At 44.8% G+C, this 60,948-nt stretch overlaps 1 protein-coding gene across 4 annotated transcripts; it reads right to left on the reverse strand.

Annotated features, from left to right (window-relative positions):
- Positions 1 to 2,903: 2,903 nt before the first annotated feature.
- Positions 2,904 to 60,236, reverse strand: IFT88 (intraflagellar transport 88). Of its 4 annotated transcripts, XM_064493290.1 has the most exons (26): positions 60,128 to 60,236; positions 59,343 to 59,438; positions 55,966 to 56,028; positions 49,584 to 49,640; positions 48,444 to 48,497; positions 47,778 to 47,841; positions 47,044 to 47,113; positions 44,118 to 44,208; positions 42,889 to 42,993; positions 41,561 to 41,663; positions 40,376 to 40,490; positions 38,322 to 38,553; positions 36,892 to 36,962; positions 32,643 to 32,729; positions 29,826 to 29,925; positions 26,072 to 26,158; positions 25,182 to 25,368; positions 23,809 to 23,917; positions 21,864 to 22,014; positions 21,255 to 21,370; positions 18,217 to 18,269; positions 16,611 to 16,676; positions 14,283 to 14,389; positions 7,218 to 7,284; positions 3,519 to 3,610; positions 2,904 to 3,219 (listed from the first exon to the last, which is right to left on the reverse strand). In XM_064493290.1, exons 2-26 carry the CDS (start codon positions 59,430 to 59,432, stop codon positions 3,094 to 3,096), a joined length of 2,463 nt encoding a protein of 820 aa, XP_064349360.1. In that variant the 5' UTR covers positions 59,433 to 59,438; positions 60,128 to 60,236; the 3' UTR covers positions 2,904 to 3,093. The 4 variants fall into 4 exon arrangements, with proteins under 4 accessions (XP_064349360.1, XP_064349361.1, XP_064349362.1 ...); XM_064493291.1 differs by lacking the exon at positions 49,584 to 49,640; XM_031465706.2 differs by lacking the exons at positions 2,904 to 3,219; positions 3,519 to 3,610 and adding an exon at positions 3,619 to 3,738.
- Positions 60,237 to 60,948: the final 712 nt, after the last annotated feature.

Here is a 60,948-nt window from a genome sequence, read left to right on the forward strand (position 1 = left end):
GTCCCTGGGCTAGGTGCTGTGCACCAAGTTTCTCCCATGTGAAGTTAGTAAAGCCCTCATGTAATTAATCAGTACTTTGCAGGGAAGCACTTTGAGGCTGTGCAAATGCACTGCTCCCGTGAGACTTCCCTCCACTGGCTTTGGATGACTCTTGGCTGAATCAACTACTATTGTGGTGCTTGCACAATGCTGATTTTCTAACTCCATTATTCTACATTTACTTATTAGTTGTTGTATTAGCTTAGAAATTATATATTCTTTTTAACCTTCAGTGCTTACTCGAGACTCCAAAATGTATCCTTGACTCATCAGTCGGCCACCAGCTGACCGGCGTGACCACCTGGCATCAGTCCAGTCTCTGGGTTAGCATTGTTATATACTTTATTCCTACATATGTTAAGCCCCACAAGGCATCATTATTTGACTGACTGATTTTTAAGCCTATAGTGCCCAGTATTCCCAGGCAGTGCCGCACCCAAGCACTGCCAGGCCCACCCCACCAGTCGCCATGACCAGATGAGCCTCGGCGCGTGCGGGGAAGCCTGGCTGTAGACTTGTCTCTGCCACTGTACTTTTATGCACCTTCCTACTGCTTCTTTGATGCTTTGCACACTTTCTGCCTTTTCATACTTCTAGAATAATTTTCTTTTAGAAGTATTTCTAGAATTTCCTCTCTCAAATCTTGTCTGTCTGAAGGCTTTAACCTTAGAGCTTGAAGGATACATTCACTGGAACAGAACTCGAGGTTGGCAGCTTTTCTTTCAGCACTTTAAGGGTGTCATTCGGTGTCTTCTGGCTCCGTAATTTCCATGGAGAAGCCACCCTGAGGTCTTCCTGTCGCCCCTCTGAAGGCAGCGTGCCCCCGTGATGTGGCTGCTGGGAGGGATCTGTCTGCCTTTGGCTCTCACAAGCCGAGCACCCCGTGCCCGGGCGCCTGCTCTCACTGCTGTCCACGTGGCTTCCTCAGTCTGTGGGCTGTCATCTTCCATCAGTCTGCAGAAATTCTAGACATTCTCTCTTTAAACCCTGCTTTACTCCCATTCTTTCTTCTTTCTGTGGGATTCCTATTATATTTACTTAAACTCTGCACCACGTCCGACATGTCCTACCATCTGCTTTAGTCCTTATTTCTGTGCTTTGACTTTGATATGTTTTAATGATCTGTGCACTAATCCTGACTTCCGCTGTGTCCAGTACATTGTTAAGTCCATCTGATGACCTGACCTCAAATATCGCACCTCTCAGTTCTAGCTCATCTGTTTGGCTCTTGCTCATAGATTCCAACTCTGTTGCAATTCTCCAGCTTTCCACCCGTCTTGTCTGCCTTTCTGCTACTGCGTGTAAGACACTTGTCGTGGTCACTGTGAAGTCCTGGGCCATCAGGCCTGCTATCTGTGTTCTCTAGGTGTCGCTTCTGTTTGTTTTGATCATTGGCCATTTCTCACCTCTTTATTTATCACATCCCACATGTTGTACACACAAGAAACACAAAGGCCTCAAATGACAGCGTTACCAGAGGAAGTTCCTCTTTCTTCTGCCGGTCGCAGAGGACTTGGGACTACTGACCTCAGTGCACCATGGCCTGAGCTGGGTCAGTTTCTATAGGAGTCAGGCCACCTGGCTCACATCTGTCCTTCCAGGCTTTGGCTGAGAGCCTGGCAGCTGTGTCTTGGCCGCGAAGGAGGGCGAGGGGGCCGGCCAGCCCCTGGAGATCTTGAATCTAGAACATGAGCCTGCCCCACGCAGCTTCACAGAACATCAGATGTCCTGAGAGGGGACCAGCTGTATACTCGTGGAATGTCCTTCCTCTAGCAGGGCTTTGTTCCCCAAGAACTGTAAAACTGTGGGAGACGTGACTTTAAGTCTCTGAGGCTTTTGAAGCTTTAAAGCCTCCAGCTCAGTCCCCAGGCTCAAGTACGGCTGCAGAGCTCAGCAGGGCACAAGGCCAGTCAGAGCCCTGAGGCTCTTCCAAGTTTCCAGTTCGCGGTGCCCACCCCACCGGGAGCTCTGCAGGTGTCTCCCCTCCCAGGAGAGCCTCTTTCCAATTCTTAGCCTGCTCCAGACTGGCCACTGTCTCCAGAGACGAACGAACCAGGGTCACCAGCCCACTGGGAAGCGGCGCCTTCCTCTCCGGACTTCTGGTTTGGTCTTGTTAGTCCACAGCTCTCCAGTCGCTTTCAACAGTGACTTACTTGTTGTTTTCCCCTGGTCATCAGAGTGGGAGCGCTGGCCTGCCAGGACCTATGGTGTCCTCCCTGGAACTGGGAGCCTCCCCCCATCCTGAAGCCCCCCTCACCTGCTGCTCTGCCGACTTTTCTGTTGGGTGGTCGGGGAGGGGTCTTCTCTCCCCTCTCCCCCGAGCGATCGCCTTCGATTCACGGTAGTACACACTAGCTGTACTCGGACGGTTCCCAAACCTGCCTCTCAAATGGGAATGCACTCCTGAGGTTCTCATTGCTCGGGGCTGTTGGTGCCACTGGGTTGAAACCGGAAAAACTACGGAAAAGAGCAACAGGGTCATGGTTTGGTATTTTCTCTTACTATGTTTTGTACTGTCTCCAAAACCTAATTGTTTTAATAGCTTTATAACACCCATGAGGCAAGACTTCCCAAGACTCATGGTTTCCAAACTCCAAGTAATTTAGCTTGAATAAAGACTCACAGTGGATATGACCTAGCACGGTATTTTTCAAGCTGCAAACCCGGAAATGAGCATAGTGTTGTCACTACTAACACTTTGTTTTAATGAACTCCTAGAAGATGGCAGCACACACTGCAGGAACAGGAGGGACGTTGTGACACACATGCTCACACGTGTGTGGGTCCAGGTGGTGCTACCAGGCTGATTTTTTACTGTGGGTCAATGTTTTCACAAGGGTTAAGTCAGTCGCTGGCCCAAAATATTAGTTTTACATGTCTTTATTCCATTTAATATAAAACAAAAACTAAACCCACACTCACACAACAGAATATGCTTATTCAAAGTTTTGACTGTGCAAAGTTAACGTTTGGATACTTAATCCAAAGTTTAACATGAGTATTATCTTGTAAGGCAATTTCTTTCCTTTAATAAATAATATATTAAAATATGTATTATTCTGGAAGCAAATCATCTCCTAACTCTTCGTCAGCGAAGTCATCCTCGTCGACTCTCTTTTTGGCTGCAGTTTTCGGTCTTTCTATTTGCGGGCCAAGTGGGTCCACATAGGAGGCATCTAGGTTTCAAAACAGACGTTACGTTAGAGATTTACAGACACTGCTACACAGAAGAGCAGAGCAAGTGTGGAAACAGCCTCATCAGCAAGACTGAACAAGTCGGAGTGAGCAGAAACACTCCCAAGTCACTCCCAACTCTGCGGTGACCTCTCAGGGCCGCCCTCCCCGGACCTCCGGGGCTGGGGGCGGGGCCATCGGGGCGGGGGCGGGGCTGCCGGGGGCGGGGCGGGGCTGTCAGGGGCGGGGCGGGGCTGTTAGGGGCGGGGCGGGGCGGGGCGGGGCGGGGCGAGGCACTCGCCCAGCTCTTTGCTGCTGCAGCTCTCGTAGGGCTCCCCCGCGCCCGGCAGGGCGCGGAGCTGGGCGCTGAGTCGCTCCCCTTTGCTGCCGCCGCTGTCTGGAAACAGAAACAAAGACGTCCGCTCAGCTCGCTGTGTTGCGAATCTTAAAACACACTTACCTGCCCAGAGCCAGGCAGGCAGCTTCAATTGGAAGCCATGTTCCGAGGGATGTAATTCTTGTTTTCTGAAATGTAAAGGAAATCCCTCGCTGGGAACCTACGGTGGTGTCTTTACTCGGATTCTTCCGAGCGTGTGCTGAGACTCGGGCCAACACAGCCCAGAGAAGCAGGCAGCGGCCTGTCCCCTCCCCTCCCCACGGCAGACCCGGGGCGGCACCATCCGCACTTGGAACTCGTGGGGTTTAGCTCTCCCTGTGAAGTGGACTTTCAGGTGACCTGGCTCAACTGTTTCTCTGAACTGATGTTTTGGCACCGAGCTGCTAAAACCTTAAGCCAAAATTATCCATTTACAAGAGTAATGCATTTTTACTTCAAGTGGTTAAAACAAGTTCATTTCATTTTAAGTTAATTTTGTAAAAAACAAACTGAAGTACTTAAAGTCTGGAATGGATATTCAAAATTCTAAACCAAACACTATTGCTTCTCAGTGTAATTTGTATCAAGTGATAACAATACATCATTTACTCAGCACCCCCATTCACACCAACCCCCAGAATAACACCCTGGGGTGATAGAGCCGGGGCATGAGACCGGAGTCAGGAGACCACAGACTCACGCCTGTGAATGTGAGTCTGGTGGTAACAGCAGCAGGGACCTTTTTATTACACTAGTCACATGTACTCTGTGTCACCTCCTTTAAGAAGCAGCAATGGTTCTCCAAGTGTGGTCCCAGGACCACCAGCAGCTGGGACTTTGTCAGAAATAAAAGTCCTGGGCCCGTCACAGACTGACTCAGAAATGCTGGGTCAGGCAGTCTCTCTTAACTAGCCTTCCCAGTGACTGTGATACACGCTGAAATCTGAGGACCCCTCAAGAGGAAGGGTGCTGAGGCTTATGAAGTCAGTTAACAGAGAAGTAAGGCTGCAATGAGCCCAGTCTGGTCCACACAAAAAAAGAACAATTTTCAAGGGCCCTCAAGCATTTTAGAAATAGGTATTTTATATAAACTAATAATTCTGATATATATGTTCCCTGTGGTCCTCTCTCCTAGGCAACACTTTAAAAATCTAGTTGTAGGCACTGCATTTACTTTAACATATTACACTGACACCAGCTCACTTGGATTCATCCCTTTCCCCTGTTTCAGTGGTGGGTCCAGTCCAGAAACACTGGCCAAACCTTTCCATGTTGGACGCACCTGTGCATGGCTGGGCATCCAGGGCAGAGGGGAGGATGGGGGGGCCAGGCTCCCTGTAACACGCAGGTTGTACCGGAGTTCCTGACAGGCAGGACAGATGGTCAGGGCCACAGAGTGGCCGCAGCGGGTGGTGTGTGGGGAGGAGGCCCTGCAAAGGGCGCTCCGGGGAGGCCGCACCAGGCAAACGAGGGAGAGGGCAGGCGATCCCCATGGCGGCCCTAGACCTCAGAGCCAGGTGGGCTGGCCTGTGGCCTATGACAGCTGGAGAGAGCAGGTCCCCGGCACGGAGGCCCCCGGCTCAGCTCTGGTTAGAGAACAGGGCTGCGGGAGGAAGCAGAGGCATCTGGGGTGATGTGACACCCAGGGGTCAGGAGACAGAACAAAAAGGCAAGTGTCAGAAGAGAGATAACCATGCGCTGCTTTAAACCTGCACCAAAAGAACTGGCAGCCAGCCAGCCTGCAGGAGGGCTCCGCCCCAGAGCCTGGACTCTGAGAACAAAGCTCATCTGTGAGCAGAACTGCCCCGTCGGGCTGAACTGGGCTGGACAAGGGCAGGAAATGTGTGCAAAGAGCAGGAGGCCGCCCGAGAGGTGACCTTCCCACAGAGAGGCACCTCCCTGCACTCACTCTCAGACCTGCTGCACTGGGGTCCCTCCACCCCCTGACCAGGGCTGCCAGGCACAGAACGGCAGGGTTAAGGAGTCTGGGGACACCCCGAGGGGCTGGCAGAGCCAGGAGGGTGGTGGGTGGCGGAGGTGTTCCTTGGCCCTCCTGAGGTGGGTGTGGGTGTCCTCGGGGACACTTTCTGGGGTGGATGGCACCCTCCCCTGTACCCCAGCTCAGCACCAACCTGCCCAGTGGTCCTGAGGGCATCTTGCCAGGAGGGCCTGCGATTCCGAAATAGATTTTCAGGTGCGGCTGTCTGGGGAACTCGAGCAACACTTCACAAGCCTTCGACTGCCAGGGAAAGCCCCGGGCCACTGGGCAGCTGGTGGCTGGGTTTGGGAGTAACTGGTTGGTTCCTCTGAACTTCTGGTTCTTAGAGAGGAGGGGAGGGCCCTTAAGGATGGGAGTCTAGTCCTTGAATTTCAGTAAATAATTGATGCTCCCTGGGGGTACTCAAGACAATTACTCCTTAAGGGGATGATCAATTCAGAAGAGGCAGGCATCACGGGGGTGTTGGTGTCCCCCACCACCTGGGAAGGTTGCCCTGGCACACATGGGACTCAGGCTCAGTGCTGCTCCTACCAACTTCTCAAGCTCTGGGTGATGGCCCCTGGGGCCCAGGGGCCACAGGCCAGGACTGTGGACTCAGCGGGAGCAGCTGGACTGACTCTTGGGGAATCTAGAGGTCTTGCCGGGACCAGATGCCCCGCTGACAGTAACTGAGCTCCCACCTCGGGGACTGCCTCATCCCAGCTGCATCCGCACACACCAGGCAGCTCTCTCAGCAGCATCGGATTGCAAGTCCCTCCAAGCAGACCCTGATTTCCTTGAGGAAACCGTGTCCCATCTGTCCCTGTGTCCCTGGCCCCCAGCACAGGGCGTCTGCACCCAGTGTGCGTCTAGTCAGTGACTGAATGGAAGAAGGCCACCTAAGCCCAGGGGCACACCCGTCTGTGTCGTGATCCTGGATCACAGGCGCAGCAGAGTGAAGGCGGGCCCTGCGTGCACAGCAGCGGTGGGAGTGGACACGCAGACCCCAGCTCAGCACTCACTCTTCCGGTTAGTTTCCCTGAAACCACCAGGTTTCCCCTAAATGTAACTCGCACTGCCTCCTAAGGTAGGGAAAGGAGGGAGATTTTGTTGACAGGGAAAAGGGGAAAAAACTTAACAAACCCTCGTATCAAGTAACGACACCACAGGCAGGAATCACCCACAGCACGTGTGCGGCTGGTCAGAGACACGCAGGGCCTGGCCGCGGCCAGAGCGGCTCCCCATGCCCGCCTGGCGCTGCTGCGCACTGAGGGTGCAGGGGCCCGGGGCGGCCCACCGTCTGGGACCACCTCACTTCCCCTGGCGCATCCTTGCAGTGGAGATTTTTAAAATGCAGCACAGTGAAACCTTATTAGTAGGGGTCATCTGTGATAATCTGTCCAGTGTGAACTTGCCTATTAACCAATTAGCAGAAACAGGTGTGGTTACTTAAGACCTAACGTCCACTAACATTTACAAATACTTGTTCACATACCAGACTGATGCTTATAAAATTAACTGGAGTAAGTAAAGTTTTCCTGTGTATACAACAAACAAATGGGACGTTTCTAGACTGTTTCGAGATGTTTCCAGAAGCCTGTGTACAGAAACCCATCCAGCCAAGCATTTTCAGGGAACAGGGGGACTCACCACTGCCAGCGCTCCCTTCTCTCCTGCTGCGGGAACCCCCACTGCCATCTCGGCCAGACTTTGTGCGCTGGAGCAAGAAGACACGTTAGAAAGAATATACTCCTTCAAGGTCAAATATAACTAAATGTTATATATGTAATTATACAGAGAGAGACTATAACTAAATGTTGATTTTTAAAACGCGCATTACTGTGCACCCTTCCACCTCCTGCCCCTGCTGTCCTCAGGCTGGGTTCCGACTGAGCGTCAGTTGCCCAAGAGCCAGACCCGCCGGGAGAGGGACTGAGCTGTCCTGCAAGTCAAGGGTGAAGTGAGTCCTACTGAACACACAGTGCAAACGGCACCGAGGAATAAAAGTGTCGCCCTTGCTTCTGCAGACAACTTACATACCAAGTATTTTCCAGAAGTGAAAGCTCAGGTCCTGGAAAAGTAGTGGCTGAAGGGGGTGGAAGAGGAGAAGGGGCTGTTTACCTGACACGACCAGACCTCAACTATGTCAGGGGAAAGAGGTCAACGGTGTTCTGAAACTCAGCTTCTGTAGTAAAGGCACTTTTAACCTCACAAGACGCCTAAGGCCTGTCCAGCAGTCTACTTTCTCAGATACAAACCTTCAAACGTGAGAAATATCTCTGAGCTCTGACATTCTTAGGTTCCTTTTTATATTTTTTGGTTATTCTGTGTTTGCCCAAGAATTTCTGTATTAATGCTGAATCTGCCTTGAGTCAGGCTGCTAGTCCTTGAATGTATAATGGCTGGTTCAGAGATGGCAGCAGTCAATGAACAGAAACACAGCTTCGATAAAGATTTACAAAATAGGCCCAACAATAGAAATGTGTTCAGAGCAGCCAGTGCAGATGGAGGCCTGCAGCCCCCACCCCTACAGCAAACGCAGGGGGCAGACCAGCTGGAGCAGGGCAGGCGCAGTCTGGGGCGTGGGCAGCGACTGCGAAACATGTCACCTGGCTCTCGGCAGGGGTGGGTGCCAATGGCCAGGAGGATAGACACTCTGCCACCTTCTCAGCATTTCAACACCCAATAAAGTCCAGGGGAATCCACCCCGGCTTGGTCGACAAAGTGCCTCTCATCACATCAACACCACCATGTGGAGGAAACTGATGGAATGGGGACAACAAGGGCAGGGAGCTGCACCTGCCGACACGGAAAGCGTTCCATGTCATTTTGATAAGTGGGGGGAAAAGCAGATTGTAAGACAGTATTTTTGTAAATAATACCTTTTTTTTGGTAGAAAAAAGTTCCATTAAAAAATATGTATTGATATTTGTATATATTTGTAAAAATGCCTGGGAAGATAAGCACCAAAATGCTAATAGGCTAAAAATGCTAAAATATTACTTATGAAAGTAATCTACCCGAATTTTTAGAAGAACATTTTAATAATATGAAGAAAAGATGCCATTCCCATTTTGGGAAAAAAACTGCGGGAAGGCAGCACCCGGAGGAGCAGCTGTCAGTAGAACAGAGGAGCAAACCGAGCAGGTGGGCACGGGGAGAAGGGACATCTCCTGTGAGCCTGCCCCCACCACCAGCACACGGCCAAGTGCGGCAGACACCCTCTCCTGCAACGGGACAGGAGCCCTGTCCGGGAGCTGGTGCGTCCTCGCTGTCACCTGCCCCAGGAGTGACCACAAGATGCAAGGGCAGTCTGAACTTTCACAGCAATCTGACGTTTCTGACATCCAAGTACAGCATCATTTTCCAGCAACATCAGTGACAGACTGGGACAAAACACACCTGCACCACAGACAGTGTGTGAAGCGCCCACCTGGAACCCCCTCCTCAACCCACAGGTGAGGGCACAAGGCCCAGAGCTGACCAACAGTCAAGGCAGGAGGGAAGCCCAGGGCTCTGTCCACTGAATAAGGCTTTATTCCATGGGAATCAGGTTTTTGTCTTAGAACTAGGAGCAGTCACTTGTTACCTATTTAAGGATCCCTGAGAAGATTGGCTGACTTCAAATTCAAGAGAAAACAGAATTAGACATTTCTTTGCAGCTGCAGAGAATCCACGAACCCAGCCGCCCCTCCTGTCTGCACTCCAGACTCTGGGCCTCCAGGAACCAGCCCCGATCCCCACCTCCAGCTGCCCCTGCACACGTGGTGTCTCGTGTTCGCTCTATTCTCCCGCCAGGCCGCGAGCAGCTGGAGCACCTGGTCCACGGCAGGCGCTTCCTGAATTGATGAACGGAGGCACCAACACAGGTGACTCCACACGGCCAACAGAATACGCCACGGGAACCCCGCCCTGGAAAACGTGGCCAACGCCCAGGAACCCCTCATCTGATACCAAGGATGAACATCACTTGCGTCAGCTTCTGTATTCCTTCTGGATTCTGCAGATGCAGTCACACATAAAATTCTTGCAGCTTTCATTGCATATGTAAATGTTTTATATTTTGCATTTTTCCTGTACAGTCAATTTTAAAGCTATGCCTTTATGAGATCTTCATACAAAATCCTTTTCCTTTTAGGAAATATAACCAAAAGGGCTTCTGCTCACCTAGCTTTCGGTAAATACTGGAACTTTGGGGACAAGTACCAACTACTTTTTATATTAGTTTTGAATGTCACATGTCATTTGAAATTGGCCAAGAGAAAGAACTTCCTGAAATTGACTTCTTTGGGGAAAAAAACAGCAAGTATTGGAACAGGAATTCTCTTTTTGAGTATTTTGAAAATTTAGAAATTTGGTTTTTAAAATGGAACAAATTATTAATATACTTCATTTCTGGACGGGCAATTGAACTTTTTGTATTGTGTAAGTTAGCTCTTTATCCGCTTTCTTTTGCCTCCTAACAGCCTCTCCTGTCCTCTCACCCGCCCCTGGTCTGGGCTGACCCCTAACAGCCTCTCCTGTCCCCTCATTCTCCCTGGTCTGGGCTGACCCCCTCCTCCTCGTGTCTCATGTCCTTGACCCTCAGGGCCCGTGATTCCCACTTTGCTCTTTTTCCACACATACAATCAAGTTTGACATAATTCCTCGCAGCAAACATTTTTATGTTCAGTGAAGCAGAAACACAAAGTATCTCTTACGAAGCAGCCCTGCGTGGGGCTGTGGTGTCCAGATGTGCCCCGCCAACCCTGTGAGCAACATGCGGAGCCCGCTCCCTGTTCAGGACCGGGGGCCCAGCGCAAAGGGGAAAACAGTCATCTCTGTCAAGTTCCAGGAAGGGGACGCACTTCTCTGAAAAGCCAGTCCAGAGAAATAAACTTCTAGCTTTAACACCTGAAACATGAGTTAGGGCCTTGGGGAGATCCTTCATCCTGACCCCAAGAACCTGGGCCGGTTTATCTTTCCTTCCAAGGTCTGCACAAGTCCTTTTCCATTTTATAGCAGTTTTCTGAAGTCAACGGCCTGATTTACTTTGTGTTTTTTCCCTGCGTCCTGAGCTGGTAATTGGATCATCTGAAGGTAACGCTTTGGGAGCAGAACTCTAGATCAGTGCTTCTCAGGTATTCGTGAGTAAAGCATTACCTGGAGAACTGGTTTGAAAACCACACACACAGGTTCTTGGACTCCATCCATACCCAGAGATTTTGATTCCAGGGCTGGAGGTCTGGGGTGGGGCCCAGGACGTACCTGTAACTCTAAGGGGCGCCCAGCTGACCCAGAAGTTCGACTGGCCCGCAGACCACACTGGGAAGCGCTGTTCTGAGACCCCAGCTCCCGGTCAGGATCCGGTGAGCTCCTGGCAAGGCCCATTTTAATTTAAGCCATGGTCTGAATTACCAACTTTTCTGGATGCAGAAAAAGTCAAGTCTCAGTGGGGAGAGCAATATAGCTCGGAGGAAGAGCGTGTGCCCAGCAGACATGAGGTTCTGGGTTCAGTCCCCAGTATCTTCATTAAATAAACAGATAAACCTAATTACCTACCCACACCCAACAAAAAAAAAAAAGAAAGAAGAAAAAGTATGGACTATATATAGAGGGAAGTAATTACCTGCACCAGCCTTGCCTACTATTCATAACACGGCAGGACACAGCAGTGAGGGGTCTGGACTTGGGAGCCAGCTTGCCTCGACCTGAACCTTAGTCTGCCCCCAGTAGCTGTGTGACCACATAGTGGCTGTTACCTAGCCACAACGAGCCTCAGTCTTCTCATCTTAAACAACAGTGATGATAAAGCCATATCCAACATCACAGGATGACTGCCGCGATGATTAAGTCAGCCATTGCCCGTAAACTGCTCAGAACTGTCCTGCACTTGTCAGGTTCAAGTGTGAGCTACTGCTGTCACCGGTGCCAGTTAAGCAGCTAACAAAGTGGAGCAAGCAAGGCTGCAGCCGGAAGCAGGAGAGGCCGTCCAGCCATCCGACTTCCCCTCCTCCCTGCTGCCCAACGTCTCCACTACCAGCACTTCGCGGGGAGGAAGGGACAAGACGGGGGTCCCTGCTGCCTTCTTTTCAGCAGCTGCAGGTAAAGGTGTGACGTGATTATCTACGATACCCCTGGTTCCAACTACATGACTATTTCACAAAATGTCTCCAATTAACAGTATGGAAGAGCTCTCTGACAAACACAGAGGCCAACAGAGCCACAGCAAGAAACACTTAAAAATCAGACTGACCGCAGGAAGTCGCCAACTAGAAAGCAAATACTAGCAAGGTGGAAACGTAGAAGGAGACCCAGACACACCTGCCCAACAGGTGCAACGCAGGCCCCAGCGGCGGTTTTATGAAGAAAGGCTAATTACACAGGAAAAGAGCTGAGGTTTTACACTAAAGTCACAAGAAGGTGAAGAGGACAGCACCCTTAGCTCAGGACTCGGCTCGGGACACTGTCTTCGTGACTCTTTTGCAGCTACATATGCATATACACATATATTTCACTGACGTACAGGCAGTTTATCGTTCGTGGTTCTTAGTGTCTTGTGCGCGACAGCCGGGAAGCAGGGCCTGCCCGCACACAGGACAGACAAAGGGGGACGGTAACTCCCCGAGAAGGCAGCTCTCGAGTCTTCCCTTTCAGCCTGTGCTCTCCTAGGCCTGGCCTTTTCCACTGATTTCCCCTCCACCTTGTGCTAAAGCAAAACATAAGTGAGAAACACCAGGAAAACACCTCTGCAAGTCCTAACGAGGGGCAGTGGAGGGTAACAGAAACTGATCTCCAGGAAACCGGAGCGGCCTCGGGGGTCAGGGCTGCGACCTAAGGCAAGACTAACGACGGCGTCTGCGCGCAGGATACTCGGAGCCGCGGCCGGAGGACGCCTCAGCGACGCTGCGCCTGCGCAGAGCAGTGAGGGCAGGGCGCAGCGCCACGACGGAGGCACGGCTGAGGCAGGGCCGGGCGCTAAACGTGGGGGGGGGGGGGGAATGGACGCTGGGTGATCTGGACGCGCCGCCGGGGAGCCGCGCGAGTCTGCGCGCGGGCGCGCTCCCAGTGACGGCACAGGAGCCTCTGGGCGAGCAGAGGAGCACGAGGTCGGGCCGGCGAGGCAGCAGACGGGGTGGCCGGTCAGCGAGGGCCCAGGGGCCTGACGGAGGGAAGCGAGGCTGAGCCGCCACGGGGGGGGGGGGGGGGGGGGGGGCTCACGATCCCGCGTGCGCACGGGAGCGCGGGCGGGAGAGGTGGGCGCCAAGGAGGGAGCCAGAAAGGGGACGCGCCGTCCCTGGCGGCCAGACGCCCCGAGGGAGAGGGAAGGCCGTGTGAGAGGCACCCCGAGTCTCTCTAAAGCGGACCGCTCTGTCTTTACCCCTCCAGTTCACTTCCCGGAATTCCCTGGAGTCGAAGTTTCCTGAAGCTTGAGTTTGGATCCCTGGTGAAGAGCTGCAGGGACATCCCCGGGTGTGGGAGGGGTCAACCGGGGGCGTCGGGGACGTCAGAGATGCCACCCGCCTGCCCACTTTCCTGTTGAGGGTTACGAGCTGCGAGGGTTGGACACACGACCCGCAGTCTCACGTGGCTGTGTCCACTGTTCCGTGTGGTTAACAAACTGCGGACGGGTAAACTTACAAGGCCTTCCACGATTTCCACATGCATCCCGGGTTCTGTACTAAGTAACTTCACATAACTAGTTTTGGGTTCCAAAGAATTTCATGGTTTGAATAGATACTTTTTTCTGATTCTTCTTAATGAAACAAATGTAGTAGTGAGTATGATGATAATTTGAACCTCCGTTTATACCTGTTTAATTCTGCAAAGTTTTCACACAGGCTATCTAATTTAATTAGCAATTGATACGCGGAACTGATCTTCACAGTAGGTTTTAACTATGTACCCTAGCATGGTATTTTACTACAATTTGATGTTTTATAGGATTTTTAAGGTAAAAATGTATGTGGTGTTCATAATTCTCTTACAACTGATAATTTAAAAAAGAGAATAAAACAATCAGATCACATCTTCAAAGCAAAAACAAGATAACCACATTTTGAGAGCAAATAAGGAAAAAGTTTAAGCCTAAAGAATATATTTTCTTTCTAACAAAGGCAGGTACTCGGAAATCATGTTACACTTTTAAATATTCAAACTTAGGACAGACTGTTCTTCTTCAGAAGTAAAAACACTGCACAGAACACAGAAACATACGTAAAAGCCCCCATGTGCCAGTGTCAGTCTCAGAGCCACGCCCTGATGTAACGGAGCAGCTCGACAAAAACCGCTTCTGTCACACAAGTGACACCTCTTGGCGTCCACGGGCAAGGACTTCCCAGTGGAAGCTAAGCCTGTGAACTAGCCCGTGAGTTACTCCGTGCTAGGGAAAACGCGGCCCACTGAAGACTACACTGACTCCATTGGACTCTCTCCCACTAAGAGCTCGTTTTTTTTTGGGGGGGGGGGGTACAGTGCAGTGGTACAGCACCCCCAGTCCTGCCACTAGGACAAAATAATAAATAAGCCTAATTAGTGCCCCCCAACTTTTTTTTAAAAAACTGTCTTTGAACACAATTTTATCCTAAAACCAGAATTTTAGTTATTCTTCCTTTTATACCAGAGCAGAAAAGTAATTTCCACTTTACTGACAGAAGCCCGAACACCACTCAGCTGAGCCACAGAAGGCTGACATGTTGAAAATTGAGACAGCAGTTTTTGACTAAGATAAGATACCTGTTCTCTGATTTCTTTCATTTTTTCCAATCTCTTGAGCTTTGTTGCATATTCTTGAACTTCCTTTAATCCAATATCTGTGCAGAGACGAACCAAGAAACGTAGACCTAAATGATGAAAAATATTTTTAGGAACGTATTCTCCCAGTGTTCAAAGTACATCACATCAGTCAAGTCGGTCTTCTGGGACACAGGCAGGAACGACGCTCACAGGCAGGGCTTGTTTCTCTGGAAAATAACTACACTTTGCGTCCCTGGCCCTTGGAGAACTGACTTCCCGGGAAGAGGGTTCACAGGGACTCTGACCACCTGCCCTTCAGGTGGGCCCCCCGTCGGCGCGGAGCCCTCCTCCTTCACTCCACTTCCGGCCCCGACAGACTGCTTGCCTGTTTACTGCCTTCTCTGCCCACTCGAGTCCAGGCCCTGCGCAGGTCTGTTTTGTTCTCCGCCACTTCACAGCGCTGTCTACCACCACTGCAGTCAGCCCTCAGAGTCTGTAAATAGTGACTAACTCACGGCCATCACTGTACTGCAGAAGCAATGGCACTGAAAGCATCTACGGTGTCACACGTTACTACTATGTAAACTGCCTATGTACACATTTATCTTAATGATTTATAGTAAGAAGGTAATTTGTGTTTCCTACAAATGATACTCAACTATTTCTCTTATCTACCATCCTTAGAAAGAGTGGCTTTGGAATATTTAATATCAAATAAAAATCATTGTTTTTGGTAGATGTCTTCTGAAGTTTAGCAGGTCATCTGTAATTCTGTAGAGTAGGCCAATTTTTGATAACTGAAGGATGTATTTTAAGACTAAAGTGTCCTTTTGGGTTCATCAGAAAAGCACTCTGCTCACAATGAGAGCTGTGCTATACAGGAGGACCCTGTTGTTTATCTATTCTATATTTATTTTCATAGTCGAGTGCATTTGTTAACCCCAAACTCCTAATTTATCTCCTGCACCCCTTTCCCCTTTGGCAACCATAAGTTTGCCTTCTGTATCTGAATGTCTCTTTCTGTTTTTTAAGTAAGTTTGTTTATGTCATTTTTTACATTCCACATATAAGTGATAAAACATACTTGTCTTTCTCTGTCTGACTTACTTCTCTCAGTATAATAAACTCTAGGTCCATCCATGTTGCTGCAAATGGCATTATTTCATTCTTTTTATGGCTGAGTAGTATTCCATTCTGTGTGTGTATGTGTGTGTCATCTGTTGATGGGCATTTAGGTTGCTTCCATGTCTTGGCTGTTGTAAGCAGTGCTGTTGTGAGCACTGGGATGCATGTATCTTTTTGAATTACTTTTCTCTGGATATATGCCCAGGAGTGGGATGACTGAATCATACAATAAGTCTATTTTTAGTTTTCTTTTCTTTAATTATTTATTTACTTTATTTTTTGGAGGGGAAGGAGGTAATTAGGTTTATTTATTTATTTTAATGGAGGTACTGGGGATTGAACCCAGGACCTCATGCATGCTAAGCACACACTCTACCACTATTACCCTCCTCCCCCTCATTTTTAGTCTTTTGAGGAACCTCCATACTGTTTTCCACAGTGGCTGCACCAAACTACATTCCCACCAGCAGTGTAGGAGGGTCCCCTTTTCTCCACACCCTCACCAGCATTTATCGTTTGTGGACTTTTGAATGATGGCCATTCTGACTGGTGTGAGGTGATACCTCATTGTAGTTTTGATTTGCATTTCTTGGATAATTAGCGATACTGAGCATTTTTTCCTGTGCTTATTGGCCATCTTCAATGAGGTCTTTTAACCATTTTTTGATTGGGTTGCTTGCTTTTTCGTTATTGAGTTGCATGAGCTGTCTGTATTCTGGAAATTAAGCCCTTGCCAGTCACATCGTTTGCAAAGATTTTCTCCCACTCTATAGATTGTTTTTTGTTTTGTTTTGTTTACAGTTTCCTACGCTGTGCAAAACTTCTAAATTTGATTAGGTCCCATTTGTTTATTTTTGCTTTAAAAAATGCTTTTTCTGTAAAATGCCATAGTTTATGAACTTTAAAAAAATCAACAAATCAAAATTTATTCTTAAAATATCAGAAAGCTTTGAAATATAGATCTGTTTATTGCTGAAGAGAATTCAGTGGTATATTTAAACCCATTAACAGTTAAATTCTCTAAAACGTGTACTTCCATAGTCAAACTTTCTGATCCTATGACCACATATTTAAACATATGTACCACAAATTATAGGTTGGTTTTCATATGTGCAATTACTGCAGGAAAGGTAACTATTACATATTAGGACATAAAATATGAGAGCCTTCTATCCCTTCAAAGTTACAAAAATATAATCTTACATTCGACATTTTCTGGAAATTTCCTGTGAATATCTTTGTAAGTATCCAATGCTTTTTGGTAGTTACCTGCAAGTAAAGAAAAGAAAACAAATATACTAGCAGATTATAGAAATCAGCAGAATGCAGCAAAACATTGATTTAAACTCAATATGCTGGTATTATTTTCACTGGTTTGGCAGGAAGACTCTCATGTTTGCCACAATCATAAATAACCATTCTTAACAGAGCTTCCGGGAGGAAATACACAGATAGAACACATTTGAAGAACGGGTAGGGCAGAGAAAATGGGTGATGGCTGAAACTTAGTTCTACTTCTTAAAAAAAAGTTAGCGGCAAGAAATTAAGATCCATTCGGTTTCCTAAAAATTAAAGATTATTTCAGTTAAACAACTGACAAATTTAAAAATAATTTAAGTGATAGACTAACATTAATTTCAATGTCATTCACTTGGAAAAGGTGAAAAATAACTTGTTTTGTAGTTTTTATTTTGAAACATTAAAAAGCTTATAGAAAGCATTTTGTTGTGTAATAAAATACTTCAGCTTCACATGGCAGCAAAGAATAGGAAAAGCGAATTTTGGATCAAAGGTCTCTGCCAAGATCTCAGGGACAGTTACGAGTCTGCATGAGAGGGCTGGCCCTGCGGACCCTCAGGGTCGTGCTGGGAGTCAGACGAGGCGGAGGTGGAGGCCCGGCGCCAGCTTCTCCCTAACCCGCCCGTCGTGACTGCACTCAGAGTACCTGCCACACACGCTGGCTGTGAGAGCCGCAGAAGGAACCCCTGCTGGTACAAATAGTGTACGGACAGCGGGCCCCACTGCCAACAGGAAATGGCAGGAAATACAGCAACCTGAACCGTGGGCCGCAGGCACCCGTGGTCTGCTGCCCCGCAGGCTCCCCGCGGGACAGAGCCTGGCAGGTGGGGACCACAGGCAGCCCTGCAGCTCGTGCTTCTTGCACTGAGAACTTCTTCTCCTGCCCTGTGTTTGCTCTGCAGGAGGGCCTACATTTTTAACCTCATTAACATCTATTTTAACTTCAGGTCACGTTTATCTCCTGCCGATCGCTGGTGTCTGACAGTACCTTTCTGGACAGTTGGTCCAGAACGACTGGCATGTGGACACCGCAGGCCGAGTGTCAGCAGCACAGGGGGATGAACAGCTACTGAAAACACAGACGGTGACAGCTCGGGGTAGGTGGTAAGAGAGCCCCGCTGTCCCAGGCTCATCAGGTGGGAGGCAGGCCCGCGTGTTTGTCAGAGCACACGTGTATTTAGAGTTAGGAGAGCAGAAATGAAAATACCAATCAGTGTGTACAGAACACCCACCTGTCAGGGGCTAACTCACGAAAATGCTTAGTGTGTTAACTCTGAGAAAGAATGCACCTGTTTTAAGTGGTGATGGAATACACGAAGACCCGCCTTGTGAGCAGAACTTTTTTCTGAATATAGTAACTATTGGATGCCTTTCATATAATGCTTCAAATGTATGTAGTTACCGAAAGTTAATCTTAGAAACACATAAACAATTGGAACACATTTATATGCATAATGACCTAAAAGAAAGAAGCAACACACAGTAAAACGAATAAAATTAGAGCATTCACCACTTCTTCTGAAGCAACTGGCCACCATCAGCTGCCACTTCACTTGTGTAGGCCTGTAAAAGAAACAGTGTGCGATTAGCGACGGAACACAATCTGAGACAGCCACGCAGGCTTATGAAGCTGCACATCCGTGCCACCTTTCAGTCACTTTTTGGTGTGCAATTAGGTCACCTTTATCATTAAAAGTAGCACATACACAATTTGCTTCATTATTATCTGTCATATTTGCATTGGGACATTTAAATTTAAGAGTCCTTCCATCCAGTTCAGGCCTTAATTTGGACACTCTTGCAGGACCCGCCCCATCTGGGTGAAGACAGAGCTATAAACACTCTCTCCACGCTTCACGCCTGAGGTTCAGGCTCACAAACTCAGTGCCCAAGAGGCAGTTTTTGACCTTGTGCTTCAACAATTAGACATCAACTAAGAAGAAAGTTAAAAAGATTTCTATTCATCCTTTTTTCACCCTTACAAAAAATTAGTTTCTTTTCTAAAATAAATATGACCAGGATTTCTAAAGATTACCATTAAAAATTTCTAAGAAAAAGGAGGTCTGAAGAAATAAAACACCAGGGAATCATTAACTGCTCTTCTCACTTCATTTCACTTGTTTTTTTTAAACTGAAGCACAGTTGAGTTACATTAGTTATAACAGTGATTCAAAATTCTTACAGGCTGTACTGCATTTAAAGCTGTCACAGAACACGGGCTCCTTCTCCCGTGCTGCCCAGCACATCGCTGTGTCCCGTGTCACACAGTCGTCTGTCCTTGCTCCCCACCCCGACCTCGTCCCTCCCTGTGTCCATCTCCCCTCTGGTAGCCACTAGTTTGTTTCCTCTATCTGTGAGCCACAACTTCTGGTTTTAAGATAATGGCCCTTTACCCACAATACCTTTTCTGGAAATTAACCCCCAAACAAGGAGAATGAGAGAGAGAAACTCAAATTCCATTTCAGATGAAGCTCCCCCAGCTCCTGTACCTTCTCACACACTAACTCTAGACATTTTGTGTAAGTGAAATCGTGTCGTATGTGCACTTTGAAGCCTGGCTTCCTTCATTTAGTGTGATGGCTTAAGGTGTCTCCATGCTGTAGCACGTGTTAGAATGTCGCTCGTTTTACGGCTGATACATCCACTGCCTGCGCAGAACAACTTTTTTGTGAATTGTTTAGGGTTTTCTATGTATTGATCATGTCACTTGTGAAGAGACAGCTTTATGTCTTCCTTTCCTTTTCGGTGGCCTATTATTTCTTTTTCAATGCAATAGCATAGGCGTAAACCGATTACCAAGAACCATATTACTAAGAACCATAAAAATCTAAGCGATACAGCAAGGTGAGGAGTTCCTACAGTAAAGGAACACCAGTAATGGGTAATATAACTTAAGTCAATGCGATGCCAACTACTCTGCAATAGATAAATACCAAGGCCTCACCATCGCTTCCAAAGAGCTCACCCTTTGTTGTAGAGATGAAACTTACATGACAAATAAAGACTTCGCATGTGAGAAAACAGAGAAGGGGAAACTGAGATGCATGGTACAGAAAGCAAATGCTGAGGAGGAGGAGGAGAGGGAATTAATGCATCCTGAACGCCTCTGTCACAGACAGAAGGTGCACACAGGGGCAAGAGAGTAAGCAGACGGGAAAGCGGGAGAGGGCACGTCAGGGGGGTTCCCGGAAAAGACGTCCATTTTCTGGGAAGTTCGACAGTAAAACGGAGAGAAATGAAGAGATCAGCGGAGAAGCAGGAAGGAGGCCAGTAAGAAGCACTTCAGACTGCGGAGCGGGGCGGGCGGGGCACCGCTGGGCGGCGTCAGTGCCCCCAGCACACGGTTTACCTCTGAGGGTGCCTCCCAGGCTGCGTACAGGAGCCGAGCCGGCGGCTGGGGTAGCCCATGAACCGAAGCTTGGGGGACAGACGGGACAGCAAAGCAAGTGAGAAAAAGTAACCAAGAACGTTAGCAAGAAGAAAAAGATGAAGAAGATGTGCGCGATGAAGCAGCCTAGAAAGGACGGGCTCAGAGCCAAAGCCGGGGGAGAGTGAGGCTGCAGAATACGGCAAGGCGGGCAGGCCTCGGCCTCACCTGAGGGTGGGGTGTGGGAGCTGCGGACGCAGACAGCTGCACAGTACGACCGAGCTGTATCAGCGTAAGCGTGCGATGATCGTAAGAATGAGATCAGAGCCAGGCGACCGAGGAGGTGGTCAGTATCGTCAGGGTGGCCAAGCCTGTGAGGCCAGACTACTGACGGGCCGGAGGGAACGCCTGTCAGGTCGACACGTGACCTTCACAGACAGGAGTTGAGGATGGAGCAGCGGTGCTGGAGCCTCAAGGAAGGGGCCCCACGTGACCGACAGCTAAGCCAGGGTTGGCATGAAGTGTCAGGGGGCTGCAGCCTCCTGCACAGGATTAAACCGAAAACCATCCTCTGTGCTGGTAGTTTCATAATTCTCAGAATATTTATGGGAAGCAAATGTCATAAAAATTCACTCCCTAATTCCACAAGATCATTCAAATTATTTCATGTTCCTTTATCATTCAAATGATTCAAAGTCGCGTTTAATATTAAAATCGATTTGGCCAAATGCAAAGCAGAACGTAATATATTCCAATGATTTTAAAGTCATGTATAAAGACATGTATAAAACATTCTGCTATGAACTTACAGATATCTTTAAAAGTTTAATTTTTAATATACAATGTATATCAATTATAAATTGAAACCAATGCAACTTTTTCTATTAAGGACTCTTCCAGAAATGAAACTCTGCCCTAGGAGTGAGAGTTATTTTCTGAATGACAGAGAAATAAGTTGTTTGCATAAATGTGAAAAAGAAAAATACATAAAGAAAAGTACCTTAAAGGCCTTTTTTAAAACTTCTGTATAAAAAGTAAATATATTTATCACAGTAAAGACCAAGTCAAATGAAACATATGAAAACGAAAACAATGTGTGAACGCTAATAACTCCGCACAAACTCGGGACGTCTACATACTGTGAACATTTAACTGAACATAAGATCGTAACAGCTACTTACTGTATGAGAGAAGCTCTTTCGAAGTACTGAATGGCTTTTTCGCAAAACTGTGTGTCAATGTAGTAGGCCCCGAGCCACTCGATGACCTCAATATTGGACGGGAAATACCTGTACGACTGGAAAAGTGTGAGGCGTGACACACAACTCCAGTTACAACGTGGAGCTCACTCCCGCACGCTTCACCTACTGAATGGATTAATTTATGCAGCGTGACAGATCTTAATTTAAAAGCATGAACTGCCACAGCTCTGTGCAAGTTTTGAAACTATACAAGATTTGGAAAACTTGAGATTTGCTTGACATACTTTTAAATTATCTATAAATATCTTCTGGATGTACTGATATATGATCTGAGTCAAATTAAATATGTCCTAGAATCAAAAGGGAAGAAGTCAAGCTTCAAGAGAAAAAGAATTTATACTTTTTATTTCATTTTTTACTAAAATTAATAAAAAACTAACTATATTCCACAAATTCTATACTTTATTTTAAATCATTATTCATTTAAAAACTAAAAGCACTTCTAACTTTTAAAAGTTAAAAGGCCTGCTGCCTTTCCGACAGCAACTCAGAGAAGGCTACAGAGCAGGAGGAGGAAGACGGCGGCACCTCGTAGTAATACTGCAGCGCCTGGGACTTGTCCCCCTCGCTGTCGTGCAGCCCTCCCAGCTTAGACAGGGCTCTGGAGTCGGTCGGGGCCACACTGATCAGCTGCATCAGCCATTCCATCGCTTGACTGGGGTCGTCCATCAATTCATATCTGGGGCAGCTTCAGTTAAGGATAACACAGTTTTTCTAAATTCATTGATCAATAAGCAAACCTAACACCAACATTACGACAAAATCCTTCTCATTCTGCAGGAAGTCGTGTGCTGCCTAACGCTGGCTACTCTGGGTCTCTTCAGGGGTGAGGACAGAAGTGGAGTCGTACCGGAGACAACATTTCTTTCCGCGTGCACACACCTGGCTCTCCCGCTGCTTCCTTAGTGCCTGCTGAGCTCCAGCAGATTAACAGTTTGCTGCTTTATTCAAAGCTCAGTCCAGCGTTCGTCCTCAATACAAATGCCTGAATGTTGTGTTCAACTATTCTACCTCTTAACATGCTCAGCATCTTAAGGGAATGTTTTCCATGTATTTTCCGGAGTTTTCCCCAATTTGACTACAAACCTAAGGTAAGAGTTTTTGTAGCTTTTGTGCCTGGTGCCTCCTCTGCACCAATACTTACTGACTGCTCACTATTTATTTTTGTATCAGATGCCTCAGTGAAATGGAAATACTCCAATCCAAAGTTTCACTGAAAAAGAAGAGTCTGGGGGGGAGGGTGTAGCTCAATGGTAGAGTGCTTGCCTAGCATGCATGAGGTCCTGGGTTCAATCCCCAGTGCCTACATTAAAATAAATAATAATAAATAAACCTAATTACCTTCCCCTCAAAAAAAACAAAAGAAAAAGAAGAGTCTTCTGTCTTTAATGATGACAGATGTGATACTATAAGAAAAGCATAAAAATAAGAAAATGTATTCAAACGGCCTCAACCATATCAATTGCCTGACTGGCTCCAAACTGACCATGAACTGGGCACTGTCAGACCACGATGCTGGCACTTGCAGAGAGATGAAATACAAAACAAAAAGGCTAAAAGAAATAACTATGAAGCCGTCTACTCTAAAATTAAATTTTTGATATAAAAAACTCATCTACTCTTCCAGAGGTACAGCAGATAATACTTAAAATTATTAATGGTACACATCGTAATAGACTTTTTTCTAAACATATATGTATAAAATTTTTATCAAGATAATGGTAACTTAAATATCTGCATAAGATTTTAACACTTCCTAATATTGTTTTCAATCTTACCATTTTTAAAATAAGGAGAGAAGTTAAAGTGTTTTTCAAATACTACCAGAGGCATTCAAAATATTAACAAATTTCTGCTTTTTCAGCCAAGGGAAGGGGAAAAAAAGCAAGGAAAGCTGAGACCTACAGGAGACGCTGAGGGAGAACACGGCTGTGCACCGGGCACAGGGCTGCACGCACGCACGCACTGCCAGGGAGTGGCGCGCGGGCTCCTGCAAGCTAGCGCGTAGTCCTGGGGTGAAGTGGCCTATACTCACTAAGCCTGCATGTCAACTCAAGTGAGTAAGACAAACTATCCAAACTCAGTCAGCAGTACTGATCAGTAACAAACAATGTTCTCCTTTTAATTAGTAAGTTCATGCTTAAAAAGTGCCCTGCAAGACAGGTAGCCCAGTCTCTGTTATCTCTAACAGCTTGTGTGGACTTGACATGATACTCAATGCCTTCAATTATCATCTTCAAAAATTAATAATAGTTTCAACCTCTGAACAATTTCTCTTACCATGTGAACTATCTTTTAAAGCAAGATCACTCAAATAATATCAAATAATATTTTATCACATACTAATCTGATAGCTCGGTTTTAAAATACTACCCTCATCAATTACTTCGCTGGTTCAGCTACTTTAACAAGTGGCATTCAACCCCCAGCTGGGTGCCTTAACAACAGTCCCTAAGGTTTTCACGTAAGATACACACTGGCTATCTGGTATAGGACTTGGGCACTGTTTCTCAGGATCGCGTGAAGTTTCAGGAAACAGTCCAAAGCTTCGTCAAGCCGGTTCAGCTTCTTATAGGCAAGGCCTTTGAAAGAAAGAAAAGAGAAAAATGTAAGCTGTACGCACTATTATGGTGGTAATTTTCTCAAAGTAACAGGATGAATATTTAAATACAGGTAAATAAATATTCATCCAGAAGAGGAAGTAAAGATGAACACAATTAACAAAGGAGCAAGGCAGGGGCGTTCGGCAGACACCAAACACGGCATCAGGCTCTTGTGCTCTGCCGTGTGTGGGGCAGGAACGACTCGGAGTAACAGAACAGAATAAACAGCCTGGAAATGGACGAGGTCAGAAGTTAGACAGTGGGCGCTAAAGGCAAGGGGACTAAGCGACCAGCAAAAAATGGTGCCGGAGGGGTGACGCACATTGAAAAAACTGCAGATTCTGCTTTTGAATTCATTCCTGTTTCAGACAAATTCAAAATTTACTTTAAAGCTAAACAGAAAAAAACAAAGCTATAAAGTATGAAAAGAAAATACAGGAATATGATTTTCTAATTTTGGGGTAGGGAAGGGCTTCGTAAAGCAATGAACAAATGAAGCTGCAAATTCTCAACAAGCCAAATTTGACTATATAAAAAAACAGAACAATTCTGTGTGCAGAAGAGGTGACAAAGCTCGGTCAAGCCATGGACTAGGAGAGGCACTTTGAACGTGTGCCAAGGCTGAGCGGACCGGCGTGGCAGAGAGCGATCTGTGGCCCCGAGGCCCCGCACTCGGCCCCCTGCAGCGGCCTCTGCCCCCGACACCCGTGGCTGCACCGGTCCTTCCAACGTGACTGCACACCAGGGGCAGGGGGGAGGGGTGTGAGCCTTTAGGTCTTGTAACATTTTGCTTACTAACAACAAAACCTGAAGTAAAAACAACAAAACGTTAAAATATAGTTGTTAAGTACAGGTGGTAGGTACAGAGGCATTAATTTTTTTCCATATTATTTTTGGTGTTCGAAATTGTTCATAATGTAAAGAGGAAGAAGATGAGATTATTTCCCCCCACCTATCAGTTTGGCAAACGTTGGACTATAACTTCCAGGATCAGCAGGAATTTGGGGAACCGGTCAGGCTCACACACACCACGGTGCAGACAGACTGAAGTCTCTCTGGAGGGCGGGACGGTGATGCCTCCCCAGACCTCACATGCGCACCTTCCAGTCATTACTCCCATCAGTCTGTGATCCAAGAGTCTTCTTTTCAACTTTCTGTCACAAGGAACCCTCCTCTTAATAAGCTGGAGCTCTTTAAGCAAAAAACAAACAAACAAAAGAGGCCATTTGCCCGTTTCGCTCACCAATATTATAAAGGGCTTCTGTACAAGACGAGTCATTCCGTAGAGCCTCTTTATAGAATTCGGCTGCCTTCTCATAATCGCCGTTTGCGAAAACCGTGTTCCCTTTATTAGTAAGAGCTGATGGGTTATACCTGTCAGAGTTCACAGCTAGATCTGCGTAGCTACTGGCTTGTGCAAATTCGTTTTCCTACATAAAGTACAACATATATACAAGTTAGTTGAAGTTCATCAGTATCCATTTTGATTCTCCTGAGATTACAGACATGATGAACAGACTTTCTGAGGTTGCAGGTGTGATGGAAATTTCACGTGTCTTGGTCTCGTTAGGCTCATTCTACAAGAGTTTTCATCATTAAGCTCCTTCAACCACCTGTTTCTCATGGCTGCTTTCTCCAGTCTCCTGGTCTGAACAACACCGCCAGCATGCAGGTGGCTCCACTTCGAATGCCCCAGACTGCACAGCATTGTTTACTGCAGGTTGGTGCTTCCCACACCTGCAGCCCTGAAACAGCTACAGAGGCACCACCCACTTCCTGCCCCATCAGACTGGCTGTGTCACCTCCAGGTCCCAAGCCTCCAGGGATCCCTGGCCTCCTCCCTGTCCCCGAGTGCTCGCTGGGGACCTGGCTGTCACTCCCACGCGCTGTGCAGATCTCACTTCCACAGTTGTGGTACTCGTGCCCCATCAGCGTGGCTGGGAGGAGCCACACTTTCGACCTCCCAGCCCTGATGGCTCTGGCCGGCAGCTGGGCTGCGCTCCAGACACGAGGGCCCAGGACAAGCTGCGCCCCCCCCCACCTCCGCTGTCCTCCCTTGGCCGCCCAACCCTCTCCCCAGGCAGCAGCATGAAGACACCCCAGCGTCAACACGTCGTGAGAAACAGAACTCACCAGAAAGTACAGGAATGAGAGGTTGGTTGCTGCTGCACTCTTCACTCTGCTGTCCTTTTTTTCAAACATTTTTAAGGTCTCTACAGCCTAGAAGTGAAACAGCTGCAAGTCATCGCCCTTGTAATACGGGTCTGGGGACAAGGTCAGCGATCTGGATACAAAACCAGAGGAGGCACGGGGGGGGGGGGGGGACTGGTGCGTCCAGGGAAACAAAAGACAGACGAGAATTCCACTCGATTATCAGAACTGACAGAAGAGAATCAAGGAGAAGCCCAGTGAGGCTGAGAACCGCCTGTAGTGCGCAGCCGGCCGGAGTCGCTGACGAGGGCAGGACCGGCTCCGGAGCCCGCGGTGCGGCGGCGCTCACCCCCGGGAAGGCTGTTCCGAAGAGACAGGACCAAACTTGCTCTTACAGAGTCCTTCCAGGACGTCTGCATCCCGTTATCAGAGACTAGCCAGCAGAAGACCATCTTCCCACAGAGAACAGTTAGAAATCAGGTAAAACTCTAAACACGTTTCTGAAGGCACTGGAAAGCTACGAGGCAACAGAATTTGAAGCCAAGATCCCAGAAAACGTTGAGACTAAATATGCAGCAGAAAAGGCTAAAAGCAGGAAGTGCCGGCCACAAGGCGCTGGCGGAAAGGTCATCGCAGTCCCAGGCGAGGAGGAGACCCGGCCGAGAGCCCCCAGAACCGGGTCAGAACACAGCTCCGGGAGCATCAGGGAAAGTGACAAGCAGGTCTGAGTGTAATTACACTCCGAAGCCAGGAGACAAGTGAAGTTCATCCTTAACCCCGGCAAGTCTGACCCCGTGGGAGGTGGGTGAGGACTCCACCCCCAGCCCTGAGAAATACCAGGAATAAGGAAAGACGTGGTTCTCCTTGCTTCCCTTGAAACCACTGACTGAACACCCAGGAAGCTCTGGGAGCAGCTGAGTCCAGGCTAAGCCCTGCTGGAGCTTCCGCAGGGCACGTGGGATGTCTGTGCCCATGATCATGGTCAGGGCGCCGGCCACAGGTACCCTCTTAAAGGGTGTGATCACGTCAGAGAAACCAGGTCAGCAGCCTGTCATCCCACAAAGCGAGCTCTGGGAGAGAAAAGACCACACGCCCGCCCTCTGTCCCAAGACCCTCTTCTCACCTACCTCCCTGGAAGGCTCTCCCATAACAAGAAGCCCCCAGAACCCAGCTCCCGGCAGAAGCTCCCTCGCCCTCTCCTGACTCAGCCCCACGGCCTTGAAGGTAAAAGCCACCGCTCTTCTCAGCCTCTGAGTTTCACAAGCTGCATTTCACACAGAGTGAGCACTGAGATGTTTCACTCCTTAGTTTCAGACTGTGTCACGATAAGTGTTTGTGCTAATTTAAATATAAAGCACATACCTAGTAAATTCTCTGAAGTGAGTGAAGGGCGGAGGGATGTCTGACACCCACAGAGCAGAGCACCGAGCAAACTAACCACAGTAATAACTCTTTAAAAAACAGAATGCTGTGTCTGCACCACAGCTGTGTCACTCCCGTCAAAACAAGGAAATGTGCTGGATCTCACAATTTTGGTACTTGCTACCCTGTGGCTGGTTAAGAACAACACTGCGAGACCACCTTTAACACCAAGCCTGTTCTCCCCAAACAGCAAACAATACCAGTGCAACCCAAAGCTGCTGTTTAGAAGAATTAGGAATATGTGGAACTGACAACAGCCACTTGAAACGTGGGCAAAATAAACACATTTCATATTTCAAGTTTCTAAACTATAACTATTCTGAAAAGGCTACATAGTTTAATAAAAGGAACATTCTCAGGTATTTTTGCCTTTGAAATAGGCTGTTATCTTAGTGTTCTTCACATGTTCAATGAATGCATATCCAACAGTTCTGTTTTTAAAAGTAAAATAATATAAACCAATTTATTTATAAGTGAAACTGGTAAAAGTTCACTTAATAAAATTTAGCTGTTAGTGGCAAATAATGAAAATAAACATTTGTCAGTTTTTTTTTCTTTCTCCAAAAGAAATTAGAAAAATAGTTAAATCTCCGTTTTGTTTTCTTTCCAGGCTAACGCCATCTGCTCTGGCTCCAGCTTTCCCCGGAGCGTATACGCAGCCCCACTCCTGCACCCCGCCTGCCTGGGCTTCTCCGTGGACCTCTGTCTCTACGACAGAGGTCACTACAAACCCACTCTCATCACCAGGAACCACACTCTGGGATTTCAATTTCAGCCTTTTTTCTGAAAAAAAGCATCCAGAGGTAACTAGAGAATTATATCCTTATATAAGAACGCATGACTTCCTCTCTTTCACCTTGAGTTGTAAATAAAACAGCCTTCATCAGTGGTCATTATGAGTCACGTCAACCCAACCCTCTTTATCCAACAGCGTTCCTTTCAAACTAAGACTGTATTACACCCACCTCGTCATACTTACAATTACAAACAAAAGAAACGCAAAGTAAAAGCAGCAGTGTTGAAAAGAAAGCAGAAATTACATTTTTAAAGCCTCAGTAAACTAAATGATATTAAATGATACATATGCAAATGATATTAAATGATACATATGCAAACAAAAATATTTTGAATCAGAATAGCCAGGAAAGCAGCAAACAATATGATCTGGGTTAAATGAATTTTAACATGAAAAAATTAATGGGTTTATTCCTTAGTGAACACAGTTTTAAAACATGAACTATGGTAAGACATTGTTCAATCTTTCTAAAAAGACCATTTAAAAATAAAGTATCAGGAGAAAACTGTCTTTCTCTGTTCTGTCTTCTGTAACAGGACTTCTCACACACACAGCTGTTTTTGCGGCCCACAGATAACGCCAGCAAGATATAAAGACCAGTCTGATCCCTTCCCTTCCACAGGAAAAGCACCCCAGCAGCCTCAGAGAGTCACCCGGGGCATCGCTAACGACCAAGGGGGTGATGACCAAACGACAGGACAGATAAAGGCTCTGAGAAGTCCTGCAGTGTTTACAAATACTGGGAACCTGTCAGGCACCTAACCCCCACACACAGAACCAGGGTGCTCTGCGCCACGCTCCCCTTGGGCGGGCCTGGGGCTGCTCTATTCCGCCCTCGCTCCTGGAGGAGGCGCTGCTCTCCCTCCGCCCCTCGCCCCTCGAGGGGCTCGGTCATTTCTGCCCTCCCCCAGAACACGGAAGGTCCTTAATAGGAAGAAAACTGCCAGCGGGCCTGGGGAAGGCTGCAGGAAGGACCCTGCGGCTCCCTCTGGCCCGGCTCTCCCGGGCTGGGCTTCCCCGGTGCGGGCACAGAGGACACCACCTGCTGGATTTATAAACGGGCACCGAGCTCCATCTGTTCACCCTCCTTTGCAACCACCGCCCCACCCCCAAAAAAGCTACCTGCTCTTCTGTTCTTGTCACAGCCCAACCCGCCTGAGACAGGGCCTCAGCCCACTGCGGCAGGGGCACCGAGAGAGGTCCGATTCTGAACAGCCTGGTAGCTTTAGAGAGCACTCTGAAAATCTCTGGGGAAAGCGGGCCTCTGGGATGCAATACGGTTTAGTCACTGAGCAGCCATGTTTACGGGGCATGTGCTTATATTTCAAGAAACAGGACAAACAGGTTAAAATTAAAGTAACACTACACTAAAGGAAATTATGTTAAGATAGAAATAAAAATATTACTCAACTACAGAATAATCACAGATAACATTACTCTAGAAAGAAGTTTCACAATATTATTACTTTGATCAATCAATGTACGAAATTCCACCAGAAAGTTCTTTATTAAACTCACTTGGTTAAAATCCTTCTGCCTCAGGTATGTGATTGCTTTGTTTATCTCCAGGTCATTTGCTAGCTCGACATACTGAGAAGCTTTCACAACTTCAACACACCTACAATGTAAAGCATAAAAAAGGTGATTTATCTTGTTTTAATATATTTAGGTTTCTTAAACGTGACTTTTCAAAAATGTTTAGAAGTACCCCTAGTGGTCCGTAAGGCTAAGCACCTGACCTCTTCCCACACGGGCGTTAAGTACAGAGCGCTTCAGTTCCAAACCAGTTCTCTTATCCAGTTTTTCATTAGCCTGTTGTCGTTTCTAAGTATTTTTGGTATTTTAAATAAAACTAGATTGATATCTAAATTCTCATTTTTCAATTAATAAAAACAACTTTAATTTGTAACAGCTAAAATTGTTTGTATATATTTTTTCATCTTAAATGCTCTGATGGTGACAAAAATTCTATAGAACTAGAGAATATATTTAATTTTTTGTGTCCAAACTTAAACAACTGTCATGGGTCTGTTCCCTGAGGCACACAGAACGTCTGCTGTTAACGGTCCATCAGGCACTGTGCCAATTCCCTTTTTGTTTTTAATGAAAGTGCAGTCGATTTACAATGTGGTGTTAGCGTCTGGCATACAGCACAGAGACTCAGTGACACATATGCATACACATACTCTTTTTCAGGTTCTTTTCCATTACAGGTGACTACAAGATACTGAATACAGTTCCCTGTGCTGTACAGTAGGACCCTGTTTATCTACTTTGTATATAGTAACGTGTACCCTGAACTCCCAATTTACGCCCCCAACTTTTCCCCCTGGCGACCGCAGTGCCGATTCCTTTATGAGCATGGTCACCGTTAGTCCTCACCACAGCCCTGAAATACAGACATTATCTCTATATCACAGATACGAAAATAGAGGATCTGAGATCACAGAGGTAGGAAACTGTAAAGTAAGAATTTGAGCCCGATTTTTGTTGCTACCAAAACCCATTGCACCAAGACTAATATTTTTCAAATCAAGGATGACACCCTTAAAGCAACAGGACAGAAAAGACACCAAAGGGCCTTGTGCATAACAAAGGCCAAGCCCGCGTCATTATCTCAGCCAGCAGTGCACAATATATTTCTCCCTGAGGGTCTGATTCAAAAACACTTCAAAGCCATTGGCTTAGACCAACAATTACAAGATATTAAAGCGGAAGATCCCTTTCTTCAGGCAGAATCTTTCAACCCCAATTTATAAAAAAGCCCCTCTGCTTGGAGTGGAGAGAAGACATGAAGCCCACCCTGCTCAGGCCCCACTGAGGACCCTCTGTCCCAGCCCCACCCCAGCAAAGCACCTGCAGGGCTCCCAGAGAATCACGTGGAAACCACCCCCCCCCCCGACTCCGTGACACACTCAGCAGACGCCGACGGAACGTCCGAGACACGCGCGGCACTATGTCTGGTGCGGGGCTCCCAGGGTGAATGAGATACCGGGGAAAGGTGTTCCAGAGATATCGGAACTCAGGGTGAGGGGCAAGGATGAATCGACCTGACCAAAAGGGAAGGGCGTTCCAGGAAGTGGGGACAGCACGTCAGTGACGTGGAAGATCAGGAGAGTCGGAAATATCGAAGACGCTGTGTCATTCCTCGTGGCGCCGTCAACACAGCAAGTGGCTCGAGACAAAAGTGTCACGCCCTTCCCGCTTCCTCAAGTGGGGCTCTGCGAAGGAAGAAGCCCCCCAGAAGAGTGCTGGCGTCACTCTGCCTCAGCTTCCCAAGGACGGGACACAGCCCTACCGTGCGAGACGCACAGGACGCCCCAGGCCCTGACCTGCGCTAATCGTCCTGCAGAATCTGCATGAGGAGGGCTGCCAACGTCTGAGAACACTCTCCTCGCCACTCAGAACACCCACCTCCTCCCCTGCCCCGCTTTTAACCTGGCTAAGCGTCAAGCCTCAGCCCAAATGACTCTCAATCTGGGAAGCCCTCCACGACACCATGACACCAAATTACATTAGCCATTAGCAACTGGGACTAAGAAATCTCACAGCGCACAATAAAACCTAACTTGCTATGTTAGTAGCAGTATAATGTTTTTATTGCTGTCTACTTAGCTAAACTAAACTTCTTGAAGGCAGATTTTTTTCTTCTTTCTTTTTTTTTTTTAGGAGGGTAATTAGGTTTATCTATTTTTTTTGTTTAATGGAGGTGCTGGGGATTGAACCCAGGACCTCATGCATGCTAGGCACGCACTCTACCACTTGAGCTATACCCGCCCCCGAAGGCAGATTCTTTTTTTTCTTATCCTGACCTTCCAACTGGCCTGAAGTAAACAGTAAACACTTATTTTTTTGTAGTTGTTTCCTTTCTAAGCCTGATACTAAAGCAATAAACCATAAAGGAAAAGACTGATAAATTTCATTTCAGAAACTCTCACCAGTGAATAAAAAATACACCCTAGTGCCCTTCTGAGATTTAAAATATTTTAGAATTTGAAAAGCCTGACAAAACACAAAAGGTAGGAAGTGGAGTTAAGGAGTTCTGAAGTTGTAGGGCGCAGGTTGGAACTTACACGATGAGAGCAGTTACGTATTCACATATCAATGTATCTCACTTGCCTTAGTACTTAATTTATGAAATGACATGAACAGTAATAAAACTGTTAGAACTTTTAGAATGGCCTACATTAATCTTACCGTGTAACATTTGCTTGGTAAGTAGAAATCGATATTCACAATTATTTACTCACTCTTCTAGCAACAAACATTTTAATCACTGAAGTAACAATCTGAAAAGAAAACAGCCTGCCGTCAGTGACACTGAGTTCCTCTTACCAGTCATAGCCCACAGCGAAGGATGCTTCAATCACAGGCGCGATGAGCTTTGCAGCTGTCATGATGTATTTTTCTGCCGTGGCTTTCCTGTATCAAACAAACAAAAAAAGTTTTATTTAGAAATACAGTATCGAAACAGTTCGGATTTATTTTGTAAAAAGTAAGTGTAAACACTGTGGGCAGCTACACTGGCAATCTGTTCATAAATCAGGTTGAAATCCATGACTGGGAAAAGGGAGCAGCCAGCCCCACTGCCTTTGGGTCAGCAGATCTGTCTTCCGTGTCTGTCTCGTGACGCACTCTGGCAAACTGAAGAGACAGAGACCCGGAGAGACACAGGGCTGCGTGGCTGAAGCTGTGTAACCTGCACCGCTGGTGGGGTGAAAGCGTGAAAACGGCCAGTGAGGAAACTGGGAAATACCCACCTCATGTCTCTGCAGATTTGCCCCGTCTGCTCCTTCCATACAGAGTCAGAACACGTGGTCTTTGGTGACTGGCTTCTTTCACTTACCGTAATGCCTTCAAGGTTCATGAGTATTGTAGCGTATCAGTATTTCATTCCTTCTTATGGCTAAATAATATTTCACTGTATGGATAGATCATGTACTTTTTACCCATTCATCAGTTGTGGACATTCAGGTTGTTTCTGCTTTTGGGATATTACAAATAATGCTGCTAGGAACATTCGTGTGTAAGTCATTCTGCGGATGTATGCTCTAGTTTCTTTGGGTATACGTCTAGGGGAGAAATTGCTGGGGCATACGTAAGTGTATGAGGAACTTCCAGGCTGTTTTCCAAAGTGGCTGCACCATTTTATATTCCCATTATCAGCATGCAAGGTTTTAATTTGTCCGCATGCTTACCAGCACTGGCCATTATCTGTCTGATTCAGCCACACTAGTGGGTGTCAAGTGGCATCTCACTGCGGTTTCGAGGTTCATTTCCCTGGTGAGAACGGAAGCATTTTTTCGTCTGTGTACTGGCCATCTGCATATCTATTTTGAAGGAATGTCTATTCGTATCCTTTGCATATTTTGAATTGCGTTGTTAGTCTGTTTATTTTTGAGTTGGAAGAGATCTTTATACATCGTAGAAGCAGGTCCCTTCTTGGTTTGCAAATATTTTCTCCCAAGTAGTAGGTTGTCTTTTCATTTACTTGACGGTGTCCTTTGAAGAATGGAGTCTTTGATTTTGATGACGTCCAACCTACCTATGTTTTCTTTTGGTGTCATGCCGAGAAACCACTGCCTAACACAAGGTCAGTAATGTTTACCTCTACGTTTTTTCCTAAGAATTGTGTAATTCTAGTACTTACATTTACGTCTATGACCCATTGTGAAGTAGTTTTTGCAGACGGTGTGAGGAAGACACCCAACCATTCTCTGCATGAACATAACCAGTTGTTCCAGCACCATCTGTTGGTGAGACTGTTCCTTCCCACTGAATTGTCCCAAGACTCTTACCGACGGTAAGAGTGAGCGCGCACTTCTGGACGCTCAGTCCCATCCCACTGACTTTTCTGTCCGTCTTCATGCTGCTGACATGGAGTAGCACCACGCTGTCTCGACTGGTGAAGCTTTCAGGTCTGAGTCCTCCAAATTTCTCTTCTTTTCCAGTCTTGTTCTGGCTATTCTGGATCCCTTATATTTTCATGTGAATTTTAGGATCAAGTTTTCACTTTCTGCAAAACACTCCCGGGATTTCGAGAGAGATTACACTGAACCCGTAATTTGGGGAGCACTGCCGTCTTAGCACTGGTAAGAGCCTACCCGTAAGCATGTGATGTCTTCCCATTTCCTCCGATTTCTTCCAATAATGTTTCATAGTTTTCAGAGCGCAAGTCTTGCATTTCATTTGTTAAATTTACCCCTAATAACTGATTTTTATGCTATTGTAAATGTAGTTGCTAACTTCATTTTCAGACGGTCCCCTGGTGGTGTGTACTTCTATAGTACACTGTCGACCCCTTACACTGCATTTTCACTCTGCAGTCTGGCTGAACTCGTTTATTAGCTGTAATTTCTTGGGTTTATCCTCTTTGGGACTCATTCAGCTTCTTGTACTGCAGATTTAGCTTTCTTGCCAAAGTCGGGGGCTACCAGCTGCTCTCTCTTTGGCCCGGCCCCTGCCCCTCCCCTTCCCAGACTCCAAGGACACCGCATCAGACCCTGGCAACAGCCCCAGGGGACCCAAGGCCCCGGTTGTTTCCATTGTTAGTCTACCTCCTCTCTGGATAGGGCGGGTCATTTCCATTTTCTCCTCCCTCTCAGGAGTCCTTCCTCGAGCCCCATCATTCTCCTGCTGAACCCACCCACTGTGTTTTTCATTCCAGCTGTATTATTTTTTGGTTCTAAACTTTCTACTTGGTTTTCCTTTATATCTCTTCTTTGTTGAGGCTTTCTGTTTTTTCATCTGTTTCAGGCAGGTTCATAATTGCTTGCTGAAGCATTTTTCTCATGGTGGCTTTAAAATTTGTCAGGTAATTCTAATATCTGTCATCTCAGTATTGGCATCTACTGATTGTCTTTTCCACTGTTTGAGGCCTTCCTGGTTCTCGGTATAATGAGTGGTTCTTGATCAAAACTTGGGCATTTCTGCATTATAGGACTGAATTTTATTTAAATCTGTTTTAGCTGGCTTTCTTGACACCACACCAGCAGGGAAAGAAGAGACACCACCTCATTACTTGCCAGATAGAGGAAGAAGTCCAGGTCCCCCACACAGCACTCTCTGACAGCCGAGGTGGGACGAGGTCCTTGTTTTGCTGGGTGGGATGGCCGTTCCTGCTTCCCCTGTGTCCCTGCTGACGCCATGGGGGTGGCCTTGTCCCGAGTCCTGACTCCCCGCTAGCCCCCTACCGCCACCCCAGGAGGGGCACAGGAGGCCCTGCTACTGCAGGGCTGCCCGCTGGCTCCCGGGGTCACAGGCAGTGGGGCTCGTAGGGGCCTGGCTCCCTGCCTGGACTTGGGGTGCCACGTGTCTCCTTGCAGCCTTCTGAGGGTGGAAGTCTAGGATCCCACTTGGCTTTTACTGGCGTGGGGGGCCCACGGGGTTTTTTTCTGTGGCATTTTTCTGAAAGTTTTCTGTCTTGCTAACCTACCCCTTACCTTGTCCTCTGGCAAAAGAAAGCAGGCTTTTCTCAGTCTTTGAAAAATAAGTGCCCCTGGCATTTTCTGAGTGCCAGCTTCTTCAACCCCAAGTCTGGGAGATGTGAGGGGCTCACTGCCGTTCCCAGGCCCCTCTCTGATCTCCCCTCGTCCCCACCTCTCTTCTTATTTTGTTTTACATGCAACTTACAGGGATTTTATTTGCACTTAGTGGGGAGAACATGGAAAAGTATAGCTACCCCATCTTCCCAGAAGCATTAGTTTAATTTTTACTGTTAAACTAATTCCTAAAGATTAAGGGCTCTTCCCATACAATGGAATATTATTCATCCTTAAAAAGGAAGGAAATTCTGTCACATGCTACAGGATGGATGGACCCTGAGCACATTAGGCTGAGCCAACAGGCCAGTCACAGAAAGACAAATACCAGATTGCACTTACACGAGGCACCTGGAGCAATCAGACCCACAGAGCCGGAGAGCAGGGGCTGGGGGGGACCACAGAGCTGCCGTCAGAGCACAAAGAGCTCTGGAGGCTTGTTACAAGTCGACGCAAAGGCACTTACCACTACCTTTGAAATGAATTATGCATCACGGTTAAGATGGCAAATTTTATGTTATGTGTATTTTACCACAATTAAAAAAAAAAACCTAAGGGCCCTCTTCATGTGATGCAACTTCTAACAAACCTGCCGCATATTCAGTAAATACCAGAACTTTCGAGACGTGCCTCACAGAGACTAGCCTCCTCACTGGAGGGAGGAAGCAACAGAATAAATAGAATGTTGTCTTTAGAAGTTGAAATCTAGCTGGGAGACAGGAAAAAAATATATAAAGACATAATTTTTTAAACAAAGGCAATATGAACAAAGTTCCAATATTACACCAGATGCAGAAGGAAAGCAAATTACAGAGAAACAGTAACTGAATAAAAATAATTGGGATTAGCATGAGGACTGAGATTATTTTGAAGGATAAAAAAACATCTGGTCAACTGTAATACTGGTGAAACAGCAGCACTATTCAAGAAATATACTGAAATACATAACAAGTTCTGAAAGAAACAGAGAGTGCACTCAACTCTCATATGAAGATTAAAACTACATCAATTAAGTTTCAATTATTAAGTGCCTAAAATATTACCTTTCACGTTCCATTTGCCTTAGATGATCATTTTTTATGGCTTCGATCACTAAATTCGTATGTGGGTCATCCTGGGGAAAAAAAATGAGTGATTCAGAAGTAAACACCGGGAACCAGATTTCTAACCAACCCTAACACCAGCCAGCTGTATAAAGTGGAGAGCACGTTAATCTTTCTCAATTACTTTCCCTGATTAAAGCAGAATTCTTTCTTGCTTCTGGTTACCTATCACATCCTCCACTGAACTAACACAGATTCTAGCAGCTGACAGAAGGCCAGGCTGGGGAGAAGGGAACCAGGCACAGCGGCCGCGCCTGCCAGCATCGACGTGCGCAGGTTCCAAACGCAGACACCAGCGCTCAGCGCTCGCCGTCACCAGCCTGGCCCGCACCTCTATTCCTGCGGACACACAGAGGGCTTTTTTCACAGCACCTACTGCTTTTCTCAGCATGAACGCTATACATAATAGTCACCATTTACCCAGCACTTACTACGCTGCAGATACTATTTTAAGCATTTCACACACATTGCCCCATTTAATCCTCGCAACCCTGTGCGGCAGGGCAGCATAATCGGTGCCACTTCAAGCGTGAAGGAGCAAGCGAGGCCCCAGGGGAACGAGCCGTGCGTGGTGGCGTGAGCACCCGTGTGCGGCACCCTCACAATCTTAGGACAAGCTACCAAGTCCAGTTTGTGAGACTGACTTGATTGTACTGCTGCGACCCACAACACAGGCATGTCACGTGGTCTGACTTCACACAAAAGAACACAGAAGTTCACCAATAATTTACGGGTAAAAACCTGGGAGGTGTTTAAAAAGCATTAAGAAAAATAATCTCATTGCCCAGAAAATACGGTTTTATTTTGGTGTATCTCCTTCCAGTCTATGTGTTTTTCTCACCTGCTTGTCACCTAACACTATGTACTATTTCCTCAAGTCTTTCAAAATACGACTTAAGTGTTTGTATTATGGTCCATTCTATGAATAAGGATAAGTGATTACTTTATTCCATTCCTGGTATATTTAGCACACATGGTGTCAGTCCAGCAACGACTGAAGAAACAGAAAAGGCTCCGAGGGCTCCCCGGTCAGGATGTCACTCCTACAGAGCGACAACTATGACTCTCCTTTTTGTTTTTTGACTCTATGACTCTCCTCCTTTTTGTTTTTTGACTGAAACTGTGCTGTCTGTTTTAACCATAATCTCTAGCCCTATTTCAATAGTCCTGTTTTCCTCACTTAAATAACAAATGAAACAATAAACAAATGAAATAACAACCTAATTTAAATAACAAATGAAAATGATAAAGCACATTCATATAGGGCTGGGAGAAACCTAGAAAGTCAGCCATTCCACCTTCTTCTCACTTCTGGAAAGAGAGAGGCAAGGGTAATCAGCAGCTGGCTACGTAACAGTCTTTGTACTCACGCTTGGTGAAATATACTTATCATCTTCATCAATTTCTAGTGGAACAGCAATCAATCTCTGGAATGCCTTCTTCATTTTTTCTCTATCTCCAACAGCAAAGTAACTAAGGATTAGGTTGAAGCCTGCCTTCAGACTCGGTGCCATACTCATTATGTGCTCAAATGAATTAATGGCATCTGAATACTGCCCAGTTTTGATAAACGTAACTCCAATGTTCTGCATAATTTTAATCCTAAAGAAAAATAAACACGGATCAGCTTTAAAAGCCTAAACTCACTAGTATGGCAGTCAAGATATTCCACAAAAATTTCCTTCTTTTCTTTTCCACTTCTTTTTTGTTTTGTTAAAGCTTTACTGGGGTTTAATTTACATATAATAAAATTCACTTGTTTTAAGTATATGATTCAGTAACTACTGCCATATTATCACAGTCGTGAAACCATAACCACATTCTTACCTTCAGTCATTCCCGTCGGCCTAGAGAGAAAACCTGTGCCCATTAGCAGTCACTCCTCACCTTCACCTCTAGCCGCTGGCAATCACCAACTTACTTTCTGTCTCCCTGGATCTGCCTCTTCTAGACACTGCATATAAATGGAGTCATACAGTACCTGATACTCTGTGTCTGGCTTCACCCATTAGCACACCCTTTGGGGTTCCTCCATACTACAGCATGTATCAGCACTCATTTCTTTTTCATTGCTGAATAGTCTTCTGTCATATGGCTACACCACATTTCATTTGTCCATTGTCTGCCTCCTTGATTGGATTGTTTCCACTTTTTGGGTATTATGAATAATGCTGCTATAAACACTCATGTACAATCCTTTGTGAAAATGCATGTTTTCATTTCCCTTGGTATATACCTAGGAGTGGAATTGGCCATGTGGTAAATCTGTGTTAAATTTTTTAAAAAACAGCCTAATTATTTTCCAGAGTGTTCCATCTTACATCCTCAGTGCATGAGGTCTCCATTTAACTTCTCTGTATAGTCCTCAATACTACTGTTTATCTTTTGATTGCAGCCATTCTAACGAATGTGAACCTTATTTCTAAACACTCCTCGGTGTAACTCCGATTCAACTGCACTTTTTAATTCCTAATTCTCTGATCAGATCGTGCACATTGGTATTTCCCTGCCTCTTCTCTCAGTGCCCTTTTGTCTGGATGTTCCCTTCTCTTGTCTTCACTCTAGTAACCTGTCTCAAGCACACCTCCTTCATAAAGCCTTTCTTCTTCTCAACCATCGCTCCCTCAACTTGAATGCTGCAGCACCACTTGATTACTGACTGCTAAGCACTTAACATATACTATATAATATTACTATGTTTTCTAAAATGCTCGAATTCTTGGCCTCACCTGGGTTAAAAGCACCTCGAGGGCACTGTGCTCTATAAGCCAGATTCTTGCTAATGACAATGAGATATCACACATAATTCCAAACCAAATGATCACAAAAGGTGGCATTTACAAAGACATTAACTTTCACAGAGGAACTGTGCTCTGCCCAGGAGAAACTATGACCAGGAAATATCCTGGAATAGTGTTTCCCACAGTTATTACCAGACCATAAGGTAATTTACTGTTTCTGCTCTTGAAATAATGTAAGAACAAAAATATCCCAGCATCCCTCTCTCTTTCCCCTCTTCTAAGATTCAAAGGTAACCCTCTATTTCCTTCTCAAGCTACATTACGAATGAAAGGAGGTCTTAATGTCTAGCCTTGCACTCTGGAGTCTGTGTTGCTGGAAAGAACGGCTGTCTGGTCTGATGCTGGCCAGAAGCTGCATTACGGTGCTAGCGGCCTGCAGGGCTGGCCCCTGTGCAGGCCCATTAGCCTAGATTCATTCCAGCTGACCACATACTACGTCTTTAACCTTTCACTTTCCATCCTGCAAATGTGTGTGAGTCACAAGGGGACAGACCAAAATACTATAGATACAACGTGAGTCTAACACTTCTCAGGTGCAGACACTTCAAAGCATGCAACCTACTGACAAGGTCAGAAAAGTGACAATGTTTCTGGAGAACAACACTTAAATTTTACAAACTTACCTCATTTCTTTATGGACACTTGGAATTTGATCTAAGGCCATTCGGTAGAATTTAATGGCTTTGGAATAATTTCTTTGCTTTAGGTAAATATTTCCCATATTCACTTTTAACCGTCCTAGTTAAAAAAAATGTAATGAATATATAATATCCTACTTTTTCCACTTCTATATTTTAAATGACCTTAATTCATGTTTTTTGAATTTTTCACGTTACGAAGCTTCAGACACTACCTAAAATTCTCACATTAAAACAGTTACACTATTTTCATGTCTGCACACTAATCTTCTGCAAGGAAATGTAACTTGAGACCGATGGCTTCTGGAAATGTGGATAGGAAACAATGGGGTTACATTGTAAAACTGGAGTTGTGTTCTTATAAAAAAAAATGGGACTTAAAAAAATAAGACATTTAAAAATCAGACCTTTTTTGGACATTATTTTTGCCCTTTTATTTCAGCATCTCCCAGAGCTTCCATATGCACAGTTTATCCCTTTTCTTTCACATCTTCTACAGTAAGCATTTATGAATTGATGGGAAAGTGTTTCTAAAAAACTTGAGACTCAGCTTAAATGTAATGTCCACTCAGAAAACTTCTCTAGACTTTCCAGCTTGTACTCAGCTAATCCTCGTATCTTCTCGTCAAGACTTGCGGGGATCTTTGCTATCAAGCACTCAGCTCTCCACAACCCTGCGTACCCCTGCCTCTCCAGGGCCCACCCAGGGCCCGGGATGAAGATCCTGCAGTTCAGGAAGTGCGCACGCAGAATAAGAAGAGCACACCCACCTGGTTTAAACTGTGTGATTTAATATTTTAATGAGATTAAAGAAAATGTATTCTGATAAACTTCAATACTGAGACCAAAAAATTACACAATATAAGTACTAAATATAAACAACAGTCTCTCGGGGACAAATTACGTGAGGGAAAGCATGACCCGGGGTTGCCATGGCTCACTCTACTTGTGGTACAGGTTGTATTCTTCACTCACTATTAGGCAACACATCTTATCAATTGTATTTCTTCATTTGCTTTGTGTGGATTTTCACATAATTAGCATCTTTAAGCAGGACACCTCTATCACAAATACAGATCATTCCATTCCCAGAGAGCATGAAGTGAAGGCATGTAAATTAATACTATGAAAGACATACACTTCCTGGAAACACTGACTGTACACACCTACCTGCGTTGCTAAACATTTTATTTTTCACTATAACTTGATAGGTGTTTAGTGCTTCAGCATACATTTCATTAGCTGAATACTGACTGGCCAAGTTGAAAAGAACCTACAGGAAACATATTGCAAAAAGACACATCGTGATCATTTTAGTCCCCCTTTGCCTACAATCTTTCCGCAGATTACAACACTGTAACAAAGTTAGCTGCCTGCATCAAGGTACCCAACCTGTCAGGAAATGAGTTACACAGACCACGTCTTGCATTCCGAGATGAATGAGAACATCAAGATAGGTGGGGCTGTCCTCTAAATTTCACCTTAATTTCCTATGTGTTCTAATGAATGGATTTGCTCTCTATGAATCTCAGGAAGACCCACAAAGAAGAAATATGTCTTGTTAACACTATTGGTAAAAGAAGGAGTAAGGAAAAGAGTCAGCCAAATTCTCCTCATAAATACAGACATCACGTGGAAGCATCTTAAACGTTAATTTGTATTGTATTCTTCTACATGCAAAACTATAATTTAAATCACTAAGTTATGGTAAATTGTGTTCCTAGAGGGAAAAAATAATCATTATAAATTATTCCCAGATCTAAAGATTCCATGGAATTAAAAAACATTAGCTATAAATAGTAAACACCCCAAAATTCTTATTTGAAATTCCAACGTCCTTTTTTCCACATTTAGCATATGAAGACTTTTCCCACTGAAAATACAGCCTTTTAATCAGCAGCATAAATATCAAGTTAGTGTCTTTCCAGAATTAAGTGAATTTTGCTAGAAATTAGCTTTTCCCCTACTCTCCTCACAGAGCATTGCCTCATTTGCCTCATCTGAAGTTCTCAACAACCGCAGACAACAGATGCGTCTCACTATTTGTGGAAGTTTGTGTGGTGACAGATGTTAACTGGACTTACTGTGGTGATCGTTTCACAATATATACAAACATCAAGTCACTATGCTGTGCATCTGAAACTCAGAAGACTGTATCTCAGCTACACCTCGGGGGAAAGAGAAAAGAATCTCCTTAAAGTGACCACACTGAATACAGCCCAAATATTAGAGATCTTCAAGAGTCACTGGATGGTGGGTTTGCAAGTACTTACTTCATTATTAAAAATGAAGTTACCCAACTAAATAAAAAAAAAAATCATTGCCCAAACCAAAGATGAGAGTGGTCTCATAAACTAAAGATTATCATTAACCTAATTCTGGGCATCTTAAGCCCAATAAGACTTGAAGAACAAAAGAAAATAAGAAAACAAAAAAGACTTCCAGAACCTACAAATTCTAGGCAAAGTAATTTTACTCCACAGGCACTTCGCACTTACTGAGTAAGTTAAGTCCAAATTGATGTTTTCTGGGGATGTAATTTGCTCTCGTTGTCTCACCAGGACTCTCTCTTTTCTGCCGGCATCTTTTGCCTTCTCTAAGGCCTGAAATGAAGTTTACACTTCGTAAACCCTTCGAGCGCTCACACAGCACATGATGTGACTGACGCAGGGTCTGCAGGAAGCCAGGTACTCTGGCCACAGACCTCCCTCGTACCTGCTTAACCTGAAGCTCTCCTGCCCTCGGGAGAGGTCGGTGTTTCCCGGGAACGGGGAAGCACTGGGGTGGCACGTGGAGCCCACCTGCTCTGCACCAGGTCTCCCCGCCGCCCGCCTCCCACCACCTTCAAGTGTGACAGCGTCTATCTACTTCTTTTTTCCTCCCAACTCCTGAATCTCTGGTGTTTTAACTCAATCTCATGAGCTGGGAATTTAGGTGGGTCTGTATGGTTTCTGGAACACTCAAAATATGGACAAGTCAAAGGATAACTGCTATCCAACCAAAAGAGACCCTTAGTTTGGCTCACATCTCACTCAGGATACCAAGAACCTTTCACTGATTTCCGCTGAGAGACTAACCACAGACATATTAATTCAATATGGGATTTTTATTTTAGAGCTAGATAAGAAAGCACATGTTCTATGAACAATAAAGGTAGCTTTTTATACTGTGTATTTCTTTTTAATGGTATTCATTAATCTGATAGCTAAGTCATAGAAATTATATTTATGTGGTATGATGATCAAAGTAACAGGAACAAAGAAAATTAAAAGAAATGATTTAATTAAAAAAAAAAAAAAAAAAAAGGAGCAGAGCTGGATTCCCAAAAAGTAAACCATGATTTTGCAGTTTACTCAGGAGGAGATATTTTAGGGTAGTGAGGCTTAAATAAGAAACCAGCCCTTAGTACCGTGTGTGGGTTGTGGTAGCTGTGCCTTTAACAAGCTACAAGTCCAAACCAACAGGTCACCGGGCTGCAAAATTCAGTCAACTGATACATTAGAATTTTTTCTCTCTCTTGAAATGACCAATGTGAAAAAATTACAAGATAAGCCAACTGTTTTGACATCAGAACTTATGAAGTAGAGCTGCAATTGCAGGTTCTCAAATAATTGCTTCAGTGAAAGGCCAGTCCACAGCAAAATGAAAATGTTTACCCCACGTGTGCCTGTGCGGCTGCACACGCCTACACTTCAGGCTCTTGAAGCTTATCAGGCCATGAACTTACCAACTTCAAGTCTCCACAACTGTTAGCAACACAGCTTTCTTCCACCAACTCATTTACTTTCTTCTCTAATTGTCTGATCTTTTCTTCTGGGCTGTTAAAGAAAAAAGCAAGTATACTTTGAACCATTCAACCACTAATAATATTACAAAAGTTAACTTACTTTTAACATTGTCCATTATGTGCTCATAAATGTTAAGAATAGGTCATAAATAAGACAAATATATAAATGTCATTGAAGAGTAAATGTACCACTATTTTTAATAACTACACCATGTAATTATTCATAATGATAGTGAAAATGGCTGACACTTACTTAGCATAAGTGTAATTTAATGCTGAGCTAAACACTTTACTCTAATTATGTCTTTTAATCCTCATAAAACTCCTGGTAGAATTACTATCTTTACCTCACTTTACTGATAGGAAAATAGGTTGAGAAAGTTAAGTATTGCATCTGAGATCATACAGCTAGTAAGTTATAAAGTTACAGAGCCAGGATTTAAACCCAAATAAGGTAACTCTAGGACCCATGCTATTACGTTACCATCCCCAAAAGAAAGCCAATCCTACAGCAAAAGAAAACTTTACCTATGGTTAGAAAATGAAGCTCTCATGAAAGAGAAAAATTATTATTATTTACTACCAAATAGATACCACAGAGATTTCTAACAAGGTGAAGTTTAAAAACCCTAACTCCATTAGCAGAAAATGTATCTCCAGTTCAGTCACATTTCAAAAATGTCATTAGCATTGTTTTGCTACCACTTTCTTTCAACAAAACACCACAACACTATGAATGTACATCACTACCTAAATAAAAGTTTACTATAAATATATCAGAATACACTGTCATTCTCTATAAACAGACTTTTTTAAAGAATACAGAAATAAATTAAATGGTATAACTTTCTCTATAAAATCATATTCTTCACTAAAACCTGGTATTAAGACAAATTTTATTAGTTTATAGAGACCTGCAAAATTCTAACTGAGCAAATGAACACAATAAATGGTGACTTTCCAAAGGTTACAACAAAGTATGGAATTCTATTTTCTAGTTGTCTGAAACACTCTAACAAATATCTTTAAATACTGCTCACAAATTATTATCAAACCTAAACCATCAGTATAAAATTTTAAAGCTAAACGCCTTTCAGAGAGCCTTACGAAGACACTGTCCCGTCCCTATCAGGTGCCAGGAGGATGAACTCTGCAGACACGCTGGACACCCGCTCACACAGGAGCCTCCCCCACCTGCCTCCTCCCACACAGGGCCTCAGCTGTCCTGCCAAACGTGCGGCTCAGTCCCACGTGGGATGAATTTCTGACCAGCGAGAAATAAAGATGTGTCTGCTTGGAGTAGAGGCTCCTGGAAAGATCAGTGGTTTGTTTTTTTTTAATTTTTGTTTTGTCTTGCTTTACTTTTTATTTAGGTGTAATTGATGAGGTATATTTGACATAGCTGATGAGGTACATTTGGGGTAAGTTTCAGGTGTACAACATAATGATTCACAATTTTTAAAGGTCATATTCTAAGGTATTGGCTATATTCAAGCATTATGCTGTACACCAGAAATTGACACATTATATACTGACTATACTTCAATAAAAAATACACATACACAAAAAAACAGGAGATTAAGAGGTACAAACTACTAGGTATAAAATAAGAAAGATCTGTGCTTCGTAAGGGTCCCTAAGACTCTACTTTTCAATCAACTACAGGAAGCTTCTGAACCCCCGTGGCTCCCTGGTCCGCGTCAGGGCGGGCAGGCTCCTGAGGGAAGCCAAGAGGATCAAAGCGGAGCCGGGCCAGCAACGCTGCCGCCGCGCAGGCCATTAGCCACCCGCCCGGCCCCCAGCTCTGGGAGATGGCAAGGGCTCTTGTATGTAGGTTTTTCTGAAGGTTCCTGTCGTCAGCAGCTGGAAGGATCCTAAACAACATCGTATTTAGATAAAATAACATACACTTATTAGCAAACTTGCTGTCATTAGGGTACAAAGTAAACTGATTTTCTGTAGAGGCTCCTCATCAGTCAAAAAGGGAAATTACGTAAATCACACAGCAGCCTAAATCCTGAGTTTAAGAATTACAATTTAAAAGCACCTATCACACAGACGCAAAAGAGAGCAGGAGCCCTGGACACAGACAGCCTGGGCTCCAATCTCAGTCCCGCCCATTGTCAGGTAGCCTGGTCAAGCTCCCCGCTCGAGCTGACAGTCCGAGAGCTTGGTCTTCAGGGAAGGCGGTCCATGGCCTACGCACTGAGCACACGTCAGTGCTGCTACGTGGGAAATGTCCAAACTGGCAGTGCTCAGACCCCAGGAAGTGCTCACAGCTGAGTTACACTGTAGCTTTTTGGCTAATCTCCTGCCACTGGCACAAAACCGTTAATTCTATAAAAAATTAAATGTCTCAATATCGATATAACTAACTTATACGTTCTCAGTTTTCTTCTTTGCAACATCCTTTTAAGATAACAATCTCTTGGGGGGAGGGTATACTGGTAGAGTGTATACCTAGCATTCATGAGGTCCTGGGTTCAAACCCCAGTACCACCATTAAAAATAAGTAAATAAATCTAATTACCTCGCCCGTCTCCCTGGCACCCAAAAAAGGCCACCTAAAATAAGAATCTTTTATTACATTTACAACCCCATTTGGCCTTCACGAGAATCAACAGTGATACCCATAAAAATGAGACACAGCTTCAAGTCAGTAATGTTACAATAAAACAGCACAGGATACACACGGCTGTTCTCCTTAGACTTGATTCTTCTGCTGGTTCCAAGAACCAGCGATGATGTCTTGATTACTATTCTGCTGACACAAACTTTTAAAATACTTAAGGATAATGTATTTGAAAAATAAAAGTCACAAATCTACAACAATAATAACCAAACAGCGGCACGAGGACTTGCATACCTGTCTTCATTTTTGGCTTCCAGAGGAGGTGCAGGGCCCCGGGACTGACCAAGGGGGTCAAACGCAGAGCCTGAGACACAGTTCAAGAGTTCAAGTTTGAGTCACAAACCCAGCACAATTGAGACCTTGCACACGTTATTTGACTTACTGATTTTTTAAATGGAATGGACTTTTTTGTGTGTGTCCACAAAGTCTGTATATCAAGAAATTGGTAACATTTCAAACATACATAAAACTATATAAATAAAACTGTGTTACCATGTAAAAACAAAAATAAGACACTCTCTCAGTGTTTATTTCTGTCCACAGTTTCTATCCTTATTATGAACTTTAAACTATCAATCATGTGAATAACAACCTAGTGCTGGCTTTTTAATTTTCCATTATTGGTATAATAAACATTCATTTTTGTCACAATAATTTTATTTTAAAATTATCATTTATCATATATTTAAATACTGTTTTCACCTTTAATTCTTTAAATGGAACTCTAACAAACACACAAGTTCTAAATGCACAACTCAGCACATTTTGGCAAATTACATGCCAGTATAACCCGCATCCTACCTGGGATGCAGAACATTTTCATCGCTCCTGTCCTTTCTTAACGGTACCAAAAATAATTAATGGCATGTTAGGTTTTACTTAAAATAGTAATAATATTTACATATACAAGAACATTTGAAAAATTAAAAGATCTGAAAAAAATTATTAGTAGAAATAATATAACAAACCTCTCAAAGCTGCTTTGGTAAAACCAGCTGCTCTCACTGCAGTCATAGGTCTAGTAACTCCATCCTTGGGGGAACAAGAGTTGTTTAAGAAGTATGCTCAAGTAAGCCCCACCTCTCACGGACAGCTCTGCACGTGACGCAGTCTCAACACGGCCTCAGTCCCCAGCGCTGGATTCTAAGCCCTGTCTTCGCATTCCTTCCCCTTGCCTCCTCACGCATCAACCCTGTGTCTACTTTCTCTTTCCCTTTAAAGTTTCAAGTCCTTGGTCTAACTGAGCTTACTCCCCATTTGCAAAGAGAAACACTCACAGAATTTTAGGTAGCACCTTATACAACTTGTTATTTGGCTCCTCCCCTACTTTCGGTTGGTCTCATATGCCCACGAGAGAAACCACAGAAATTTTGAGTGACAGCGTCAGAAAAATGGGTCCCCAAGTACATGATACAAACTATCTGTCCTATGCGCCTTCCCCGATGGGATTTCATCTGACAAGTGAGTGAATAAATCCGAAGAGACGTTGCCTCCAAAGATTTCAAACAGTCCAACCTTCGGCCACAATTTAAAGAGTCAGGCTCACTCTGTAAGTAACATCTTCCTGAACTCTGGTAACAATACTACTCTGAGTCACATGAAAGGCCCCACGTGAACCACCACACGACAGATACCTGAACAGCCCCTGTCACTGGTCTTCCCGTGGATGATGCCAGGGATGTCTTGGACTAGTAAACAGAAAACTACGTTAAAACGATTCCCCAAAGCGCCTACGTTTAATTTTACAAACCAAGGTATAAACGTTTTCTTCATAACTTGTTTTCCTTCCTTCTACTGTTAAGCAGACCTAAACATAATTTTTTTCCATTTATCACCTGAGGACATAGGATTAAGCAATAAAACTCTAAAATTACAACCCTCAGCCTTTGTAAATAAAGTTTCACTGGGACACAGCCGTGCCCCGTCTGTCTGGACACCGTCTGTGGCTGCTTCTCTGCGAAGGCAGAGCTGGATCCCATGGAAACTAGACTGGCCCTTCACAGAAGAGCTTGCTGTCTCTGTTCTGAAATACCACAAAAACCAAATTCATGAGTGGCACACGTTCTGGCTGACTGATAAAAGCATGCATCACGTGATACACTGCTCTGTTACATAAAAGGCCACTTTCTTCATTCACAGAAAGGGACAACTGTAAGGCCAGTGCCCCAGACCTGTAGGTCTGAGCCATTTTTCTGACCCCTAAGAAATATTATCATGAAGACCAGGAAATGCTGTTCTACCTCACTCTTGCATTTTTCTCCCATTCCTCTATTATTTCATGTAAGCAATTTGGTAAAGATTTAAAAGATTTTCCTTTATGGATTTTTATACAGCATCTTTCCTCCAAAGGTCTCAAATAAAAGCAAGACCCAGTTATATACCTCTGAAACTTTTCTTAAATTTTAATTTTTCATGTATTAATTAGTAAGTTTTTAAAAACTATAAACATTACATTTATATAACATCTAACTTCACATAAAATATATGAGTGGAATGCACATGACATTTGGTTATATTATATAGAAAATGAAAAGAAGCCAATCAACAAACACAACATTTACAGAGAGGAAAAGAAAATATTTTGTTATATTTACAACCAGAATGACCAGAATAATCAAAGCTATCAATCAACAATTTATAATGTTCATAGCCACCTGAAATGGAAAATATATCTGGGTCATGGGCTTCAAGGTGCCAAGCTTACTTAGAACTGCCTAAAGTGAACTTATGCGTGAGAAAAAATGTCTTTGCATCTTCAGCGTGAGAAAACCTACCCCATATCCAGTAGCTACAGGTCTAGCAACTGCTGTGCTTGGGATTTTAGCAGTTATCTTGGGGAGGAAAAAAAACATAGTTAATAGGATTCAGATTAAGCTATATAATAGAAAACTGGAAACGTAAAATATAGACTTATCAGTAGAGAAATATTTATAGACTATTTAGAAGAATTTCTTTTAAATTATCTTCAACATTAAGGAATTCAGGTATTTTAAGTATTGAGATGGAAGGCTACCCTGGGATTCACTTTAAAAGAGAGAAGGGACTTGAGACTGACGGGAGGCGGGACGAGACACGGAGTCTTCACCGCTACCCTCCACGCATCTTGCGTGGCTGTCACTGCCAGACGCGGGGTCTGACAGCAGACACTGCGTCTGGAGGCAAGAGAGTCTGGGTCTGAATCTCAGGTCTCCCACTACTTGCTGTGTTTATTTAATCTCTGTGAGCCTAAATTTTCTCATCCTTGAAAGAAGGATACAAAGCATGTTGATCACAAAGTCATAGCTGGAATCAAACGGGACCATGTAGGTGAAAAGGTGCTACACGCCCTAGCTGTTAGGCACACTTGTCTGAAATACTCCATTAGAACGTCATGATTAGAGGAGTTGTACCTCTGGCTTGACGGACTCCTGTTTTAAACAACTTTCCCACTAAGAACTAAAGAGGCTGGGGACAAAAATATGTTTGCAGAAAACTGGTTTGGATGCATTAGAGCAGTGTCAAGGCCGTGAGGCATTCCAAGGTCTCAAGTGAACGAGTTGATCAGGCTCTCCTGAGAGCCCGCAGAAGGGGCTGCACCTGGGCTGCTGGTTCCCCGAGGCGCCTGCCAGCCCTAAAGACAGATCACGGTTGAAGAGATCAACCCCGGAGCTGGGGTCGGGGAGGTGGCAGCCCTGGTAATCCTCCAGGCTTCAGACTGTGATCTCAAAGATGACACTCATACTGGAAGGTACATCAGAAGTTCACCAGTCCTATAAGGACCGAGCCCAACTTAGAATCACCTCAAATTCACCTCGGTTAAGGTGATTCAGGATTCCTAGCTCCTCTGTGGCCACAAGCAAAACTAAATGCTCTCTAGTAAAACACGGCGGAAACGTTCCACGGCTGCCTCGGTAAGGCAGCCACTGGCCACATGTGGTTGCTGTGCGTTGGAAATGTGGCGGATGCAACAGGATCTGAATTTTAAAATCGTACTCACTTTTAAGTGATTTAAATGTAAACAGCCACATGAGGCTAGTGCTCATCATACTGGACGGCACAGACACACAGCCTGAAGTTAGCACCGCAGCTTTTTGTTTACAACGTCGCATTCAATCTAAAACGATGTGACACACAGGAGCGAGACCACCAACCAAAAGCAAGAGAGACAAAATGGAAAGACATGCAGGAGGGGAAGCGTAATGGCAGTGTCGGACACAGACTTCAACATACTGTGTTCAGTATGTTCAATGAATGTAAAGACTGATAATTTCAGCAGAGAACTGGAAATTATAAAAAAGGAATAAATGGAAATTCTACAACTGAAAAATAGTTGAAAATGATGCAAAATTCTGGCATTGTCCAGGAAGCAGCAGAATACTAAATTACAGTAGACTTTAATAAGTTAAAGAGGGTATTGTAAGCTTTGGGAAAACACTGAAAGAAAAGCTAAAGAATGTAAGCTCCCAAGAAAACAGAAAGAGAAAATTAGAAAAACACAATCAAACAAAAGAAGGTAAGAAAGGAGAGAAAACGAAACATAAAAGAGGCAGGAAAAAACAAAAAGCAAACACCAAGACAATAAATTTACACACCAAATTAGTTATTTCATTAAATGTAAATAGACTTAAAAGCATAAGATTATCAGACAGTATTTTAAAAAAAAAAAACCAACTCTATTACATGCTGCTAGTGAGAAATACACCTTAAACATACAGATATGAAGAATCTGGAAGTAAAAATGCAGAGAGACAGACAACGAAACACTGGACAAGAGAGCCTGTGTAACTACAGTGCTGCGCCGACCCCTGACCAGAGACCAGCAGCACTGCGAGGGGCGGAAGGACATTTCATAGCAAGGAAAGGCTCAATTTAACACAAAAAATATAACAACTCTCAATGTTCTTGCTCCAAACATGTAAAACAAAAACTTAAAAAAAGAAATAGTAAATCTACAACCACAGTGTAAGATTTGACCATTTATTTCTCATTAATAATAGAACTGTGGTTCCCATTACACACACACACAAATCAGTAAAAATATGGGACATCTAAACAGAACCATTAACAAACTGACCTAATTAACAGATAACAGATGGCTTGATAAAACATGAAAAGGAAGGATGTGGGTCTCAGTAATTTTTTTCCATGAGAACAAATTGAAGGAAAGAGACCATTTTTCTCTGAACCACTCACTACTGACTAGCTCTGTTCTGGTTTTCACTTTTAGCACTGGACTGACCTCTTAGGTACAGTGGATCCTACGCTACCCCTTTCTTTATTCACCTTGCATCCTCACCCACCATGCCTTTCCTCACATATCTCAAGGTCAATCTTAATTGAATATACCCTTTAATATTCTTAAATATGTAATACATATTTTACATATATTCTAAACAGCATCTTCTGATTGCCCAACCAGTGCTAAATAACTTAGCTTTCTGGTCCCACCGCAATTTACACTCTTTTTTTTTTTTTTACAACACATTGCCTTATGCTTTGTAAAATCTACTTGTGTCCCTTTTGTCTTCCTCCCTGTGGTCCTTTGGAGCTAGCCGGAATCTTATCCCTCTAAAGTGAGCCTAGTACCTTTGTATAGAAGTTGTATAATTTCTCCCATCTAATATAGTAACTAGGGTGTGATGAAAGTGTCATTCAGCGGGATGGAGCCCTGAGCTCTGTCCCGGCTGCAGGCACAGCGATGCCCTTCCTCCCCAGGCTTGTGTCCTCCTGCACAATGTGAGCACCTCTGGAGTCGCTCCTAAAATATCAATGAAGGGCCAGGGTGGCAGAATTGCCGCCTGTCTGATACCAGAATCACTAAACTGAAGACAACGTTTGCTTATTTACTGAGTCATGTGACAAAGATTTAGGGAACACCCACAGCAGGCAAAGAAAAGAACAATGAATAAGACAGTCTGCCTCTTCAAAAAGCTTCCAGTTTTGTCATTAGCCTAGCAGAAGAACTCAATCTACAAGTTTTCTTTCTATAATGAAAGTAACCTTAAAATTAAAATATAGCTTGCATAATGTGTATTCAAGAATTAACTTCACCCAAAGAGAGGCCTGGCTCTGCACTTGGCCATTGGGAGGGGATGTGCAGGCCCCTGAAACACCCTTCCTGATATATACTTTGTTTGCCTGGGGGCTCTGGCCACCAGACAGTCTACCTTCCAGGTGTACTAGCTTGGGCCTCAGGGAGGGGCCACAGACTAAAGGGCGGCGTGTGATGGGCACCAGTAAAACCCTGGACACTGGATCCGTGGGTGAAGGCTCTAAGTACTGTCACTGCTCAGAGCAACCAGGAGGGGCTGGTGCCACAGGGAAAGCCTTGGCCCCCAGACTCTGCCCCATGTCTCTTCCCTAAACAGACTGTGACCTGCATCCTCCCCTGTAACAGACTATGAGTGTGGCAGCTTTCAGAGCTCTGTGAGTCCTTTCAGAAAATGACTGACGTTGGAGGCGGTCCTGCAGTTGGTGTCAGAGGTGGGGACAGTCCTGTGGAGGATGGCGTGTCTGGCTAAACTCATCACAGGAGCCACACTGATTCACCTCATAAACGTGACAGGCAAGCTACTCACAAGACCCTTTCCATCTTAAGTGGTTTAACATCCATCTTTTATTTTTGCTCAGTAATATGTGTAGCGGGAGGAAAGGGAGAAAGTGACCAAGGGCGGGGAGGTGAAGGCAGGAACACCTGCCGTCTGAAGCAGAGGACTCGCTCCACAGCAGAGCGTCTCGACCTCCCCAGTGACTCTGCACTGGGGGCTGCCGTGCGTTACGAAGTTAGCAGCACCTCTGCCTGGGACCTGTGAGATGCCAGCGGCACCTCAGCCAAGTTGTGACAACCTTCAGGCCAAACGTCCCCCAGAGAACCACTGTTGTGTGGTCGTAAGTGGGTACAAAGAAGCAGTTTTGAAAAAGGAACATCAGACATAGAACTTTAGGGACAGAACTTTCTAGACATCACTTTTATTTTTTTTTAACATTTTTTTGGGGGGGAGTAACTAGTTTACTTATTTATGTGTTTATTTTTTAGAGGAGGTACTGAGGGTTGAACCCAGGAACTCGTGCATGCTAAGCACGCACTCTACCACTTGAGCTGTACCCTCCCCACCAGACATCACTCTTTTATTTAGTGCCAACACTGTTTATCTTCAGCTACAAAAGAAGCTTGCCAGATTTCATGTACTGTGGAAGGAATATGTCTATTCTTTGCATGATATACAAAAAAAATTTAATAATAGTGGAAAAAATCATGCTGGCCATTTATGTACTGTTGGAGATTAATTAATGGAGGGTCACGACCCAAGGCAGGAGTAATTTGTAACTTAAGCCCCAGTGTTTTAAAGGATTAATATTTATACAGCTTTAAAAATTAGAAGTGCAAACTTTTAAAATGATGAGTGTTTTAGGTAAACATACTCCAGTGCCTTACATAAATAATATTTATATTCTCAAGAGCATAAAAAAATTCTTTAATCTACAATACTTTAAAATTCACTTACTGCATACACTGAAAACTGTAAAACATTGCTGTAAGAAATTAAACACAACACAAACAGAAAGCAAGCAGCCCATGTTCACTGACTGAAACACTTAATACTGTTAAGATGTCTATACTATCCAAAATAATCCACAGACTTAATGCAATTACTACCAAAATCCCAAAATCATTTTTTTAAGAAACAGAAAAATCCACCCCAAAACTCACTTGGAATCTCAAGAGACCCTGAATAGCAAAAAAATTCTGAAAAAGAATAAAGTTGGGGGATTCACACTTCCTGATTTCAAAATACATGGCAACGCTACTATACTGGGAACAACGTGGCAGGGCAGCCAGACAGGCAAGCAGACCAATGGGATGGAACAGAGAGCCCAGAAGCAACCTCACGTGTAAGGTCAAACGACTTTCAACAAGGCTGCCAAGGCCACACCACGTGAGAGTCAGTCTCCCCCAAACGGTGTTGGGAAAACCAGACACCACACACGAAGGAATGAAGTCAGATTCAATCTGTACTACCCATAAAAATTAATTCAGCATGGATTAAAGGTCCACAAGTAAGACCTAAAACTATAAAACTCCTAGGGAAAAAACATAGGGGGAGATTTCACAGCATTGGACTTAGCAATGGTTTCTTGGATAGGACACCAAAAAGGACAGGCAACAAAAGCAAAAATAGACAAATGGGACTACACCACACTTAGAAACTTCTGTGTAGCCAAGAACGCAATCAACAGGATAAAAAAGCACAGGATGGGAGAACATACTTAGAAAGCATACATCCCATAAAGGGTTAACATCCAGAACGTATAAAGAACTCCCGCAACTACATGACAAAAAAGCCACGTAACTCAGTTAAAACATGGACAAAGGACTTGAACAAACATTTCTTCAAGATACACGAATGGCCAAAAAGCACATGAAAGACACTCAAAGTCACTAATCATCAGAGAAATGCAAATCGAAACCACAATGAGAATCACCTCACACCCATTAAAATTGCTACTATCAACACAATAGAAAACAACAAGTGTTACTGAGGATGCAGAGAAACTGGAACACTCGTACACCACTGGTGGGACTGTAAAATGGTGTAACTACCACGGAAAACAGTATGGAGGTTCCTCCAAAAACTAAGAACAGAATTACCACAGGATGCAGCAGCCCCACCTCTGGGCATGCACCCAAAGAACTGAAAACAGGGTTTCAAGACGTCTGCACATTCATGTTCACGGCAGCACCACTCACAACAGCGAGAGGTGAAAGCAGCCCAAGTGTCCGTGGACACAATGCGGCCCGCCCACAGCGGAGTCAGCCAGCCTGAAGAAGGAAGGAGGTCCTGACAGGGGCTGCAACATGGATGAGCCCTGAGGACAGGTGCACCGTGAAATAAGCCCACCACAAAAGGACAAATACTCCACAATTTCACTTCTGAGAGGTACAGAGAGTGGTCAGATTCAGAGACAGCAGGAGAGCAGGGCCTGGGGGTGGAGGGTGGGCGCTGTTGTTTAACGAGGACAGAGTTTCAGACGGGGAAGATGAAAAGTTCTAGAGACCTGTTTCATGACAATGAGAATTTGTTTAACACTACCAAAGTGTACATTTAAAAACAGTTAAGATGGTAAATTTTATGTTATGTGTTTTTTTAATACAGTAAAAAAAAAAATTTCACTTACTGGAGGTCTTCTGCCATGACTAGTTCTCACAGCTTGCTGAAAAGCTGTGTCATTCTCCAGTTCCTAAAATGAAGAGGCAAATTACCATTCAACATGAAGTGACAGTTTTTTAAAAATGTTGAACCTCTACTGGTTGGTATGCACGATCCTCTGTAATCATCTACCTCCATCTGCTGACATCCAGGCAGGGCTCAAGGACTCTTATCCTCAAATTCCCCCCTCACACACATACACAGTATCCCTTAGGGAGGGGAGTACTGATGATGTACGTCAAGTTTAAGGACATTTTATTGGCTACTGTTTAGATGGGTGCTATTACTACGCCTGGTTAAAAGATCAAGCGCACAAAGATATGGCCTTTTCTGCTTCTTTCTTCCAAGCAGCGGGAGTGGTAAGAACAGAGGATCAGCCCCACTCCCCACCCCTGGTACCCCCTTCCCCTCGCCACCCTTCTCCTTACCCAGACGCTGGGACCACAGCTACCTGCCCTCCCTGAGAAGGCCTCAGAACAGAAAAGGCGGCATCCTCGCCCAGCAGCGGAGCAAACGCTTTCTCTGGCTGCATTTCCATTCTCCCAAGTGAAAACGGCTTTTCACCTCACGGAAGAGGTTAAGCCTGAGGTTCAGACTGAGCCCAGCCTGCGCTGCCGTTTGGAACCAAAGCCACAGTTGAAATAAAGCACCATCCCACCTGGCTGATTCCTGACCTGTGCTTATGTTCTCCCACAGGAAATCTGAGGGAAGTAACGCTAGTCAAGGGCACAATACCAGTGTTCCTGGGCTTCTGGGACAAAATGCCACCTTTAGACGCTCTCCAAAGCACCCAGCCTTACCAGCCACCTGTCTTCTACCCGCCTCCACCTCCTGCTCCTTCACCAACACAAACCCTGGCTCCCGCAAAGCTCACACCTGCCCCTGATTAACTTCAGCCTACTTCCCACAAGAACACACTTGCTGATTATTATACAAACAATACAGAAAAGGTAGAGTCAATCAACATCGATCAGCTTTTTAAAACCCTGCAGACATAGGACAATGTCTGCATAACCAGGATGGTAATACGACGTACTTTAAACAGGATTTCATGATGTTCAAGCATTCTTCTTTAACTTTCACTTCAAACAGCCTTCATAACCTTCCCTATCAACTGCATAAGTTCACAAGTCTCAGCCAGAGAAACCAGGCAACTTCCACATGAGGCACAAGCCAAGGGCTCCCTTCAGCATAATTAATTATGCTATTTGGTAGATCTTTTAGGAAAAAGAAGTCTTCTACTATTCCTAAACTATTAATAAAACAATCAACTCAATGAAGTTGCGCTAAATAACAAACTAAATATTGTCAACAAATTCTCCAATTACAAATACCAAACTAACACAATTTTTGTCATCTTTGTTCATGATTTGATTTAACAATTTGCATTATCTATAAACCTTAACAACTGTTTCAAGTAATTCAGTTATATATTAACTTGTTATTCTAATTAATTAAAATAAAAGAAAACCATGGGTAAACCAAATATTTTTATTTTACTGTATAATTTATTTTGTGTATGACAGTCTGAATATTTGCTTCAAGTTAAATAACGAAGCCCCACTGTGATGACCTGAGGAGTTAGCAATTTTCTCCGATTTTTAAAACTGATCACAATGATCTATTAATTCCACTTCTGGGACTCCATCCAAGGAAATGTTTCATCACAATACAAGAAGTCATTTAGGCATAAAATTGTTCAGTGTGTGGTTGTTATTAATAGGGGCAGAAAACTGGAAATAAATTTCCTATGGTCAGAAAATAATCAACTATATACAGTTAGTATTATGCAGATATAATTAAAATTATATCTAAATTTCTAGTATCATGAGACATTCTTTATGATATAGCTGAATGGAAATAAGCAAACAGAAAAGTAAATGCTAGTTCATTTCCAAACATGCTGAAAGAAAATTGTTTATATGTGTGAAGGAAAGAGAAAGCAACAAAATGTTAACAGTAGTTATTTTGGAGTGATGGGATTATGGGTAATTTTGTTTTCTAACAATGAGCATATATAATTTTCATACACATAACTTTTATAACTGGGAGAAATGGAGAGATTCAATTGTTTTCATAATTTATACTAACTTAGGAAAATGCTCATATTTTAATACAAATTTTTAGAAACTAGTCTATATAATCGTGTGTATGTGTGTTTGCATCCAGGGAGGGAAATACCTGCATACATTAAATAACAAGGGAACACAGCAAAACATCAGGTGATATATCCACACAGGTGACATGGGGTAAGAGTATTTACGCTGTTTTGACATTTTTTAATCCAATCTGTATTTTTCAAATTTTGTATGATGAGCAGTATCTCCTAGGTTTTATTTCACACAAAGTAAGTAAATGATTTCTATTTTCTTTTCTTGTTTTCTCTCTGTCTCAAACTCACAGGCCATCATTTTTCTCCAGAGGAAAAAATAACTCAAAAATGACTGAAAGCTATATGAAAAGCTCTAGAATAAAATGAGATTTCCTAAATGAGTTCAAAGTCCTATAAATGCTTAATAGTTGACTCTTACATACTAGCAAGTAAATTAATGCCCATATCCTTCACCCTTACTTTTTCCACACACTAATTCAAGATAACTTTATAAAGAGGTTTTATTGATTTCTGGTTTTTGCAATCAGAAACTATAACTCTCACAATGACATAAACAGATTTTAAATGTTCAAATATTTGCCTTAGTAACAATTTCACCCTATAAATTACTATACTACTAAATATTAAGCAGATATAGATTTGTTGACATACATGAATATTCAAAAAGAGAAAAAGCAGGTTACAAAACAGTACACACCGTATGATATCACTTTATCCAAAACCGTATAGCGATACAGTAGATACAGATGTCTGCACAGGGAAAAGTTTGGCATTGGGCACTGTTAGTTAATGTCTGTCTCTGGGTGGTGACAATTTCTATGATTTTAATCTATACTTATTTCCATGCTCTAATTTTTCTATAAAATACTTATATAATTTAATTAAAGAAAAGCATTTCTAAAATGACATTTCAAATTTGGAGCATTTAAAACACCTGATTCCAGGCACGTGCAGTGACCTGTCTTTCGGCTCACGTTCAGGTAACACGTGCAGAAGAATCCACGTCATAAGTGATCCTAACTCTTCTGTAACCTTTTTCCTGTCTCCCCGCTGCTCCCTTCTGCTGCAGTTACTACTGTTGGCAGAAGTCAGTGCAGTCTTCAGTGACAGCCCTCTTCTAGGCTCTTAATCAGCTTGCTGAAGCTAAAGCATAATAAAGCTGAACCCTCAAATCCAGTTTTCATGAACCAGCATAAACAGCAAAGACCAACACAAAATTTTTTTTTTTTTACCTCGGTGTCATAGGTTGGATTGTAGTCATTATAGCCAGAATAAAGATCATCTTCGTCCGTCTCTGGGGCCAAGTGGACATTCTGCATCATCTCTACCTACGAAAAACCAGCGGCGTTAATGTGCTCTTGAGTAACAATTCTTATTCCACACCAAAATCAGAAGGCTTCCAGAACAAACTGATACTTAGCAAACTTACAACCACGTTTAAATTTAATTTTGTTGCCACAGTTACTTATTACTCTGGAGTTACATTGTTTACATTTATGAGGAGAACTTTTCAATATGCCGATAATTGAAAATCAAGAACGTTGTCTATTATACTCTGCTTCCCACAGGGAACTAAATTACCGTGGCCATCACAATGTACAAGTTTTACTTTAAGGAACTTCCCTCACGAAAGATTTTAAGATGGCTTTTCACTATAACCCGAGATGCTCTCCGCTGGGGCGCAACCCGGCGGCAAAGGCTCGCGTCCAAGAGACTCCGAGCGGGACAAGCGGAAGGCGCGGTCGGGAACGCCGAGGGCCGGCCCGGGCTCTCGGGACCCGGCGGCCGCCCCCGCCAGGCCGGGGCTGCCAGGAGAGCAGGCGCGCTCCGGGTCCCGAGTCCCACCGCGGGGGCCCCGCACCGGCCCAGCTTCCCGGGCCGGCAGAGCTTCACGCGCCCAGCCCCGGGCCCGGGGCTCGAGGGCCGGCGGGCGCGCGGGCCAGGAGGGGCCGGGGAGGGCCGGCAGAGCCCCTCCGAGGGCAGCCGGCACCCGCGCCGCCCCGGGCCCTTCCCCTACCTCGCGGCGAGGGGAGCCGGGCGACCGCGAGCGCGGCGGGGCGCGCGGCCTTCCCGGGCCTGGGCCGAGAGCTGCGCGGCCGCGTCGTTGCCACGCGCGGATCCAAGGAAGCCGCTCCCACAGTGCTCCGCGAGGGGCGGGGCGGGGCGGGGCGGGGCGGGGCCCGGGGCGGAGGGGGCGGGGCCGGCCCGTTGGGAGCTGAGCGGAGGGTCCCCGCCCAGGGGTTCCAGGCGGGCGGCGGGTACGTGGAGCCGGAAAGAAAGGAAACCAAAGTCTCCTAGATCCGGCTGAGATCAGCCGTAAGGCAGATCATCCAAGGGTGGTGCTAGGATGCCAGGAATACCTCTGGTGGCCGCCGCACTGGCCCGTGAGCCTTGGGAGAGCCGGCTGCCTGGTCCCCCACCGCCCCCTCGGCTCCCCCAGGGCGCGGCTGGAGCCGCCCGCGTGCCCGTGCACCTCGTGGTCCAGGCCTGTCCTCCTGCCCTGGACACCCTCGAGGGCGACCTGAGACTGGCCAAGGCCTGCACCCAGCTTCAGAGATAAGCTCAGCAAGTGCGACGTGAAGGAGGAATGAGGTTCCCAACCGGTTCCCAGCATTAGTTTCCTTTAAATGTTAAAGCTAAAAGGGGCGGAGGGGAGGGCTCCCAAAGACACCAGGGATTATTAATGAGTTTTGAACATTGACTACATGTAGAGAGACAGTTTTCCATGAGTCTCTTGCTTTTATTCGGGATCACTGTGATGGTTAATGCAGTTGTCCACTGGACTGCGATACCCAGTTTTTTGTCAAACACCAGTCAAGTTGTTGCTGTGAAGGTATT

The sequence above is a fragment of the Camelus dromedarius genome, chromosome 13 (genome assembly GCF_036321535.1).
Source record: "Camelus dromedarius isolate mCamDro1 chromosome 13, mCamDro1.pat, whole genome shotgun sequence".
Lineage (NCBI taxonomy): Eukaryota > Metazoa > Chordata > Mammalia > Artiodactyla > Camelidae > Camelus > Camelus dromedarius.

What these genes read in the sequence shown, in the direction of transcription:
- IFT88 (XM_064493290.1), bottom strand. Translation starts at nt 59,432, where the DNA reads ATGATGCAGAATGTCCACTTGGCCCCAGAGACGGACGAAGATGATCTT. An exon ending in ATTTGGACTTAACTTACTCA is followed by an intron (nt 41,664 to 42,888) that starts GTAAGTGCGAAG and finishes TGTTTCCTGTAG; the next exon opens with GTTCTTTTCAACTTGGCCAG. An exon ending in ATAAGTATATTTCACCAAGC is followed by an intron (nt 36,963 to 38,321) that starts GTGAGTACAAAG and finishes TTTTTTCCCCAG; the next exon opens with GATGACCCACATACGAATTT.